General features: G+C 40.7%; 2 protein-coding genes across 4 annotated transcripts in view; both read left to right on the top strand.

Moving 5' to 3' along the window:
* LOC105934622 (hepatocyte growth factor activator) overlaps positions 1-10,646 on the top strand; it is a 20,188-nt gene extending 9,542 nt beyond the window's left edge. Inside the window, exons 8-14 of the mRNA XM_012874711.3 lie at positions 60-234; positions 772-869; positions 3,353-3,617; positions 5,772-5,911; positions 6,444-6,584; positions 6,687-6,829; positions 10,264-10,646. Of these exons, the coding sequence (XP_012730165.2) occupies positions 60-234; positions 772-869; positions 3,353-3,617; positions 5,772-5,911; positions 6,444-6,584; positions 6,687-6,829; positions 10,264-10,437 (1,136 nt within the window). The 3' untranslated portion in view covers positions 10,438-10,646. The remainder of the gene's footprint in view (positions 1-59; positions 235-771; positions 870-3,352; positions 3,618-5,771; positions 5,912-6,443; positions 6,585-6,686; positions 6,830-10,263) is intronic.
* Positions 10,647-13,555: 2,909 nt separating this feature from the next.
* On the top strand, positions 13,556-65,844 carry LOC105934681 (protein Dok-7). 3 transcript variants are annotated; one of them, XM_021322677.2, is made up of 13 exons: positions 13,556-13,727; positions 13,846-13,891; positions 18,465-18,695; positions 23,323-23,523; positions 32,331-32,450; positions 36,705-36,803; positions 37,514-38,280; positions 40,554-40,602; positions 40,739-41,242; positions 42,974-43,062; positions 46,239-46,308; positions 55,037-55,192; positions 61,078-65,844. In XM_021322677.2, exons 1-13 carry the CDS (start codon positions 13,674-13,676, stop codon positions 61,212-61,214), a joined length of 2,523 nt encoding a protein of 840 aa, XP_021178352.2. In that variant the 5' UTR covers positions 13,556-13,673; the 3' UTR covers positions 61,215-65,844. The 3 variants fall into 3 exon arrangements, with proteins under 3 accessions (XP_021178352.2, XP_012730242.2, XP_012730243.2); XM_012874788.3 differs by having other exon boundaries at positions 13,558-13,727; positions 55,013-55,192; XM_012874789.3 differs by lacking the exon at positions 40,739-41,242 and having other exon boundaries at positions 13,564-13,727; positions 55,013-55,192.
* Positions 65,845-72,089: the final 6,245 nt, after the last annotated feature.

The following is a 72,089-nucleotide window of genomic DNA, read 5'->3' as shown; positions in this document are numbered from 1 at the left end:
AAAACCTCCTCCAAATTGAATTTGCTCTGTGTGTCTCTGCCTGTGGTTTGGGTGTGCAGTGCCAGAGACTGAGTGCTACAAAAGCAGGGGCACGGGCTACAGAGGAGTGGTGGGCACCACGGAGTCCGGCACCAGGTGTCTGCCCTGGAACTCCGACCTGCTCTTCGACGAGCTCCACGTCGGCACGGTGAACTCGCCGACCCTCAAGGGTCTCGGGGAGCACGGCTTCTGCAGGTAAACGCGTGCTGAGCAATCCTGCAAAAGTCGCCGTCACCACACCGAAAAATTAAACGTTAAATGACGATCGGTCTGTAGAGTCCATTTCAAAGCAAAGATTTTCAGCTTTTCTTTTGTTTAAAACCTGGATCTAACAAAAGCTGTGCGCAGATATCCCCAGGCTTCAGAGTGTACGCACTGAGGGCCAGCCAACAAAAATAAAACCATGGTGAAAAAGGTCGCATCGCTGACACAGTCGCTCCGGGTCCCATTCCCACTGTTTTTCTTTAGCTTTTTATCTTGCCATGACTAACTAGCTGTCATAGATACACCCACATCAAGTGGTATGTGTCAGAAAATATTCCAGATGTCCAAGAGAGACACTTTCAAGCAAATTCCAGGGTCATAGAAAGAGTAAAAGAAGGCTTTTAGGCTTCATTTTGGTGACAGGAAAGAGAATAATTTCTTTTTTCTTTTATCTACTTACCCTGAAAACTGGCGTGAGAGGATTGGCTGCTGTGTTGCATAAACCACTGCATCTGTGTATGTGCACAGAAACCCAGATGGGGACAAGAAGCCGTGGTGCTACACGGTTACTGACAGCGCCATCTCCTGGGAGTACTGCGACGTCCCCTCCTGCGTGACGTCCGCTTGTGAGTAACTGAGAGGGAGCTTACCGGATTACACGACGGGCCTTTCTGTTTCGGGTCTGGACATCGATGTGTTGCCAAATGCAGGAAAAGACACTCAGAGACGATGAGGAAGAAAAGCACATGTCATGACCGGGAAGAGACAGAACCATAGAAAACAAGAGTGGTGGGAATCTCACTATGGTGGGAATGTAAAGTGTAATTTGGTTGAAAAGCAGTACAGTGATGGGCATGGAGCTGCCGTGTGTGGAATATGAGGGTGTCTTGTCAAGAGTCCAGTTGTCAGACGCTCCTGGAGCCGCCTGCAACTCTCTCCCTCCACATGTAATTCCACCTCTTCTGCCCTCTTGTGCTGCACCTTCCAGCTCCTTACGAACTAAATCATTTGCATCCCCACCGCTCGGTCTGCACGTGTAACAAAACACATTTAATTTCCTTCAGGCCGCTTGACATAGTAGCTAAACCCGAGATTTAGCTACTATGTAAAGCAAACGACCAAGGATAAAGCATATTTGACACAGGTCAGAATCAATACGTCTCATCCGTCCACCTGAACGGTGCCGTCTTTGCCCGGAGAGGCAGAATTGTTAAATTGGACCCAAATTAAGCACAAATTGGCCTCAGATACTCGAAGTGCATCATAATACACATCCTCCAAGTGCAATCAACACGGAGACTAAAATACTGAAAGTGGACCCGGATCATGGAGTGAAACACAACATGGCCATCAAGAGATGCACAGTGATGCAAAGCAACCCTGTCTCTACTAATCTGTCAAGCTCTAACATCGTGCTTTTTATGGCAGATATCTTTATCTTTATCCTGAGTTAAGGAGTCTTCTTTTTTTATGCCAGAAGATGTGCACCTGTCCTTTAAAATCAGAATAAGGCAAGACATCTTGCGAGTGAAGTCCGTCCTCTTTTGTAAAGCCCCACTGATCGGTTCTGTCCGCTGTCAATAAATTAATAATCTAACCACATCCGCCGTTCATTTTGTCATCTCAAAGTACACCACGCATTTATTATTCAGTTCCCTCTGTATAGTAAATCTCTCAGCCTTTGATTTATCGGCAGAGTGACACTTTGAGAATAAGCTCGGCACTTCATCACACGGCCAGACGTTTGATTAAGGATCTTGCCGTTTGTGATTTAGGGAGGAGGAGGGGGAAAAAAAAAAAGAAAAAAAAAAGCGAAAGCGCAGGAAACGCTGCTAATCTCTGCTGAGTCACGCTGCTGTAGAGAATCAGGGTTGATCTAAGGAGCTTTTCTCTAACCTGGGCTCCTGGAGATACCGCTGGGCTGAATGAGGCATGACTCACAGAGAGTCGACGCGTCACGTCAGGTGCAGCAGACCGTTTCTGTGCTGAGTGGGATCTGGCACCGTCGGCTCTCTGGCATGCTGCTGTGGGGGGGGGGCATGCACAGAATCCACGAGCTGCTCCCATCTGCTGAGTGCTCCTCCGCGTACGATTTGCACGGAGAGGAGGCCGTGTCTCCGAAACGCCGTTGCCTTAAAGAGGCACTTGTGGGAGTGTTGTAACAGGAAGGGAGCCCAGCAGCGTAGCTGAACGTGTCCAGGAGCAAAGCGCTTAACAGCGCCGCTAAAATGCGTTTGCCTCCCACAGATTTGTTCTGGTCTTTTTCATCTTTCAGATCATCAAACTGAGTTTTACTTCATTCATTATTGAAGTCGAAAGCTATCCAAACAGCCATCAAGCATTTTTTTTTGTTACTGACGATGAGTCTTTGATGTTGCTGTGGAGGAATTCTCACCCAAACATCCTTTGCAAAGTTTTTTTTTTAATGCAGCCGTGTTGGAGCCTGAAAGGCCTGTTTTAAGGTCGTACAGCAGCATCTAAATGGGCTTTAGGTCTGCGCCATAACCAGGCCACACCAACGGTGCGTCGAGGGGGAGTTAACGGCCTTAATGTCCAAATGTGCTCGAGCTTAAAGTCACAAACTAATGGCCGGGTATTCCCACTTGTGGATCTTCAGGTAGAGAGTTTACAGTACCTGGTCTCTCCTGGGAAGGTTCACCAGTGCTTCATCTTCTCTGATGTTTTAATGAAGTCTCAAAATCTTAGAAATGGCTCCATAACCCTTCCCTGACTGATGTTGTTGAGTTTCTTTAGAACACGGGATAATGCCGTATGTTGTTTTTTGAGATGTGTTAGTCTACCTTATATTGATTGTAGTTAAGCCATTTTGTGGTTCTACAGGGCTGGCGGTAATCAGACCACGGTGTAAATAGTGAAATTTGACTTGACTTTCTAAAGAGGTGCTTAATCACTCCTAATTAATGATTTAACGACAGGATCAAATTGGTTTGTCCCCCTAATCATCATTTGAAAACTGTAATTAGTATCTAATAAGGTTATCTTTTCTTGTCTTCTGAACTGTGACATTGATTTATTTAGAAAGTTCCAATAACAGCAGTACCCTAATGTTTGGACTAATTATCTGCTTTAATCTCGTTTTTTTTTTCAGCTTTTTCTCGAAGGCTTACCCTACTGAACGCCCTGCCTAACGCCGAAAAACCCAAGCCTGCCAAGCCAGCCAGAAATCCTGTGTGCGGGGTGAAACACAAAAAGAGGCTAGCGGTACCCATGCCTCGGGTATTTGGGGGATACGCGGCCCTGCCGGGAACTCATCCCTGGATGGCGGCCATTTATATCGGCTCGTCAGACTTCTGCGGCGGGAGCCTGATCTCTTCCTGCTGGGTCCTCTCTGCTGCTCACTGCTTCTTCAGCAGGTATGCAACGCTGTTCATTTGCACTACCTATTCAGTATAAACTAAAAAGAATGTTGTCTTTTTAATCCAAATACTTTTTAAAATACCGTCTAAAGAAAATGTGAAAAAAAGTAAATGTATTTATGCCTTTTATGATGTACAAACACTAGAATTTAAGCCGTCTCCTTAGTTCACTGTAGGTCACGATGTTCAACAGGTATGTAATAGACTCACTGTGACTCATAAAGGCAGACTATAATACTATAAACCTCTGCTACACGATGATGTCACCTTCAGCTGGCTGCCATCATGGCGGGAGTTAAAAGACGTATTAGAGTCGAGCTTTGTTTAAATTTCATAGTTTACATTCTGCTTGTTAGGTTTCGTTACTGAGATTGAAGGTGATGGTGAAGGACAGTTGATTCTCGTGTCTGGAGAACCATATCTGTGCTGAGTCGGCCGTCTGTTTTACATCATCGTCCTGCTAAAAAGACCAAATACACCAAATATATGTTTTGTCCCAGTTTTACGTTTTTAGCTTAAAAAGCTCAATTTCATACTAATCTAACATATATATATAAATAAATAACCATATATAACCATTTTCCTACACGCTTATCCCTTGTGGGGTTGCGAAGGGTGCTGGTGCCTATCTCCAGTTGTCAATGGGCGAGAGACGGGTACACCCTGGACATGTCTATATATATATATATATATATATATATATATATATATATATATATATATATATAAATGTTTATATATATATATATATATATATATATATATATATATATATATATATATATATATATATATATATATATATATATATATTAGTGTTGCGCCGATGCCATTTTTTGGCCCCGATACCAATACCTGGCTGTGCAGTATCGGCCGATACCGATACCATACCGATACCATTACTTTGAAATTTATGTGTGGGTATATATGAAGAACTGCATACTACTTGGACGTAAAATAATTGCTATCATGGCTTTGTCAAGCTGCTACCTTATTAAAGCAGGAAAAAGACTAATACAAAGTGAATCCAGTAGAACTAGTGAGTGTCAGGAGAGAGAAGGCTGCGTTCAAGTGACATACAAACATCAAAATGGTATCTGTGACCTATTTGTTGGTACTCGCAGATACCGATACCACCATTTTAGTGCTGGATCGGCACCCCGGCCGATACTGGTATCGGTATCGGTGCAACACTACTATATATATATATATATATATATATATATATATATATATATATATATATATATATATATATATATATATATATATATATATATATATATATATATCTGTATATGTGTGTGTGTGTGTGTGTATATGTATATATATATATGTGTGTGTGTGTGTGTGTGTGTGTGTATATGTATATATATGTGTGTGTGTGTATATGTATATATATGTGTGTGTGTGTGTATATGTGTGTGTGTATGTACAGTTTCAACTAAATATGTTGAAAAAAACAGATGTTCAAGTAAATTTTTTTTTGAACTGGATGGATTACATAGAGAGTGTGTGTGTGTGTCTGTGTATCCATGGAAGACAAGATGTTAAGCAATGCATGTTAGAGGCAGGACTATAACAATTTAAATATTTTCAGCCTAACATGTACCAAGTATTAAACAGGCTACTTCACTACACCGACTATATTACATAATGTAGCTCTCCAGCTAAATGTCACTTAATATTGAATGCATTCAATTCTACTTTGAAACAAAAACATGTCTCCCATTACAGTTTTTTTTATTATTACTACAGGATCACCAAATATTACTGCAATGATATTTTTTCTTCTTCTTTATGTTTAGTAAAATATGCCATGTTGTTCATCCCTTAGTGGCAAGTAGTATCTCTCTTATTGCTGGTCTGTGACCCATTCCTGACAGTTTTTGTTTGTTTGCTTTCCTAAATCTCTGCATTTTTTAGCGATTTCTTTGAGAACAGAGAACATTTTAACTGTATACTTAGCAGGGCCTCTTTTCTCCAAGCAGCATTGGAGAAAAGAGGCCCTGCTGTGGGGATCATTTCCTGACAGATTCCCTTCTCAGTGAGGATCTGACAGACAAGCGCATTTGAATATATAAAATCCCTATTTTATTGTGACCACCCTGCATTATTTACAGCTGATTTAAACCGAGTGTCCTCCCACAGCCCCCTGAAGACTCAGCTTCGCGTGGTTCTCGGTCAGCACCACTTCAACGTCACCGGTCCCAACACTCAGACCTTTGCTGTGGAGGACTACGTCTTCCCGAGACAGTACTCCGTCTTTAATCCGACGCTCCACGACATCGGTAAGCTGCCTCCGTTCTTAGAATAATGGTGCCCTGGAAGAGTGCCTCCTCCTGCCCTCCACTGATTAAATAAAATGTAGCCAATAAACTAACTTCTGGCGTGGGATTAAATGCAGCGCAGTCCCACCTAAAGTTTATAAAACAGTCTATTCATTTTCACCAGCAAGTACCAGCTCAATATTGACTGCACAAAAAATATTGCTTTAGCCACAACTGACGGTTAAGTAATTAATTTTTTATAAAAAACTATGCCCCCTTTTCTAATACCGCCCTGGGCAACTGCCCACAAACGTCCCAGTGAGTCACCGTAGTTTGAAGAAATATTGTCCTTGTTTAGAAACACTCAAATGAGTTAAGACCCCCGCTCTGCGTCCACAGCTGTGCGTCACCGAGCAGCTGCGTCCCTCAGCTCTTTACAGCCGGGCGTGGCCTACGAGGCAGCGGAGTCTCCAAGTCTACACTTGCTTCACAGCTTTCTAACCCATTTTTTTTTTAGTTCATGTTTATGTTTTTTTTTTTTTCCCCTTCCCAGTTCTAATCAAGCTGAAAAAGCAGAATGGGCGTTGCGTGAGGAGAACCCCGTTCATCAGGCCCATCTGCCTCCCAGAAAAAAGCATGAAGTTTCCTGCAGGCTACTGCTGTTTTATCAGCGGCTGGGGACGCACGCGTGAACGTGAGTGACATCGGTTTGTTTGCTTCCCATTCCCTGAGAAGAAGTCTTAATCGTTAATCTTTTTCAAACTTAATGAGTTATTTGTGGTTTTTGATCGCACAGGGCCAGATGGTTACTCTACTCTGCAGGAGGCAGGAGTCAGGCTGATTTCTCATGACATCTGCAAGATGCCACAGGTGTACGGAAACCACGTCACCGACGACATGATCTGTGCCGGGCTAAGTGGATGTGTGGATGCATGCCAGGTAGAGGGCGCAATCAGATGGGCAGAGGATGATTAGGAGGGTTAAAGCCTCCAAGCCTGCAGCGGTTTCTGGGACGATAGCGAGGAAAAACCTGTGACCCAACTCTATCTGTTCTAAATAGCATTAACAGTGTCAAACAGGCTGGTTCACACGGCAGGATTTTAAAATAGTCGGACGATTTTCAAAGCCTGAGACACACCACACGTAATGATAAAACAATCTTAGATAAAACAGGTTTTTTCATTCAGCATGTGGTGTAAAAAATGGAGGTTGTGGATGGCCTTGAATGTGTACAGAAGGATTTTGAATGACATTCTGAATCTGACCGGGAGCCAGCAGAGCTGCAGTAGGACTGGGGTGATGTGGAGAAATTAGGGCGTTTTGGAAAGTTTGCGAACAGCCGAATTCTGAACCACTCGAACCCTATGAAGGGATTTTTGGTGACGACCAATGAGAAGAGAGTTACAGTAGTTGATGTGGGAGGTGACAAGGCTATGGATAAGAACTGATGCAGAGACAATGGAAAGTGAGGAATGTAGATGATTCATTTTCCATGAATGTAAATATGCAGCCTGGGTGATGTTAGTGATAGTGCTATCAGAGATGACAACCACACTCTTGATCTGGGGCGAAGGCGAGACTGTGGAGGCGTCAACGGAGAGAGATAAACTGTCCACTATGGATAGTACAGATTTGTTTCCCACAAGGAGGACCTCGGTTTAGTCACTGTTTAGTTTTAAGAAGTTAGAGGTGAGCCAAGATTTTATTTCAGATAGGGAGGAGGGTGGGAGTATAGAATTAGACTTACTAGATAAATAGAGCTGGGTGTCATCTGCATAGCAGTGAAAGTGGATGTCAAATTTCTGGAAGATATTGCTAATGGGAATAAAAGTAGGGGGCCCAGGACAGAGCCTTGGGGCACACCAGCTATGACACCAGCTGGATGGGAAATAAATGACTTAACAAACTGAGTGCAGCCAGAATTATAAGAATAAAAGGGTGTCAGTGATGGCAACCGAAGATTATCGGTGGAGAAGGATTGAGTGAGATATTGTATCAAAGGCTGCACTCAGGTCCAGAAGAATGAGAAGAGAAAATAAACCAGAATCAGCTGCCATCAGGACTGGAATCGCTCATAGAGGTAATTATGGAGTAAATGGGAGTGAAGTTGAGAGGCAACTGTTTTTTTTTTTTTAGTATTTTAGAAATAAAAGGTAAATTAGAAATGGGGCAGAAGTTACTGAAGTTTTTTGGATCTAATCCGGGTTTCTTAAGCAGCGGCGCAGTTTTAAAGAGAGCCGGAAGAATTCCAGTGATGAAGTGATGAGTGAATGATGGCAGGTATGGAGGGGAGAAGAGCCTGAAGGCAAGATTTAACCAAGGCTGTAGGGACTGGATGAAGGATTTAGATTTACAGATAATATCAGAGATGCCTGGAAGTAGAAAACCGAAAAAAATGGCTGACAGAGAGGCAAGATTTCAGAAGACAAGAGAGGAGACATACTTGGAGGCAGACACTGGTGAATCCTTTGGATTTCTTCTTTAATAAAAAAACAGCATCATAGAATTGCAGCGGTCTGTGGAGAACTTATCCCCGAAGGAGATAAGTCGAGTAGTCTTGGATAAAGAGAGAAAGAGGGAGATAATAAATTAAAGGAGAAAATAATAATTTTTTTTTAAGTTAGTCAGCTGAGCAGTGGGAGGAGAGGAGGTGGTGAGGCCGGAGCAGCAGATCAGATCCAGGGTATGACCTTTAGTGTGTGTGAGGAAAAGGGGATGAGTAGATCTGCGAGTTCATTTATAAAGTCCTTGTGTGGCTCATGGTGGCAGTAGTTACAGCGATGATGGTAGGAGTGGGTTACTTACTATGCACTCCGTAGAGGCGAGCGCAGGCTCAGAGGTGGGCAGTACTTTCCACTTCTCACTGTGAATTATTGGTCTGGCGTTGGTGAGAAAGGTAAACAAACCCCAGTGATTTGTCATTTTATGTGGAATGGTCTGGTCTTTTCAGAAGTTTTCCAACCCCCTGTTTCACATTCTATCGCATCACAATATTAGCTTTATTATTGTGCTTTATTGGGATTTTTCTGTCATTAACCAACAGAAAGGAGTGCATAATTTTAAAGTGTAATGAACTTTTGAATGGTTTTCAAAACGTGTTACAAATAAAATCTGAAAAGTAGATAGTGTCTTTGTAACCAGTTACCTTAATAATTTCAAGGTGTGTAATTCAGTTAAAGCTCTCTCCGATTGGATGGAGAATGTCTTGCCACAGATAATTAAGGTCTGGCCTTGGACTGGATCATTCTTACACTTATATGTGTATCGATTCCAACCATGGTTGTTCAAAACCTTTGTTATTTATGTGAAAATCAACAAGTTAAAATAAAGCTGCACAATATCAGAAAATATATTGTGGGCGATACTATAGCTGGAAATCTTTATAACATACGGTGAACATTGTCCATGAGCTTTAGCATCTCCAGCGCTAAAGATATACATTAGGCGTGGGTATTAATGGCTTTTAAAGATTAACAGGCCAAATTTATCACTCATATGCAGAGCTGGTATGCATCACTTAAAATATAGCTTTCCACCAAACACTGCTGCCAAGCAGTTCTTTGCAGTTGCAATGTTGTACATAATGAAAATGTGATGAAAATTGCAATTCCATATATTGTACAGACATAGGTTATGATCACCTCTAGGCCCCAAAAATGCCTTTTTGCAAATAAAAACATATTAAAATATATTTAGGTACTCGACAACACATTAAACATGCAATATTTGAATGAAATTAAATGAAGTGAACAAAGTAGTCTGCAAATCATTGTAGAACCTAAAAACAAATAGGGTCTGCTTTATTAAAACAAAGGCATACAGACAAAGGCAAATACGGCTCATTGAATTTTATATGTGTAATATTTATTACAAAGAGGTGCTCCCGTGTCTACAGCTGCTGAGAAGTGGAGGTCCTGCTTACATCTGAAAACAGAAAACCAGAGTTGGTCCAACACTGTAAAGAAATACCTGTTTCACATTTTAGTTGTTTGGGATAAATTCAAACCATTGCATGCATGTTTTTCTTCATTGAATTATTACGGATGAACATAGCACAACATGCCTCTGCTTTTTAAATACTGGACGTGATGGTAAATCACGATGACGTCTGGGCAAAACAAACTCCTGCTCTGGTGTGACAGAGCATCACAGGAGATGTCCACAGGGATTTCCCTGAGTGGACGTTTGTGAGGCTCTGACAGATATCCACTGGAGCCCTCACCCACAGACCAGCCTCTTTAAAAGTCCGACCTCCAATGTCACGGCGGGCTGTTTACCTCATGTGCGTCGGGTTTCAAGTGTCTGACTCAGCTGTTTGATCTGTGTATGTATGTTTACTTGTGTGAGCCGTGTCTGCATGCCTGCTTCCTCAGGGCGACTCTGGGGGCCCGCTGGCTTGTGCGAAGGGTGACGTCAGCTTCCTGTACGGGATCATCAGCTGGGGCGAGGGCTGCAACCAGCCGGGAAAACCTGGAGTTTACACGAACGTGGTCAAGTATCTCGACTGGATCCATTCGGTAATCAAGCGGAAAAACAGGACGTCTTGACAAGCGCATCACCTGGGAAATTAGGCGTACTATCTGTGATACTGTGTAGTTTATATATGGTGTTTTACTTGTTGTATATTTTCATACTAATTTTGGAAGTAAATGAAATATATATATATTTTAACTGTGAAATACTATACAGTGACTGAATGAATCACTTGACAAACTTTGTGCGTTTTTAAGACCAATAAAAAGTGCTTTAAACAAAACACACATGGAAAACTGGTTTTATCTGCACAATAAGATGGATTTAAAGCGCTGTGGATCAGACATTTTCTGATTCTTTTTTTAAAGTAATTATTCAGACCTTGCAGCCTGAATCCACAGGAGGGGAAGGTCGTCTAATTAAGAAACGGCGTTTTAAATTGATCCTCGTGGAACAACAGCAGCCGAAACACTTAATCTGGAAGGGAAACAGAGAAAGAAGAATGGCTTGTGCCAGATTGCATTAGAACAGAGTTTATAAGTATCATTGTGTCCTTCTTGTCTTGAGTGATCATGATCAGTAAATCTGGTGGAGATTAAGAGGTCCAACAAGCATCAGAAAAACAAATACCAGAGTTTAAAAAAAAAAAAATTTCAATTAAATTTTATTTACATAGCGCCAATTCATGAAACGTGTCATCTCAAGGCACTTTACAAACTCAAAATCAATCATATTATACAGATTGGTCAAAAATGTCCTATATAAGGAAACCAGTTGATTGCTTCAAAGTCCCGACAAGCAGCATTCACTCCTGGAGAAGCGTAGAGCCACAGGGAGTCATCTGCATTGTCCATGGCTTTGCAGCAATCCCTCATACTGAGCAAGCATGAAGCGACAGTGGGAAGAAAAACTCCCCATTAACGGGAAGGAAAACTTCCGGCAGAACCGGGCTCAGTATGAACGGTCATCTGCCTCGACCGACTGGGGGTTACAGTCGGTCGGGAATTTGGATTTTATATTTTTGAATGTCCGATTACATCCCTTTAAAATATTAAATCAAATGTTATGGTTAGTTACTCAGTACTTGAGTAGCCTCCCTACCAAATACATTTATTTATTTATTTATTTTATTTTTTGCTCTTGAGTATTTTCTTGGTTGGCTATTTATGTTGAAGTAGTGCTACTCATACTTGAGTATAATCTTTGGCCCATTAGTAGTGTCTGCATGGCGGTGAGTCTGTCAAACTCCAGTGAAGTAAGTTGGATGGATTGTAAGTAACATGGCCATTCATGAAAAATATCAGATATGTATCAAAATCAGAGCCACTCGTGGGAGTGAAAAGAAAATCAATCTTGATCTTTAGGCTTCCATCAGAAAATTAGACGTAGGTTACAAAGAAACAACAAAGCTGGATTTGGGCTGCTTTTGAACATAGCCAACAGGTATGAGTGTCAGAAAACTAACACTTGGTATGGCCCTGAACGCATCATCCCAACGATGGCAGCGTTATGACGCGGGGAGGCTTTTCTTCAGCAGGGACAGAAAAGCTGCTTAGATTTTATGAGCAGCTTTTATGATCCCATGGTTTTTAATTGCTTTTGTTCGTTCTGTGTTTTGAGTTATTTATGTTTTATTCTATATTTAGCTAATTTTTCTTAGTACTTGGTTGTACTTCTACTTACTCCATGTTTCTGTATTGTCATTTGTCTACTTTCCCGTTTTCTTTGTCCTTACTCTACACTCACGCTGCCATTTATTGTGTTGATTGTACTCATCTGGGTTGGATGTCACAATCACACCTCTATAGCGTCAAAGCAGTCTGCAGAGAAGGAAGCAACCAAAAAATAATGCACTCTAGTAGGTACAGTTACTTTGATAAAATTATACTTAAACATGAGTAAAGTTACCAGTGTAAAATGTTACTCAAGTAGAAGTAAAAAGTTGTTGTTTTTTAACAGAAGACAGTCCCTCTTATGCATTTCACAAAGGAAAATAGAAGATATGGGTCTCAAACTATTTTTAATTAAACTTCAACTAGTAGTTGATGTGTTTTTGCTAGAGCTGCTAAAGCGTCAACATGGATGTGCCTCCATGTTTGGATCTGAAAACTCTGACCTCAAACCCAGCCGGTGGATCGATGCTGTAACGTCTGGTGTTTTTGTTTGCTTCTCTCTTTTTTATTATTATTTTTTTTTTATTTCAGTAATGGATGTGATTTCAAATGTAACTGAATAAAACACTTAAACCATACTCAAGTACAAGTAAAAGTTCAGCTTCTGTAAACTACTTTAAAAAGTACAAACTACACACAAATTGTACTAAATTACTCGTTACTTTCCCCCTCTGGCTGTCTGGTTTATTGAGTTAATTGCTGGTTTCTACTGTTGTTCTTGCCCTGGTTGTCCCATCCTGACGTTCCCTACCAGGGTTTCCTGTAAGTTCCCAAGTTTTTCCTGTTATTAAACTCATATTCCACAGTCCTTCAAGCCTGCCGCTATCATGCAAAAAACGTGAGAACCAGAGTTACTATGGAGTGGTTTAGATCAGGGGTTCCCAAAGTGGGGGTCTGGACCCCCCGGGGGGTCGCAAGACCTCTTGGGGGTCCTGAGATGATTTGTTGCTGATATGCTAAAAATATTTTGTATTTCCTTATTTGTGAAACTGAAGTATAGCTTTACAAGATGCACATCATTCCTCGTGTTAACCTAAGGGGAATGCTGCACCTTTTTTGTAAGAGTTCTTATAGAAATACTAGGTTTTTATGACGCAAAATCCCCCTGACAAAAAAAAAATTAATAAAAAAAAAATCCCACCTGCCAAAAGGGGGGTCACCAGTTTCTGGCACAGTAAATTTGGAGGTCACAGGTTGAAATGTTTGTGAACCTCTGGTTTAGATCATAGCATTTTCAAGTTTTGTTAGATAAAAAAAAACAAATAAAAGATGTTGAAGTTTAATGTTGCAATGTGACAAAAAGGTGAAAACGTTCTTGGGATGCGCACACTTTTGGAAAGCACTGCGCTAAAGCCATGAGGTGAAGCCACCAGTGTGTCCCCAGCAGCAGCAGCAGCAGCAGCAGGTGGTCCAGCCCAGTCCAGGTGGCTGACAGACAGCCGTATGCCACCGGCCGCCGGTGCCCTGAAGGACGGGGCAGACAGACACCAGGCCCCGGTCAGGGCATGTCCTCCCCCCGTGTTGTCCTCCTTGCTGTGGCAGGAAGGGGTGGGGGCAGAGCGATCGGCGCAGCTATTTTGAAAGTGACCCCCTCATTCAGGCAGCGACTCTGCAGCTGTCAGGAACCATGACTGAAGATGACGGATTCTGTTGTCGTGGAGGGATACGCCAGACTCAGAGATGGGAAAAAGGTGCGCGCTTTTTAGTCTTTATTCGCTGTGGAGGCAGGTGGAGGCTGGGGGGGAGAAAACACTCAATAACTTCCGCACACACGCTTATCTGAAACTTTGTTGTGTTTCCCTCTGGCAGTGGAAGACTAGGTGGCTGGTGTTTCGCAAGCCGTCGCCTGTAGCAGGTAAGGAAACATGAACGTGTTTACTGCGAGCCTTGGAGCGTTTCCCCGCATCGGTGCGCAAGTTTGTTTTGCGCCACAAAGGTCGATGTGTATGTCGCTTTAAAGGAAATCGCTTGTTGTCGCCGTTCAAATGTAATTATTTGGGTCCATAAGTTATTAAAATATGTTTTTATGTATCCCTAATATTTGCTAATCTGTAAACATAAAACAGAAACAAAAGCGTCACCATGACAGTGGTGGAAAAATGATGGTTTGGACTCATAAAAGTTGAGAATATAAAAATCAATCTGTTTGGATTTATTTAACACAAACAACACATTTCAATTCAGCGACGTTATATAGTGTAAGTGTTGTATTGTAAAATAAAATTGTAATTGAATTAGGACCTGTCTAAAAGGCCGGATTTATTTGATCATCATACATCTGTTTGATTGTTAAGAGTCTATAGATGACATTTGTTTTGAATTGCTGCAGTATAATTAAACTATGTCCGTCCTGGAATCATGGTCCGTTAGTTTCAAAACTTTTCGTTTTTTTCAGGCGGTGCTTATTAGATTTTTATTTTTCCTGCAAAAAATAAATGGGGGGTCTTCACGATGTTGCAGTTTTTGGGCACAGTTGCCTAGTAGGTTCGCGGTTCAAATCCCGGCCTGGTATTTCTGCGTGGGGTTGGAATGTTCTCCCTGTGGATTAATTGAGAAGCTTAATAACACAATTTCATAATAAGAAAACAACACAATAACATAATGTTTGTTTGTGGGATGCGTGAACATTTTTTTTTTGTCAAACCTTATAAACAATTTCCCATCAATTCACAGACAGAGTATGATTGTTGCTCTATAAAGCAACAATTATCATCATAGATATTAAAAAAAGTGGCTTTTACTAGACTTTCAAACTTTTGAAATATAAAGTTCTCAACAATGAAATATATGAGTTTTATTTGATTGCCACGTAGAAAGGAAATTCTTTGCAGGTTTACGGGTGCTATCCGAGTTGTGTGTGTGTGTGTGTATGTGTGTGTTTGTGTGTGTGTGTGGGGGGGGGGGGGGGGGGGGGCATATGTGGTGCTGGGCAGCTTAACATACTCCACAGGTTGAGTTAAGGCTGAGTGCTGCTCCTCCTCACGACTTTGATGTCAGTGTTGTTACAGCTGTCTGCTCTAATGCCTTGTATTCGTGTGTGTGTGTGTGTGTGTGTGTGTGTGTGTGTGTGTGTGTGTGCAGCAATATGTGGACACACTGTTGTTTTGTCAGTTGACACTGATTGTTTGAAAGGTGTCAACAGACTGGAGGACACACCGGCAGCTACTGTAGGGCAGAGTAGAGTCAGCGTAGAAATAAATAAAAAAAAAAACCTTTTGTGTATCAGAAAAGCAGAAAAAAGTGTTAAGAAATGTATCTCACTAATTATTCTAACAAAATTAGGCCGAAACACACCGCTATGTGGGAAAACAAGTCTGCCCCTCCTGTCTCCATGGGAGCTGTATTAGCTGCATAGATCAAGTAACCAAAGATCAGGATAAGTTAGCACCTCTATAAAAGCCAAATATGCAAATTAGTCTGGGACTAATAATGAAAACGTTTACGAGGAGTATAAGGTTCATCCTTCAAAGGTTTGGAAGATTATTTACAAGTGGCGACCTTTCAAGGTATAGATCAGCTTGGTAACTCGGTAAGGTATGACATTTATTTGTAGTATGTTTATAATCTTAAAATTAGTGAATACAACTTGACATGAATATAATGTTTTTAGAGATGCTGGAAGAAAACTTCTTGTCTCTGCAGAAAAAAAAAACATAATTGGAATTACATCTCTGACTCATACATTGGTGGGTAGCTAGTCAAATCTGTGGTCCATAGTCATCTGTAGACTAGTGACCTGTTGCATATGGAGCATGTTTGTTTGTTTGTTTAAGTCTCGTTTGACTGATTTTATTAAACATTTAGTTATTTAACAAATCATGCAATGCTTTAATTTTGTTTCATACCACTAACCTGCCAAGGACTGCAGATGGAAAACGGCCCTTCATGGCCAAATCTGGCACATTTTCTTGAAAGACCCCGTAACTCCACATCCTCCGCTCCTGTGCATGCCCGCTCCGTTCCAGACCGCCTCCGTGAGGCAAAGCTTTTCACTACATCCGCGGTTACTCCATCTAGCGCCGCTCCAACGTTTCTTGGAGCCGGTGGAGAGCATGTGTGATCATGCAAGCAAGCAGAATGGACAGCTATTTGGAGAGGATTACCACTTTTCAAAATGAATGTCGAAATGATAAATCTGCTTCCTTTTATGGTGCAAAAACAATCAGATTCCAAGTGGTTGGCATCTGATATTTTAATAAAACAGTTAATTTTATTGTGAAAATTAAAAAAATTTTTATTTAATTTGTGGTTAACCATCTCTATGTACACCATTTAACTTTAACAGACCGGAGGTTGTTGATGTTCTTTTTCCTCTTTGCTATGATTAAACTATGGAGCTTGACCAGAGCCTGACGGACCGGAACAGAGCAGAAATTTGGACTTGTTCCGTATTTAGACGTAGTATCGGATCACTGACGTTGATGTTCGGAGTAGTCACGGAAAATGTGGAACAGTTCTCATAAATTAAAAAAACAATGTAGTTGCTCTGTGTGAATCAGAAGTAAAAGCACAGATGTTGTCCACATTATAAGAAGTTGTTCAAAAGTAAACTTGATTGGTGTTTTAAATGTCACATTCCTCTGAGGCTGTGCGTTCAGATCGACATCCTGAGGAGGGAAACCAGGAGGAATGAGAGGTTTTCCCCTGCGATGATAAAAAAAACACAGCTTTTAGGAAGCTGAGCGCTGCTTGGCGTGTGAGCGTTATTAAAGGGCACCTCCCCTGCGCTCTGAGGTTTGCAGTGCAGAAGCACCGCTCCGATACCCGAATTGGATATTCCCTCTGACATTGACTAATTAGCTGGATCGGTTTCCAGATAAATGACGCCGATCCAGCATTTCGATCCAATGATTTCTTTTTTATAAATTAACATCACACACAGCAATACAGTTACGGTGATCACTTCTTTTCAATGTTTGCAACGATGGTTACGCAGAGCACGCACAGCAGCTAGTGGTGAGCAAACACAGAGCAACATGGAGCGAGTGGCGGACCGAGCCAAGTCTGCTATTTGGAAACATTTCAAACCCGATAAGCCAACAAGTCCGACTGAAGCATGCGGCGTCTGCAATGCGTAAGTTGCGAGGGGGGTGAAAAGATTGGTAAATTCAACACCACAAACTTGAACAAGCACCTCCAAAAGCACCGTGCTAAAGAACAGGCAGAACTTTTTTTTAACAATGTTTATTAAAAGCCTGGTAACTTCACTCACATGGAAAGGTGTACGGTTTATTTATTCATCAGTAGTATTGGATCGGTATCGAGTATCGGCCGATGCGCTTAGCCAACTATCGATATTGGATTGGATCAGAAAAAATGGAATCGGTGCATCTCCAGTTTGCAGAGCGGGTTAGGACCCAGCACCTAGAGGGGTGGGGGGGTTTGTAGCCACCGCCTAGCTTATAGCAGAATTCAATGCTCAGAGTCTAAAGCGACATCTCTGAGCCATCTCAGTCGTCATCACTGATCAGGAAATGTTTGATCCCTGAAGCCGCGTTCCCTCCTAATTCTCCCATTTGCAAGGTCAACCAGCGGTGCTAATGCACCGCATTACGCATGAGTTTATTTGACCGTTTAAAGCAATTAAAGTAATTACTGCACACCTTATCACAATTATCTGTTCATCTGTGGAACACGTCAGCCTGGTGATCATCGGGGAGAGGAATGTGACCCCATGAAACGCTGTGCAGACTTTGATTTAAGATCCATATTACCGTCATGAGTATTTATTTTATTAATTTGAAAGATTTTATGTATAGTTATGGTTCACCAGCGCATACATGAATAACACAGCAGTTTTGAATGCTAATGATAAAGTTAATCTATGATTAAAGTCTGATATGGAGTGAAATTGTATGTATGAGAGGAATCATGATGCAGTTTGGCTGCATCATGTTGGCAGTATTCCCCCGTCTCCAAAATGAGCGTACGCCTGGGTCAGAGCTGCCATGAGGACAGGACATTTTTTTTCCAACGTTTTTTTTGTAATAGGTCCCAACGTTTGCATGGAAAGTGACGTACACACGGTTCAGGCCCCATTTTGTGTGCAAGCAAGCTTTATAAATGAAACCCCCGGTCTTTACCGGATTGTTAGGAACCTTGGTGTATGTAAACCTCTGAATGTGTAGAAAGTATTAAAACATCGTTGAAAACATTCTCTCTCTCATTACTTAACAAATAGAAATACATTTGATAATCCTAACAGACATGAAACAGGAAAAGTTTTGTTTTAATGTCAGACAGTGAGGTAAAAAAAGCAAACTTTATTCATTGTACATCAATCTCTGGTCTCAACTGTATTTACCAAAAACAAGTAATTTTTAGGACCCTTTAATGTACCTTTTAACCTTTTTAACTTAAATAAACAGTAGAAACAGGGAAGTCATTTTCCCCCAGCTTGTGTAAAACTCTCTGTCTTCCTCCTCCAGATTGCCTTGTGTTGGTGGTTTTTAAAGACAAATCAGACAAAGTCCAGAGCAACAAAGAGAGGACGAGCGTCACGTTGGAGGAGATCTGCGGCCTGGAGCCTGGACAGTGGTATGAAGGTGTGGCTTTCACCCTGGCCGTCCTCTGCCTGAACCAGGCGGCTCTGCTGGGCTTCGACAGCAGGGAGGCGCTGCAGGCGTGGGAGCTCCGTCTGCGGTACGGCCTCGGAGAAGGTGAGGATCAGCAGACATTTCCAAATCACGTCATTTACTGTTACATACTTACTATCTTGGCTCTGCCGTGTGGTGATGTGGTTAGAAATAGGTTAGGTTACAATTATGGTATGTGTAACCTTACTCCCTGAATACAAACCTGCATAAAAAAAAAGATGTAACAACTTTCTCAAACCGGTCAATTTAGTTTGGTTTCCTCGGTTTATTTCATAGGGGAACAATATTAAGTTCAATTCATGCTGCGATGCAACAAGCATGTATAGTTAACTTCACAAATGAGTGGAAAGGCATTTTTGTTAAGGAATGCATGAAAAGACAAGAAAAATGTATGATTGTAAAACTTGACATTAGACTCAAACAGGGGATAAAACAGTACAAAGCAGTTTTTATGTAAAGGTTCTAAGAAAAATAAGGAACAAACTGTATGTATGTGAATAAATATGCTTCTTAAAAGTTATTAAGGAACAGGTACGCAGTTGTTTTAGAATAGCTAGTTTACAGTCCCTCTAAGGACAGAAAAATGATCCTTCTGCTTTTTAGACATCCCACAGACTTCTGATTAAAAGAAATATCAAAGAATAACATTAAACTAAATAAAAAATGTAAAAAGCATATTTCCATAATGGTGATTTCTAACTTGAAATTCTTCATTTAAGATCAAGTATTGTAGAAGTTGCAAGGTTATAAAACAATAAATGCTGTTGCACACTGAGCATTTCTTGCATTGCAGTGAGACTCACCGCTGTGTACGCTGAGCAGCTATTATATAAGCCTAGAAGCTAATAATAGCGTTGAGCCGTTCATCGGTGGGCAGCTGAATTGTAAGTTTGTCACTCATGACAATGATCTTGGAGATGACTTTGTAAAAGATGCTAGAGACGAATGACGTCACAGTTGTTCCTCTGAGTTTTGGCGTGTGACAGATTATGCCTGCTGCTTATAGTGAGGGAATAAGTGAGAGAGTAAACTTTATTAAAATAGCTCTTTTCTCAGATCAAAAAGCACAAAGTGCTTTAAAATTAATACAAGCTCAAAGAAGACAGCAATAGAACATAAAAGAAACTGTAAACCTGCGTACTTATACCACCATACATCCTAAAACTAGTTAAAAGCCAGTCTGAATAGATACGTTTTCAGCTGCTTCTTAAAATAACATGATCCCGACAGCACAAAGACAGAGTCACAGCTCTATAGGATTTATCCCCTCCGGTCATAAAAAGTTTCTAGAACCAAGAAGAAGTGTAGGGATCTAGATGGTCAGAGATAAAGCCAGGGGGTCTCCCACACATGGCTCTAGAAGCATAAAATGTAATTTTAATTGTACCGGCAGCCATTGTAAAGAGATTAAAACTGGAGTAATGTGCAATCTGACAGCATGTGATGTGCAATCGTTTTTTGGTTAAAGCCTCGCAGCAGGTTTCAGTTCTAACTGCAGACTTTTTATTCAAACACATAAAAGCACATAAAAGCAGGCAATGCGCTGTGCGCCCCTCTCCCACCAGGTAAACGCTTGAGAAACCTCAAAACTAAAACTAATAAACTTAGAAACAGCTTCTTTCCCAGAGCTGTGAGGGCAATCGCCCCCTGATGGGAGACTGCAGTCCAACACTTTAAAATCACCCCACTGTTACCAGTCCTTCATACTTTACAATCACCTTAATGTTAATGCCTGCTGCACACTATTATCTCTGAATATCTAAATGCACATTTCTGTAAATCATCTTTGTTCAATAAGCACCTTACTACCTCATTATCTGCAACGTTCCTAAACTCTAAAAAAAATTTAACCATTGTTCATTGCCTGTCTGTCAGTTTTTTTCTTCATTATGTGTAATGTGAACTGTAATGTGAACCCGAGTAGCCAAAGAGAAATTTCGCCGTGGTGACAAATAAAATATTCTGATTGTAAAAAGGATACAACAGTAACCAAGACGAGATGAAATAAAAGCATGAATAATTACCTCCCATTCAGCTTTTGACACCAAAGAATATAAAGTTATACGGCAGGATTTTTAGCTTATCTTAAGAGAATATCCTGCCATGTGGTGTGTTAAGAACGACCGGACCGCTCTGACCTCAAATCGCAGATATTCAACATGTTGGATTGTTGGATATCCTACCGTGTGTGGTGTCCCCCGAAGACAAACGAGCACAAAGCCTGTTGAATGTGGCGCGTAGCCAATCAGAAAGCAAGGCGAGGGATTCCCAGAGAAAACCCCATTAGAGCCTGAAATTATCTGGTTTAAAAACAACATTGAATGTTGTGCCAGAAAGATATCATTTCAACCACTCTGGAAGCCTCCCCTAATAAACCAGCTATATCTCAGAGACTGGTAATCAAAATACTGTGATCAACAGTGTAAGATACAGGAGAAACATTTGTTGGTGCCCCAGAGTCAGCTGACATCAAAATATTAATTAAAACTTTTTCTGCAGAGCCAGGCTTTCGAACGCCAGCCTGAAATAAGTCAAAGATCTCATGTTTCTGCCTGAAAGAAACAAGCTGTTCTGCCACCACTATCTTTCAAAGAACCTTTGACATAAAAACATCTTAGAGATAGGCCTGTAATTGTTTAAGCTGTGTAGGATCGCTTTAAATAATGGTTCGACAACAGCATGCTTGAAAGAGCTCAGAACCACAGTTGGGTAAATGAAAAGTATCGCAAATTCCTACAATACAAGGGCCAGTAGCATCACAAAAACAAACCTTTCTATACAGCACCACAGGGAGAACGTTGCTTGGACAGGTAGAAATGTTCATTTTAACCAGTAGAGATGAAATCAAAAGCGTTCAGAAAGACTGAGAAAGTGGACTGGCAGACACAACGTGATGCCACTTTGACAGACACTGCAGAGAGTTTATTGTTTCAAACATGACCTTAGATTTATTTTTTAGAGAAATAAGGTTAGAAAAGGATCCCTTCTGGCCGTGTATTATCTGCTCCCTGCGTGTTTATGGCCTTTTGCTTAATGCCACAGAATGGAAACGGTCCAAACCTGCACAGATGTCACCTGCCAGCAGCCAACGCTGGCCGGGGGCCAGCATGCCTGACGCTTTCGTCGCCTTGCGCGCCGCTCTATGAACCTCTTTTAACCTGAGTGATGATGTGGCCAGCTCTTTGTCATTGTTGCCAACATTAATCTTGTTTGGGGCTCCTTAATGCTGCATCTGCTTGGTGGGAAGCTGCAGAAGGTTTGGGGGGGGGCGGGCAGAAGCACAAAGACGTTGATGGAAGTTGGTCCTATTATGTCACCCAGACCACTCAGCTTCATTTATACAGAAGATTGTGTTCTGATGTGTTCAGCTGCGGGGGTGAGCCTCTTCGGAGCTCGGCACACCGAACAAATTATTGCACAAGGAAACAATTTTCTGTTCCAAATGTTTCCTGTAATGATGGCCTTTGCACAAATGATACATGCTCCTTTGTAATCCTAATGCACTGGCTCTAAATCCTACAAAGGGAATGCTTTGACTGCCTCCTTCTCACATTTGATGAAAACAATCGTGCCGTGTCAGAAAGCGTGATCAACCTGTCTCTATTCAGCTTTACATGCTCCATGTACATTGTCCCATTTTGTCATGACATCACCAAAAACTTTGAATTTAGTAAGGATTTTATGGAAAAGGAAAACACAAAAAAGTGCACATTGATTTGTTTTAAACAGTACATTTTTTCAAATAAAAATATATAAATTGTAGAACCCCCTTTTGCTGCAGTTGCCGCTGTAATTCTGCATGTGGAGAGCTGCTAAGTCCCGCTTTGCACAAGACTGAACGTCAGATTGGAGGGGGAGCATCTTTAAAGATACATTCTTAAGTCTTTCTACAGCATCTCAATTTGATTCTTGCCTGGGCTTTGATTAGGCCGTTCTAACACGACGTTAAAGCCCAATCTTAACGATTTCATTGCAGCTTTGGATGAATGTTTCAGGTCTTTTGTCACCTCTAACAACGTTTCTTCCAGCATTGTCCTGTATTTAGCTCCCTCTGTCTTCCCACCAACTCTGACCAGTTTACCCATCACTGCTGAACAAATTCATCCCCACAGCATAATGCTGCCACCACCATGTTTTACTGATGGTGTATTCAGGATGTTAGTTTTCCACCGCACCACTGGTCTTGCTTTCATCTGACAAGAGCATCTTCTTCCACATGCCTGCTGTGACCAGTGGGTGGATTGTGTCAAACTTTAGTTTGTGTCAAAAGGATTCTGTTTTTGCCAGCCCAAACACTAGTTACACATAAACCTTTGGGATCTGGTTAATTTAAATATGTTGAAACCTGCAAAATTCAGAAGCAGGTTCATCTGTTTGCAGGTACGTTTGCGAAATTTGCAAAAGGACCTCTTCTCAACCCCCGATGAAGCCATTAGTGCTGCTGTATGACTTTTCATTGGCACATGAGTTTCTGTGGTGCTGCCTGTTTTGGTCAAGACATTCTTGTATAAGAGGTTTTTGATCTGATTGGTATTTTCCAGGTAACAATAACACATTTATGTCATATTAGTGACCCACTTAAAAATGCAATCATTTCAGAAACTACACCTTTAGTAAATATGTCGTTGGCTACATGAACAAACTTCAGCACCGTGTTGCAGCTCAGCCTAAACGTCTCTTGTCTGCTCAGTTCACAGATTCAGTGTTGGGGTTTTACCAGGGACCAAGCTGGAGAGCGGACCTGCGACTCTTCATCTGTGCAACAACCTCGTGGCCCTCGTCCGCGACTTTCCTCCCCTCATCATCGGACACTGGACCTTGCCCGACCTGCGGCGATACGGACCAGTGCCGAATGGATTTGTGTTTGAAGGAGGAACAAGATGCGGATACTGTAAGTGGATTTCTCACGATGGCCCAGCATTGTGCTTGATTTTTTTAATAATGCAAACTTTCTCTGTGTGGTTTACTGATGCAGATTTCTCAAAAAGTTGATTTTTTTTAATCAAACTTTTATTTTTAATCCCAAGTCTAAAGCGTGCCTCACATCCAGCTCAGGGCAGGAGGTTTTCTTTGCTTTGACAGAATTAATAAACGGATGGCAGAAATAATGTTTTGGTCCAGCAGCAACATCCCCAAAGAAAATAGATCATGTTCTTCAGGGTCTGTTTTTAAACTTATGAGGGTTTGGATGAAAACTCATTGAAGTAATAACTTCAAATGCAGGGATTGTGATCACGCTTTTATTGTTTGTAGTTGTTTAGTCAGTGTTGATTAATGATTCAAGCAACACAAAGAGACACGCGCTCTGCTTTTAAAAATATATAGTTTAGTCTTTAAGGGTATAAATCCTTCTGTCGCATCCATAGCATGGACTTTATTATGACCTCGTCCCTCTTCCTCTGGTTGTTCCTTCACGTCAGGCCAGGATCCAGCATGAAATATAATTCCTAATCTTGCGGCAACAAGTGTTTTCAACAGAAAACACTGTTTTTTGTAGGTAAGGTATTGCTCAACGTTAAATCTGTTCAGTTCATCTGTATTTTAGTCCGGGTTTGAATCCTACAGACTGTCACTCAGGGTCCCCTGGACCCAGAATGCACCACCAGAATGCCACACAGTGGCAACGCACTGCTCCCAGAGGGATGGAAAATGTAAATTAAATTAAATGTAGGGGACGAATTTCATTGGAACGTATGTTTCAATGACAAATAAAGACAATTAATTAAAACACAACAAACTTGTAGCAGCAATAGTGCCTACCAACCTAATGACTGCATGAGTGCTATGATGCTTACTTGACAATGTTGGAGTTGGCAGAACTACTGGACTGCCTAAAGGAAGCAATGGTGGCCATTTATCCGGCGTAGAGGATCTTTGGGGACACTAAGAGTGCTCACTCCATCCTTTTCTGTGTTGTCTTTAAGAAGCTATGAGTCTATTCAACATACCCTGATTACAAAGTTGTTTTTGTTGTTGTTCTTGAGAAATCAATTTCTTTTCTGTGTACGACAACGAAGGTCTTAAGTTTTCTGGTCGTAAGACATGAAGAAAACTATTTCAAAATGCATGATTACAGGTACGTTAAATATTAAACCTCACCAAAACAGACTGGAATGAGCTCAGATTATGTTATAAAGTCAGTTTTGGCCCCGCCGCAGGGCTCTTTCCGTGCGTTGGGGGTGACCATTGCCAGCCGTTATATATTAGGCTGTGCTGCTTCATTCCTGATGCATTTTTAGCTTTCTGAGCCGCGGGCTTAGCAAGCTCAGAAGATGAAAAAGGTGGCGACAAGAAAGTCTCGCCTCGGCTGTAGAAGGATAGATGTTTAAATCCGAGCAAACCAGAAACAAAGATGTTTGGCTGTTAGAAAACTTTACTTGCGCAGTCGTTTAAAGCACAAAAGACTTGAAGCAGTTTAGATCGAGATCAGGAGGGGAACAGCCTGGTGACGTTGGCGTCTGCAGAGTAACCCAACAAGCGTTCAGCTTTATTCAGCATCACTTTAAATAGATTTCTCTTCAGATGTGATCTTTAACGTGAGTTCATGCATATGTGTGAATGTGAACTTTCAGCAGCACATCTGATACAGTATAAAGAACACTGCTTTTAATTTCACTTACGAAAACAACAATTCTGATCTTGTGATGGGATCTGAGTGCAGCTCATCAGTTCTGTCCGGCTCAGGCTTCTTCTTTTGGCAGCGCACTAAGCTGTGGTCTTTGTCCTCTCTGACGGCTGCTCCTTCGTGGCTTTTCAGTGGGAAATATGAGCCGTGCTGCCAGAATCTCTCAAGGTATTTGTTCAGTCTGTGTTTGGCTCAGTGCTACAATGACAGATGGAGAAGAAAAGGCAACTAATTAACGATGCTGAGGAGTCGCTTCAATTAATTATTGAAGCGACACCTCACCAAGTTTTCTACTAATGTGTGATATTAAGATTAAATACACATATAGGACACATTGCTTTGATTTCTCGAAAATCCCACTCAAATTAATTAAAGGTACAGTTTGACTAAAGGTACATTTTTGGCTTTGATAGCTGCTTTTTAATTTCTTTTTATGTTGCAAGATAATAATGTTTATTTTTGGGCCATCATGGCTTTGCTGTTCTTGAATGTGCTGAAAGGTTTATTATTAAAAAGGTCAACACATTAATAAGTAATGAGACTAATCTGTCAGAGCCTGGTTATGTATTCAAATAATGTAAATAATTGATTTAAAAAGGTCAAAATGAATATTTTTGCTATGCAAAATATGTGAAATCCTGAAATGCTCAGCAGATTTGTCTATGGATTATTTTTGTCTCTTTAGAGTAACCAAAGCTTTAAGCTCATTTATTTATTTTCACAAAAGCCTTTCATTTTAATCATAATTGTTTAAAAATCTTGAAGAGTATTTTTTTCTTTAATAGCAGGAATTTGCACTAAACTCAAATACACTTTTCCAGCCAAACAGATGCAGAAAAGCAGATGTTTTTAGAGCTAACCTTTGGGAACTGTGTTTTAGAATAACATCAGGAACTATTGTCTACACAGCTGGGTCCGTATCATTGAAAATGTGCTCCGTGATTGTTGCTGCGACCTTTAAATCTCGGCAGCTGCCTCCTTCTCCCCCCTCACACGTCTCCATCGCACTGGAGTACTCTGGGGTGTTTTTCCTTTAAATAGTGGAGCAATTTTGTTCAGTTTCCACCTTTGGGATGATTTTCCTTGTTCTTCTGAAACATATCAGCCCGTTCATATGGTAGAAAAAATGTGTGTGTGATCAGTTTTACACAGATTTTGGGATTTATCAGTTTTGCAGAGAGGATAGGATGCTTAAATCCGACGGCGGGTTTTTGAGATCATCTCTGGAACATTATGTCAGTGTGGAGGAAGTCAAGTTGTGTTCCTCACAACCAGCGGTCAACAGTGCAAATATGTGCTTTGCAGATTAGAGAGTCTGGTTGCATAACCATGCTAAAGGGGTGGCAATGTTGGATCTTTGTATTGAAATGACTCCACTGTGTCAATTTATTTGACTGGATGGAGCAAACTTTAAGAAAAACATTTAGCTTCTGATGCGAGAAATATTCCCGCCAGCTGTGACGGAGCTTGGGATTCATTGGAGATTTAACATCTGCAGATGTTTATCTGTGTTGCCAGATCTTAAGAAAAACAGCTTAGAAACTGATGATAAAATTAAAATCAGTAACAAGATAAAACTCTAACTTACTTAACTGTTGTTGTTTAACTCTAAAACGTTCTCCCGACTTAATTGAAATTCAGAGCTGTTGAATTAAAATGTAGCTACTGAATTCTCAGTTTTCTAAATAAGCAATAATAGTTCAAACCGGCATCGCTTGAGAATTTTATTTCTCTTGACAAAAGAGAAATAAAAACTCTGTTGGTGTCACATGACCTAAGGACAAGTATTTGATTGGCTGGATCCGGCCCTTGTGCAAACAGCATTGACTGCTCTTACCCGGGTCAGCATGTTTCGACTGTAATCAGCTTCTCAAATTTGATCAGAACAAACCAGAAATATTTAACACTGAAATTAACATAAAAAAAGTAAGTTATTGAAAATCCTAAAAGTTGAATTCAAAGGAAACTGGTCAAACTGTTTAATACATAGACTTGTTTGTTGGTTGCACTTTATGTTCAACAAGGATTGATCTTCAACTCACAGAGCTATTCTCTTAAATAATATTAGTCTGATTAAGAAAAACCGTTAAATTTCTTGTTTTAAATACTCGTTATTTACTACTACTACTTTATTTATTAAAGCACTTTAAAACAACAGCAGCTAAGTGCTGTACAGGCAATAATCAATAAACATTTAAAATGGAAAGAAACAAAAGATTACAATAGAAACGTAAAAAGACATAAGAAAAAAAGTCTCAACATGTGTTAAAAATTAAGGGATAAAAAATGGCGAGTTTTAAAAGTGGGCAATAAAGGGGCTCTTCTCATATGGAACGGATCATAGCTTAGGAGCAGAAACGCAAAGCTTTGTCTCCTCTGAGCTTAAGTTTAGATCTCAGTACCTCCAAGAGAAGCTGGAGGCAACAAGCAGGAGAGTGTGAGTGCAGCAGCTCATAGAGGTAAAATCTCAACTCTTAAAAACAAATAAAACATCTTAAATTACCTCTAAAATGCACAGGGGGCAGTGGAGGGAAGCCAGGATAGGGGTGATGTGCTCCATCTTCCCAGCTCCAGTTAAAAGACGAGCAGCAGCATTCTGGACCAAATGAAGATGCTTGAGGGAGGACTGGCTGAGTCCACCGTAGAGAGCATTACAGTAATCGAGTCGAGTTGTAATGATTGCAAGAATTACTGTTTCAAAATGTTGTTTCAAGAGAGTCGGCTTTATCTTTGCCGGCTGCCTAAGGAGATAAAAACTAGACTTGACCACTGCTCCATCCAGGCGATCTCTGTCTATTTTAAAACCCAAGTTGGAACCCAAGTCTGCTTTAAAGGCGGTGCCAAGAGGCCCAAATCAACAGGAGATGGTTCACAGGAGCTGCTGGGACAAAACACCATCACCTCTGTTTTCTGGTCAATCATCTTTATCTACAGAGCATTTTTGTTGCTTGCGGTTAATGCAGAGAAAAGCAAAAAATTTATTGCAATCACAATTATGCTTGAAGTATATTGTAATTGTAATTTTTGGCAAAATCGTAAAGACCTAATATATATACTGCAGGGTGCTCAGGCTAAAAGATCCTTTAAGGACCTGAGCATTGTTAAAAGGTTCCAGAAATAGTATGAATATTAGGGTTTGATATTATAGATTTAAATTATGAATTAAAAATGTGTTTTTAGATATTTTCCAGTGTAAAATAGTATAATATAACATTTTGCCAATGAAGTATGTGGATGTTTTAATCATTTTGAGGATGTTTGTCATTGCATATATATGTTGAAGTTTACCTCGTTTCATGGCACGTCTATTAAGGGTGTGTTAGATTATAAATGGCATCCCGTTAAGATCGTTGAGGAGAAATGTGATTCTTTTAAGGTCAAAACAGTTTTTCACGCTTCTGAATTACTCAAATTTAGTGCTTAAGCGTTAATGCAAGCTATGGCGAAAAGGCGAACATTTTAAAAGCATTTGCCTTCTGTATCATTAATATCGTGAGATCCTGATATTTTTAATCATCTTTGAAGTTATAGCCTCAGTATGAAGGGCGGTATGACACAGTAGCTACTAGAGTGGGACCTGTTCACAATATTCTTCAGCGTGTGATGCTAAAGAGACAAGACTGTACGGGCCATACATCAGCTTGCCATGACAGACCCACAGAGAGACATTTTACTTCTGTGATCTACAACCACCTCTCTCTGCTGGCTATCTGACTCTTTTTTTATCAACCATCTGACAACAGCAGCGTTGTTGGACGCTCGACTCCTCGCTGGGTTTATCATTTTTACATTTCACTAACAAGCCAAAAATCAACGGCGGCTAGGCTTTGCTTTGTAAACGATGAATGGACTGTGCTTTTCTTCTCTCACTGAGGACTCAAAGTGCTTTTATGCTCCCAGCTGCATTTTCTTATTCAAAACTCTTAAGTGTTCATTTGCATTGGTGAGCAGCTTGGGGGTTTAGCGCCTTGCTTAAGGGACATTTCAACATGTAGCACTGGGGGGGAGAAGCTGGAATTAAATCTACCACATCCATTTTGTTGTGTAAGAAATCTGCAGTGCTTATGTTTCATTTTATTTATGTATCAAAATGTTATCGCTGATGACATATATTATTACTCTTAAATGAATTTTAATTAATATGAAGGATAAATCAGTCATAAATCCATCTTATTGCACATCGACTGCGTATGGCTTAAATGTTAACCTACCAAGACATGTCTGCTCCCTTATACTGATTGGCCTGGCAGGGGAAGCGTTTATCAGAAGTCAACTTTGTAGGAGCTGCAGAATTTCCCAGCTCAGGTGGGATAATCTAATGTAATGACGAGTCCTGCGCTTTCTGCAAAGCAAGCTGCTGTTATAAGAAAGCCAGAAGAAGTCCCATTTGCAGATCTGGTGGCATCACCGTGAACACACCATCCACACTGAGAAAAGCGGTGTAGTTGCACGATCATCCTGCGGAGTTGATTTTCACAACGGACAGGAGAGATGGTCAGAGTTGATGGGAAGATAGATGAGCTAAATGCAGAGTAATACTGGGTTGACCCTCCGGCAGGACAACGACCTTAAAACACACAGACAGCACTATGACAAAAAGGTTTAGAATAAAGCCAGTCCATGTGTTGAAGAGGCCAAATTATAGTCCATGCCTAAATTCAATGGAGTCTCTGTTGCAAGATGTGGGAAGATTTATGCTCACAGACTCTCTCCATCAAAGCTGACTGAGGTTGAGCTAATTTGCAAAGCGGCAGGAGCAACACATACAGCGTGTGCCCAGATGTGCGACGCTGATAGCGACTTGCACCAAAAGACTTGCAGCTGGAACGGCATCAGAGTTTGCAGCATTAACTTCGGGAGGCTGAATACGAAGGCGCGGCGACGGCACACTTCTAAGATTGCCGTTTGTGATAAAAGCTAAATAACAAAAAAAAAAGCGTGAACCGTGTTGAAGCTTCTCGGTGATTGAAGACCCCTTTAAGTCTCCCCTGAAACGCTGATGTGGTTTTGTCTAGTGTTGTGTGGGTGACTCTGTTGCTGCTAATGAAAACTCTTGGCTCTGAACTGAAGATTGGAGCAGACTCACACCTCCCGCCTCCTGAACCCAGTTTAATAAGCTCTGTTGCTTTTTATGGAGACAGCGTTTTCTCACTTGTTGAAGCAGCGACCAGAAGGGTCCACTCGAGTTTTTTTTTTTTTTTTTTACTCTGAATAATATAAGCCAAATAAACTCTGCCACCTGGGCTTTGTTTTGCTCTGTGGTTATTTTACACTCTAGCTCTTGGCAGTGCACCTGATGTTCTTTGTCTGCTAATAAAAGTGTGACTTGTGGGTGTATCGTCACACGTTTAAAGCTTCATGGACGGTTAGCTTGCTTCTCCGGATCAGATCGACGTAACGGCGAGGGAGGCTGCAGATTGCCCGTTTCAGCCGGTGTAGACATCTGAGCGGACCTCGCTGCTGACCGTTGACCCCACACACTGCAGGGGGGGCTGTGGGGCGTGCGATCTGCACGGGTGGTCTTCAGGAGAGGGCGATGGAGCGACGGAGCGGCCTTTCATTGTTTACGCCTTTGCGGTGGACGGGCAGGCTGTGTTGTCAGAGATGTCTGGAGAGAAGGAGAGACCCCTGACCTTAGGGTCGTTCGTGTTTTCTTTGAGGCTCCATGCTGAACGACAGGTGTTTCAGTCTCAATCTGTGTCGTTAGTTTGATGTTAAATTTAACAGCGACATGCCGGGACTGAGGAATGTCACCTCGGAGCTTTTAGTGGTGAATTAGCAGTAAAACCTGTCAGCTCTGAGGTTTATTACTGACTCAATCCTGTCTTTAGACTATCAATGTGTCGGAAATGGGTACGCTCATTCACTATAGTCAGAATATAAGACTTGGCTTTGGGTTATTTGCTAAATATACACGTAAAACTCTTCATTTAAAACACATTTTATTAAACTATCAGCCAGCCATTAAATCGATTAATTCGAATTCACAATTTATTAAGATAAAATTTTTGGTAAATCTGGATTTTATTTTGCAAATGCTCTCATTGAGCTTCCATGAAAAGAACTGTATGCAATGCTTAATAGTTGTTTAGAAAAATTATGTCAAAATGATGTAAAGAGGAAACTTTTTTTTTTACCATAAGACAAGACACTTCAATTTATGAATTATATTTTTAAGTTAGTTTGTAGCTACACAAGTGAAGTAAAGTCTGTTCTTAGCTCATTGTGTAAACCCACTCAGCAGCAAACATTTTGTTATATTTTCATTGTTTACGATGACAGGGCCGCCATCTTGTTTTACAAGCATGTTTCACAGCTTGTATTTAGTTGCACTTTGAATTCAGATCAACTTCCAGATGCTTGACATAAAAGCAATTTTTAAAATAATGTCTTTAATTTCTTTTTGTGAAATGAAAAGGAGGGAAAAAAGAATTGATTATTCGGATTTGTTGTAATAAAATCTGAGATTTTGTTTTTAAGCCATATCGCCCAGTATTACTGTCAGCTGTGTGTTGCACAGCGAGGCGGTGGTCAGCACTGCTCTCTGGCAGCAAGAGGGTCTGGGGTTTGAATCCCTGCCTAGGCTCTTTCATGTTCTCCTCGTGCATGTTTGGGTTCTCTACTGGTACTCCAGCTTTCTCCCACAGTCTAACGAGTCCTTTTTTTGAACAAGTCCTGCTGCATTCAGCCTTGTGCAAATGTTAGCATGGTTTTGAAACTTTTTTTATTTTTTCTAAAAACCTTCTTTTGCATGTCAGTAGTGAGATTCCTGCTGTTTTTCTCTGACTGGACATACGGTGTTTCAGAAATAATTCAAGAATATATTTGTTTTTTTACACTAGTTGTTCAAGCTTATTGTCCTTGGCTTTATCTTTGTAATGTAGTTGCTTTTCTCACGGTTGGAGAGATACAGCAAATAAACAACCAAGATATTAAACTTAAAAGTCAATAGCAGTTTTAACATGCCCTGTCAGTTGATAATCATATTTTAATATGGTAAAAACAAACAAAGAGATGTTGGGGTCTTTTTTCCAGTGATTTTGTCTTAGACTAATGGGGGCCACTTTCTACAGGGGCCGGTGTTTTTCTTCTTGCATCTGCAGAGGGCGAGCAGATCAGCTTCCTGTTCGACTGCATCGTTAGAGGCATCTGCCCCAGCAGAGGCCCGTTTGGACTGCGGCCCGTTTTGCCAGGTCAGTACCACAAAGCGTTCTTCTTCCTGCTCTCTAAGAGACGAGGGGGAAAAATTAATCAATAAATAATACAGGGAGTCTGCTGGGTCCAGAGGAAGTGAGGCTAAGGCATTAAAAACATCTGCACTGTTGCCAGGTGTGAGAACCTTTAAATATATATTTTTTTTACGCAAACATAGCCTGACGCAGGTCTGGTCTTTAGCTTGGTGGGATCCAACCAGAGATGTTGTGTTGCTCACCTGGAATGCAGCCATTTTGGGGAGAATAAGTCAGAGGATTTCTCTTTGATCTGACTAAATCACGGCTGAGAGACGTTTCTCATCTAGCTTTAAAAAATCCTGTGAATCAGCCAATAATTTAGACCAACGTCTGAACCTCCTGACTTCTCTTCTGGTTCTTATGCTGCTTCTGATCATCCTAAACAATGTTCTTTCCTCTAAGGGCTCACTAGGGCTACGTTCACACTGCAGCCTGAAGTGACCCAATTCCGATTTTTTTGCCCATATGCGACCTTTACCTGATCTTTTCATGACAGTCTGAACAATACAGATCGGATTTTTTCAAATGCGACCCAGGTCGCTTGGATATGTGGTCCTGAATCCGATACGTATCTGATCTTTTCAAATGCGACCTGTGTCTGTACGGCCGGGTCGCATTCATCCGACCTGTACGTCACCGATACTTGAGAAACGTCACTAACGATGGACCTGGCTATGCCAAAGAGGTTGACTATTGTGCGGTAACAAACACCTGTTGCAAGTCAATGCAGCCGCACAACAACGCATTTACTCACCACTTTGGCCGAAGATGTGTGTTTTTACGTGAGAGCGCTAAAGAGATCCGTTCAGACGCACATAAAGGTTGCCTTTGTCATTCGAAAATTATGAATAAAGTCCGTATCAGTAAAGCCGCTCACGTCGCTAAAATTAGTCTCTCTTCCTTTTTGATCTTCGTAAAAAGATTGTGTTGGTAATGCGCTGGCTCCGGTTGGAGAATACCGTAAAGAACGCAAGATACGCTGCAGCATTACGATCCGTGTTTACTTCTGCAAACAATGAGCACGCTTGCTTCGTATGACGTCATCGCGTCCTCTACTGCGCTTGCAGGACACTTAGGTGTATGAATGCAGTTCACACAGGAGATCACATACAAGTCGCATATGTTTGGAAATGAGAACGGACACGCAAAAAAATCTGATTTCACAAAAAAATCGGAATTGAGCATCGAGGTTTGCAGTGTGAACTTAGCCTAAGTGATCCAACAAGGCAGTGATCCCAAATACACTTCAAAACTTGTTTTGGAATAGCTAAAGCAAGCAAAAGTTTTGAACCACAGCTAGAAATGGGCTCTGTGCCACGAAACCAGCCAATTTAATTAAAATCCACCAATTCTGCTAACAGAAAGTTATGTTTAAGGTCATTTGAATGACAGATGTAGTCACACAGAAGTCACCGCTGAAGCTATTATCAGCTCTCCTGTCAGAAACTCCACCGCCTTTTTATTTCCCACGGTGCCACTTGTGCAGACCGTGCGGTTGCAGAGTTTTTGTGCATAATCCGGTTTTCTCTCATCTTGCCGCCCAATCACAGGTTGAGCTCATTTCCCTATTATTAGAGTGCGAAAAGGAATAAATAGCAGCGGGTATGTTGGAGAGGGGCCCGAGGGGTCAAAGTCACGGTTCACACAAGCAGGGAAACCAAAGCCTCCTAAGCACTCTGAGCATGTGTGTAACTCCATCCTCAGGATTCCTCCGCTGCCAGCGCTGATCAGCCAGCCAGCGCTAAACACTTTTTAGGTTCTGCCGTCGTAAATCTTCGCCGTAGTGAGCACTTATGCATCGTGTTTTCACTTTTGGTTCACCTTATCGTCCTACACAGCTCTTGTTTGGGGCCTCCGCGCCTCTGCCGGCCGACAGTTTTGATGAACGATGCGAGGCCCGTAGGTCGCTCTGAGCTGTCGTCTCCAGCTCTACGTCATAAACTCTGTTCGCCTTCTGTTTAACGCTTTATTAAAGTTAACGTAAAGACAAACAGCCGTGGCTCCAAGATGTTGAAAAATGGAGTTATCAGCAGTAAATTAAGGTAAAAATTGACTGCTAAAGTATAAATTGTGCAGGTCATTTTGGATTTATTATGTTTTGATACATTATGTCACACCTCTAGACAAGGGAATATTTTCCGACCTTTTTTATCATGAGCCCTGAAAGGAAATTACAGATTTGTTTGAAAAAGTAAGGATTTTAAGAATCCTTGCAAAAGTACTTTAGTAAGGTATTTTATTCATATCTTATGTCAAGAAAAGGAAAACATTACAATGTTCTAAAAAAAAAAAAAGTCTTTACATAAAAAAGTCTGAAAACAATCTGAAGTTCAGCTCCTTTTACTAATTTACCTTTAAATAAAATCCAGGGAAACCAACTGCCTTGAACTAATTAGTAAAATAATTACATGTAAAGGGGACATTCCTCTTAAAAAGGCCTTAGTATGGAAAAACAAAATCTATATTTTTTGGGCAGTGATAATGTAGTACTTTGATTATTACAGTTTGCATAGTATTATCTGGGACATTTCCCTTTTTAGTTTTATACATGGACAGATAACGGGGAGCAAGAGAAGACAGGTGGGAGATTAGCTGTTTCATGTAGGCCTACTCTTTACTTTGGTTTATCAATAATTTTTTCTTTCAGCTACAAATAGAAAAAAATAACAATTCAATTCTACTTCAGTTACAGTGGTGAGATCAATTTGGTGGTTTATGTAGTGATAAAAAACAAAAGCAAAATATTGTGTCAACACTCACTTTTAAAGGGGACATATCATGCAAAATAAACTTTTTTAGCCCTTAAATTCATTTTACTGTGTACTTGGAGTCTCTAGGAATGCAGAATAATTGAATGCAGTCTGTACAGGAGCTGCGTAGATATCTTTACATTCAGTTCGGTTCATATTTTTAAGCCATACAGTTGTCTCTGTTTTCTGTCACATTTTTTGAACAGTTACGTCACAGTATTTGCAGTGGAGCTGCTAAACAAGGTCATGGACTTCCGCCATTTTTGTTTTTCTGAGTGATTTTGTTGTTCAAGCTGAAGGATGGTGAAGCTACAAGTGGACAAGTGAAAATGTTCGCTTGTTCATTTCGCCATCCCCCTACGTACTACAAAAATGGCCGAACGGGGTGGAGGTGAACGCTCTGCGACCTGGAGGGGGGGGCGGGGAGAGAAGGGCCTCCTTTAGATTTAAAGAGACAGCGCCAAAACGAGTTGTGCTTAGATGAACATCACAACAGGGGTAAAAGAGGGTCTGTGCAGCAACAATGAAGAGAAATTCAGACCAAAGCCTCGCAGTGCCACTTTATATAGATTTCAGTGTGAAAAGGAGGAAATGAAAGGCATTATGTCCTCTTTGAGTAAAGCACTATCACATCCTGTTCTTTTCCACAGAGTATCACCGGGAGTCTGTGATAGCCGGGATATTTGATTGGTTTGGTGGCCGGCACTTTACTGCTACACACATCTGTTGGCTCTAGTCCCACAGCAGACTGACTATACTTACAAAAAAAAAAAAAACCTTATATTAATAACAATGATGAGTGTTGCTCCACGTCATGGCTTTACAAACTGCAGACTGAAAAGGACAAATGTGGGATTTATACCACTGGTGGAAAACCCTCTCACTGCAGCACATCCTCCAGCGTCTTATTCTAGGTGTTTAATAAAGGGACCAAGTGGCGCACTTTAATAAGCTAGTTGGGAAAACGCTGCAAAATGTGTTTTTTTTTCTAGCCTCCCTGTCGCGAGCAGTTATTAAATATTTACAACCACAAACTAAAGGAGTTTTCTGTAGAGTAGAAATCTGTCCTTTTTATGTAACGCAATTTTACATTTGTTAAAAACTTTGATTGAAAAGAGCAAACAGAAAGACGACCTCTGAATTAAATCAGCTCCGGAGTTGACCTTGGTGGTTCACGGTATATTAGATCCTTGCCCGGCTCCCAGAATCTTACCAGCAGCAGCAGCAGCAGCGATAGAAAGCGTGCCAACAGAGCCACGTGGCAGCGCTATTAATGAACCCTGTAGTGGTGCACAAACGTTGCTATGCAACACCCCTTTCTCTGGGCCCAGGAAAAGCTTTGATGTTTTCACAGTTCAAACTTATATCACACTTTTTCCCTATCTTCATCCCCAAGATTTGTTGTTTTAGTTTTAGTTTTAATTATTTGTAGTGAAGATTTGAATGTTTTGTTTTTCTTTTACAGAACTCGGCTCAAGTCAGACCAATTCAGAGGAGAAGCTGAATCTGGAAGCGCAGGAGCTAGAGAAGCGACTGAGCATGCTCTCTCATGTGAGCAGCACAGGTGGGATCATAAGTTCTCCTAAACCGGCGGGTGTCACGCTCCAGTCCTCGGGGGGGCCGCTGTCCTGCACCTTTTTGATGTTTCTCTAGCCCAACACACCTGAATCAGCCCAATTTTTTCATATGGGCCTAATTTTTTCATTCAGGGTGTTGAAGCGGAGACGCTCGCACTGCAAAAACAGATCTAAAAATAAGTAAAATGTTCTTAAAATTAGTGTATTTATCCTTGATTTGAGCAGGTAAATAAGATTATCTGCCAACAGAATGAGTATTTTAACCCCTAAAATAAGATAATTAGACATCCTGCACTTGAAATAAGATGATGGAGATGAGTTGTTCCTATTTTAAGTGCAAAAATCTTATTTCATTGGCAAGTCATCTTATTTACCTGCTCAAATCAAGGACAAATACACTAACTTTAAGTACATTTTACTTATTTTAGTTCCGTTTTTGCAGTGCGCCCTCGAGGACTGGAGTTTCACACCTGTGATCTAACCCGTAACAAAAGTTTCCCTCATCCTACAGAGTCTGTAAACGGCAATTTCAGCTAAGCTTTAACTTAGCAGGTGCACCGTTTTTCAGGCATATATGGGATTGATTCATTAGTACTGGGATTACCAAGCTATTTCAAAATAAAATATGAAGGTATTGTGCATCGTGATGGTTTAATTTGCTTGAAGAAATGTTAAATATTAACTTCTTTCTTGGCAGTCCCGTCCACGTGCTTCCCGTCTGCTGGGGGAGACGACCGCAGCATATCTGGCTCCTCCGACACGTCCGACACCAGCCAGTCGGACTGCAGCATCGGCAGCCGGCTGGCCGTTTGGACCGAGCCCGCCTCGAACCCTGCCGGAAGCGTCTGCCAGGCGGGCGCTAAGGTGGCGCTGCAGACCGCCGAAAAGCTTTCAGCCAGCCAGGGATGCGGGGGCCGACCTTCAGCCAAGCCGCCCCGCCAGCTTCTGGAGATCGGCCGCCAGAGCTCTTCGGACAGCGGCATCGCCACCGCCAGTCATTCCTCCTACTCCGGGAGCTTCTCCTCCTACACGGGCAGCCTGGACATCACCCCCGGGGAGGAGTTTGGCTCCGTGTTCAGTTTGCCCCCCCAATTGGCTCAGGAGCTGAGCCCTTGCATTTGTCCTTCTGCTCCTGGTCATGAGTACCAGGCGCCAACATCGCTTCTTCGGTATCTCTATGACTCTCCCAGGAGTGTGTTACATGAAGCGAGTGGGGGCGACAAAGAATGCGAGCCCTTCAAATCAGCTAAAGACTACCCCGTCCCCTCAGAGTCTGTGAAGGCGGGCGCCGAGGTTCACTCAGAGGCTGCAGATAGACAATCCCTGGTGGCGCTCACACAGGGCCTCTCAAAGGACGGCAGGAAAACAAGTGTGGTGCCCTCTAGTGGCTCCTCTCATACCTGCAGCTCCCTCACTGCCTCCAAAACTATTGTGGCCATTTGCTCAGTGTGTGGTGGGTTTAAGGTAAGACAAAGAGTTTCTTTTCCTTCTATGTGGTTTCTTTTATAAGTTTTTCCTCTCCTTGATTTTTCCTAACGCACGGCAGGCTGGCCACAGCTTGCAGCGTCTCATCTGCTCTGCGCATTGCCGTATCACTGACCTTTGTGGGTTTTTAAGCAGGCTGACGGCGATGCCTCTCCCTCCGCATTTTGTGGCGGAGCGGCTCACAAACCCACGGCCCATCTGTCTCAACAAGTCAGCACAGCGACCAATTTAGTTTCACGCCGTCATTGTTTTAGAGCAGGTCTGCGCTTTACCCCGAGCTGCCATTCACTCTCTCGGTTTGTTTTCCACTTTTATCGACGCATCTTTGATATTCAAAGCCTCCAGGTGGATTTCTGCGTGAGCTTTGTGAATGTTTCCATACTGAGCAAAATAAAATGCTGCCTTTATGCTTTCAGATTTCTAGGGTTATACTCTTACCAGATATGGTGTGGATTCCTTCTTCTGCGCTGTTATTTCTGCACTGCAAACATTAACTAATTTCACTCATTAGCGTCTCTCTTTACTTCCCTTTTTATCTTACCAATGCATTTTTAGGGTTGGCATAAATCAAGCCTCAATGGTTATAAACGGAGTGATGTAATCTTCATGCATATTTGATTTCCTGCTGGTTTATGTAGGTTTTGCTCACTGATTGATAGAAACAGGCTAATGTTTATGACAGTTTCCATTTGATATGCACTCGCTGGCCTCTTTATTAGGTACACCTAATTAGTACCAGGTGGAAAACTTGTTTGCCTCCTGAACTGCGGTTATTCTTTGTGGCGCAGATTCAAAAAGGTGTTAAAAACATTCCTCAGAGATCTTCGGTCCATATTGTCATGATGGCGTCATGCAGTCGCTGCATTTGTTGACTGAACAATTCTGATTAAGATCTCCTGCTCCTCCACATCCCACCATATGTGCACTGCTGGCTTGGGGTCGAATGATTGTGGAGGCCCCCTTGGACAACAATGAACCGCCTGATTGTCATATTAATAGTCAAGAAATCAGTTTCTAACTATTTGAGCTTTGTAAAAAGGTGCATTATCCATCTGGAAATAGCAACCAGAAGACGGTTGACCCTCCACTCCACCCCCAGCCTGAATCGTCCATACCACGGAGGATAGATTTACGCTTTCATGCTTTATTTAGGCAAAATTCTGACTCTGCAATCTGAATGATATGGATAAAATTAGCCTTATCGTGCCAAGGCAACAAGTTTCTAACTTCTTATTTTTTTAATTTTTATGAGAGTGAATTTTAGCCTCAGTTTCGTGTACTTAGCTGTCAAGAGTGACGCCATGTGTGGTCTGGTGGTCCTTGGTTGTAAAGGTTAGCTATTTTAGCTACTGCTACCTTTCTATCATCTCGTGCCAGCCTGTCCATTCATTTTCCCATCAATATGGCATTTTTATCCACGCAACCATATTTTCTCTGTTTTGGACCATTTGATGTAAACCTGAATGATTGATGTGTGTAACTCAAATAGTCACGCAAATCCTCTTTCATTCCCAAGTTGAAGCGCGTTTTGAACTCAGTGTTCACTGCATCTGGATGGCTGAATGCATTGATCTGCATTGGAACAGGTGTCCTATAAAGGGTTTTGAAATATTGTACCTAGGACTGTACTATTGTAAAATTTGTATTTTCCAATATTACTATTTTTATTTGTAATTTTTTGTAACAATTTTTACAGTTGCCATTCAGACATATCTTGTGTAAATGGCATTTAACAGGCAGGATGGACTTGAATGTGCTGGTTGGTTGATTGCTGACTGCTGTGGACAGGTGACCAGCTGTGCTCTTTTTAAAGAAATTAGCTTTTAAAGAGATGAACTTTGGTTGAGTGTTTTCACAAAGTTTCTTCAAGGTTTACATCAGCACTCATAAAGTGATGATCATTCAATTCGAACTTCTTCATCAAGCTTGGTGAACTCTAACATGAGAAGGAAGCGCTCAAGCACTTAATCAAATGCATCAACTGCTTAAGTCAAAAGGAAAGTTGGAGAGATGTTAAGCAGAGGAATCTGCAAATCATGCAAACACACAACAGTGGCAGCTAATTGTCATTATTTTAAATTTGAGATCTGAAAGTCAGTTCCTTGTTTTTGATGTAAATCTTGACATAGGTAAACAGAATTTTCAAGAACTAAATCTAGCCACACACAAAAAAAAAAGATTTAAAAGCTTCTCCAAATATAAGATAAACAATTTTGATCTGTTGAAAATGTTACATTCTCTTTGATTTAAAGGGTAATCCCTACATCCAAATGGGTTCTTCAGTGATTCCAACCCTACCAGGTAAGAAACATCTCTTTAAAGCTTTTTAACTATGTCGCATGTATTGTATGCCTGCCGTGCATGAACAGACGGGCTGGTGCATGCTGGGAAAACCCACTGAGCTGGCAGCCATGCACTTTCATCCACACCATTGCAGTGAAGAAAATTCTGGAAAAGTCCCGGGCCACTGAATGCATCACAGAGTTGTCAAGAGTGCAGCCGGGTGAGGAGGCGATGCTACCGAAGAGAGGAGAGAGAAAAACAGCCGACCCCTTATCTGATCTGTTCAGCTTTCTGAGGGCAGGCAGCCAACCACACACGCTCAACCTGTACGAGGCAATGAGTCCTGCTCTGGCAAACGAGCTCATTTTAGCACCAGCTACACCACCGTGGGACTCCCAGCTGGACAAAAGAGCTGTCATTTATGAAAACTGTTTGAAGTGTCAAGGAGAGCTCTGCCAACCTCTGCTACAGGTCGCGTCTGCTAAAAACCTCCCCAGCAGGGGTGTTTCTGCTTGTCAAAGCTTCCCAACTGGACTGGACATGAAGAAAAGCCAAGACAGTGACAGCGCTGCTGATGAGGAGCAGCTTCATGAACTCCTCCGAGATGCTGATAGACAGTGTCAGCCTGAAGATGGGAATGATTCGACTGGAAATGAAGGTAAGCGACACCCCTGGTATCCTTTGTGCCCCTGATCCTCTGAAGTGGATCCTCTCTTTGCGCTTTTCATCAATTTTTTTTCTCTTCCTGGCGTCTTCGGTTTAAGCCGAATGATTTTTACTCCCTGCACTGGTTCTTGTTTGCCTGTTTTGTTCTGTCATTTATGTCTAAACTCACCTGAATATGCTGTAAGTTTCAGAAAGCAGAACTTTTATATAATAGGCATATCTTTCCAGTAAATGCTCCCCCCCCCCTCGTTTTATGAACTGTTAATATTAAATCTAATTAGTAAGAGCCTTAGGGCCATACTTATGTTGGAAACAGCTTTTATACAAGATCGTGATCATTAGACACAATTCTTAGCTAAAAAAATATGGCAAATGGTGCAGCATTTATCCTTTTTAAATGTATCGGGCAGGAACTTGTTCAAAATATGTCATTGCTGTATAAATATTTCGGACCACCACCAATTCATATTTAGCTTCCCAGGATTCAGACCGCCTTGGAAATATTTTAAGGTGGTCTTGATTAACAGTTATCTAGATTTCTACAAGGTCTGTCAGTTTTTTCTTTGAACTTTAGAGACTTGTGTATTAAATTTAAATTCAGTCCGTATAGCTATTTACTGCACTGTGTATACTTAAATGATACAAGCTGACAAAGAAAGGACAACTGAAGCACAAGGTCTAAATATCTAGCTGTTGATCTGAATTTTGCTCTATGGGTCTTTAGAAATCACCTTGTTGGTGCTTAAGTAATATTTTATAGCCATTATATATTATAGCCGTTATCATTTGTACATTATGTTCCAGCATAGCATAAATCTTTTGAACCCCAGCTTTGTCAGGCTACCCTGGATCTTCTTACAAAATCCAGGGTAGCCTGACAAAATGTCTTTTGTAAAAGCATCACAAATGCTCCTGCTCCACTTGTGCCATTCAAGTGCAGTAGGAGTTACCCAATATTTAATGTTACACTCCTGTGATGCAATGCCGGGACTCTGTCTGCACTGATGAAGATTATCTCACCTCAGTATGCCAAATGCTTGAAGCAGCCGCCATGGCAGGGAAATTAGACTTATTTTCTGGTTAATTCAGTAAATTATCATCTGACCACACTTGGATATTACTGTATATGTATTGAACATTGTACTTTCAGCCCACGATGGTCAGCCAATAATTAGCCATCAGGAAAAAGAAAACTTGCAAACTTCTGTCAATGTCAGTATTATCCATGTTGCCCATCAATCCAGTGTGGGTCAAATATAAACCCTTTTTTTTGTCTCCATATTTTAAAGGTAAAACTTGCAAAATGTCTTGTGCATGTGAAAGAAACCAAGACTAAACTGACTCTGAATTATTGTGCATACTGAACGCCTTTAACAGCATGTAGAGTTGTTTTTGCTCTTAATGTTGTAAGATTCCCCTCTCGCGGTATGTTGGATCTAATACATTATCTTGGTTCTTTGGCTTAGGGTTATAAAAGATGTTAAACAGAACATAAATATTGTTATTACTACTTTTAGGAAACCTCTTTAAATAGCAATTAAGATTACTTAATTGGAGATTTAGATTATACAAACAGTTGTACATAATGAAAACATTGGGGGTATTAAAGGGTCTATAAAGCATTTGATTTCAAGAAAACAACACTTTATCTGCTCTGTGTATTGACTTTCATTTATAGCATGGTTTCATTTAAAACTAAATATATTTTCTTCTGTCCTACCAGAGAAAAAGTTCACTAGTAAAGAAGAGCTGCGCAGAGCAGATCCTGCTTATGAGATCATGGAGAGTCGTGTGTCGGAGAAACACCCAGAGGTAGGTCGATACAACACTGTAATCCGCTTTATGTTATCAGCTGTTCACACACTTTGACTGTGTAACCAAGTATTATAAAGCATAACGCTGGATCTCCTGCTAGTTCATTGTTACAGGGAATAAGTCTTAAATCATGAATTCGGAAAAAACATGTAATCTTCCCGCATTTAGTGGTTTTAGACTCACAAATCTTTTGTTTCTCCTTCCTTGTGTGAAATAAGTAATTCAGGATTGTTGTTTTTTTGGTATGTTTCTTTATATTTGTCTAATTCCATGCAATGATGTGTTTGTTATTTCAATGAATTACTTAATGTGCATGTTACACACAATATGTGTTACCCTATGGTGTTAACATAAATGCTCTTTAGCAGACGTGGTTTTCAGAGACTTACCTTTATTGTCCTCCTAGGAGCCTTCAAGAAGTCGCAATAGAATATTTTGTTTATACACAATTTACATCAATAACCTAAATAATTTACGAAGTGTTAATATAAGCACAGTGATTTATGAAAAAGATATTCCATTTACTTCCCACCCTAAATGTAAGAAGATCAGCCAGCGGCGGCTTCATGCATTTGCTATTCATTTGCAATTTGTATTCAGAAGGGCTCTGACTGCAGCTGGGGAGGACTGTTGTGCTTTGGGATGTTTTCTGGTCAGAGCCACTGAAAGTCTCCAAAAACACCAGAAAAAGTTAGTTGGTCATAAAAAAAATTTATAAAAAAAATGTCACTGGAGGGGTTTAAAAACTCACTTATTATAGCTGCAATTAGTTTATAGCAATTATAGCTGGCTTGGTTAACTATACATATATAATGCACATTAATTTAATAGAAAATATGATCAAATCGTTGTTTCATTATCCACTAGTGATGATTTAGCTCTGATATAAAGTGTTCATTAGAAACAATGCATCTTATGCGTTGGACTTGGTTATAAGGGTGGCCACAAAATAAAATGTATTTTTGAGCACAGTGCAGGCCATGGCTTTCCATTGAACTTGAAGGCAAAATGGCTGAGCAATTTTCCCAGCACATTTGCTGTCGGGTATCTGGAATTACAGGGCTGCTGTCTGAAAGACGGTGTTATACTTAGAAAATAACACCTCAGACTGGGTTTCCACAAGTGAGACATGGCTCAGACTTCTCAGTAAATCCTGCACATCCGCTCTGTTCATAAATCCTCCTCAGATTTCCGCTGAGTAGAAAAAAAAAAAAGAAAATCACTCATGTAAGGAATTTATGTACTTGTTATGGCCACTTCCTACACTTATGCAAGGCGAGTTTATCTAAAAATGTACATTGCAGTTGCATAATAGGGGAATGTAAAGAAAACAGACTGAAATGGTTGGTGTTTAAATAGAATGGTCAAAGGAAACTAAACAGTTTTTTTTTTAAAGAAGCTCAGGTTTCTCAGGTGTTAAAAGCCAAAGAATAAAAGTGGGTCTTAAAATGACATTTAAAACGCTCCACTGTGGAGGCTGTTCGTATATGGAGGGGCAGAGTATTCCAAAGTCTGGGGCCAACTACAGAAAAAGGCTCTGTCCCCTCTAGTTTTAAGCCTTGTCTCAGGCACTATTAGCTGAAGATCGCTCTCAGACCTCAGAGCACGTGCCGGAGAATAAATCTGGAGGAGGTTGGTGATGTATTGAGGAGCCATCCCATTCAAGGCTCTAAACAGAAACAATAAAATCTTAAAATCAATTCTAAAACGAACAGGGAGCCAGTGCAGAGACGCAAGAATTGGTGTAATGTGTTGATGTTTTCTGGTCCCCGTTAAAAGATGAGCCGCTGCGTTTTGGGCTAACTGCAGATGGGAGAGAGCTGGTTGGCTAATGCCTGAATAAAGTGCAATGCAGTAGTCTAGATGGCTAGAAATGAAAAGAGTGTAAAACCTGCTCAAAGAGGTTAAAAGATAAAAATGGTTTTACCTTAGGTAAAAGACGGAGATGATAAAAACACGATTTTAAAACGTTGTTTATGTGTTTGTTCAGTTTAAAATCGCTATCTATGGTGACAACAAGGCCGGTTACTTTGGAACGCACAAAATCCTTGAAAGGTCCCAAGTCAGAGATGGCACTGCCAAACACCATCACCTCTGTTTTGCTCTCATTAAGTTTCAGAAAGTTTTTTGATAGTCATGCTTTGACGTCAGTCAGACAGTCGAGTAGGTGTGTCAGGGGGCAGTGGCTGTTTTTACCAATTGGCAAATAAATTTGACAATCGTCTGCATAGAAATGGTACGCTATACCATATTTAGTAAATCTCTTTGAGAGGAAGGAGGTATAGTGCAAACAATAAAGGTCCCAGGATAGAACCCTGAGGGACTCCACAATAAAGGGGGTTAACAAGAACTGTAGAATCAAGGGCTGCTTTTTTAATAAGACGATGAAATACTACATGTTTGAAATCCCTGGGGATCACATCGACATCGATTGCGATTTATCTGTTCAAGAACTTGAGGTTCCGTTGTGGCTAAAACCTCTTTAGATGGTCGACGGTGGACAGCATCATTTGGTGACCCTGCTGGTTTCCAGTGACCAACAATCACTTGTAGTGAGGACAAGGTCACAGGCTAAAACCTTTCCAAGAAAGCAGATACAGAACAAATACTGAGGCGTCATATGCAAAAGGAGAGATTTAAGCTTTGGCTGAGAAGACCTTCTGAATTAAAAAACTGGGTAAATAGCTTCACAGGCTGCAGGAGAGGGCCTTGATGGGGTCAATGTGGCACATCAGGAACAGATTCAATAGTCTTAAATGCAACAGTCTGTCAACAGTCTTTTTTTTTGATAATGCCACCAACATTCCTTTGACATCCGGAGAGACACATGCACTTTGTCTTTCCTTCACTTGTGCGCAGCTCGTCTGCACTCGTGTCTGACAGCCCGGGTTGATCCATCAGACATGAGACGTTTTAGGCTGCCTGGTTTATAACAGAGCCACAGTGTCCAAAGCTGTCAGGCAGGTGGGGGAAAAAAAACACGAGTGGAGCTCCTCAGTCTGATTGCATGAAAAGTCTCGCAATTTAAAGTTCTGATTAAAAATCACTGAAGGTTAAGAGTAAAACCGAGAGCAAGCGAAGAAACCACCAGCACAAGCAGAGAGGCGGGAGTATTATATACTATGATACGTTGATACCATTATGCTTAAAAGTGTTTGCTTTCTTTGCTCCAGGCTGAAGAGAAAAGCAAATATGAGCTAATGGGCAGCTACAGCCAGCAGAGGTTGCTCCCAGAGGCTGAAGGTGGGTGAAACGACTTTATTTTGTTACTATAACCAAGATGTTCTCATTTGTTTTGATCCAGCAATCCGGTCAAACATATGCAGATCCTTTTCAAAATCCTTTTTTTTATGATTTTTAGTGATCCAAGCAGTTTAAGTGATGCATTACTCAGGCTTCTTAAAATAAACACAATCTACCTATTTTTAAGTGAAATAACTTAATGAGTAACTCCCTTGAATTAGCACTGCTTTAATGCTTCACCTGTTGCTTGGTGTGCATGAATTTAAATGAGTCTATTAAAATAATTCAGTTTGTAAAAGGCGACTAACAGATGGCATGACATCCCCGAGGAGGGAGGAACATCCACACCGTAATTCAACCAGGCAAACAGACTCCTCTGTCGATCGGAAATTGTTCTTACAAATTGTTTTCATGTACGGAGCGCCGCAGGACGTCACACGCCGGCTGTCAGTGGAAATGGGTTAAATTAAAAGAACACAAACCTGCGTGCAAACAGAATGGATATGTGACTAGTTTTAAATTACACCGGCAGAAGATTCACGGCACAGTGTTCAGTTCTCTCGGTTTTGAAAGGATGGCTAGATACCTGTTACATGTACGTGAAACTATTATATTTTTCTTCAGAGAGAAAATGTTTCCTATTTTATCCTTTTGGTCAAACTGAAGGTCGCATACAGTCTAAGTTTACTGTAAGAAATCACTCTGTGTAGAATAGGGAAAATATGTGTGTTACCAATTCAGGGACCTTTTACCAGGAAGCAGGGTGGTTTTATTTATTTTTTCTTAGTCAATAATGTTTAACATTAATATGTTTGTTTTCCTGAGGGAATAGCTTCCAATGCATAATGTGACATTTAACAGGCTTAAATACAGTTTTAAGGGTAAGTATTCCAAGTATTTAGAATACAGTACCATGAATAGACAATATAGTGGAATACGTTACAAAATGCATTCAAAAGCATGTAAGGCAAGGCAAGTTTATTTATAAAGCACTTTTCAGTAACAAGACGATTCAAAGTGCTGTACATGAACAGAAAAACATTACAGACATACGAAAAACAAAGGAATAAAGCTACTCAGTATTCTGTAACTAAATACATTTAGTAACTTTTCTACCCAAAACTGTGTAAATGTGACAAAGGGAGTTGTTAAAACTAACCGAATGAGTCAGGTTTGGGTAAAATTACACTTACAGATTGTGGTTAACTATGGCGAAAAGGTTTGAAACAGCAACGAGGCGGTTTTCTTTGTTACCACAGCAAAAAAGAAGCTCAAAATAGCAATTATTAGTTATTTCATCTTGAAATGAGTAGTGAGAACAGCCACTTTTCATTTTGAAGCTGCCATAAACCTTTTAGTATGTATCCTGATTTGTGTCCTGCAGGCTTTAACCACAGCCTCTCAAATGTTGACTTTAAAATTATTTTTTTTCTTCCAAATTGTCCATTTCAAGCTCTTACATAATAAAGTTGCGAGACAGTGATCGATCTGCTTGCTTTGGCATCTTCTTGTCTTTTACCCGCTTTTCAGCAGAGTGTACATTTAAAACTGTGGTAATATAGAACTACCTTTGTTTGTAATGATGGTCTTATTTAATGCAACTTGCAAATGTTTCTCTGATACGAATGCTGGAAGAGCGTATCTTCCTTTTGAGCAGCAACAGGTTTTTGATTTCTTTTTAATGAAGGTCATTTATAACTTGGCCGATACCTTTACAAGGTTTGAAAACCATTTAAATTTAGGTTGAAGTGCTTGACACGCCTTAAATAGAAATATTTGTTTAATCTTTATAAATAACAGCTTTTCAAACTCAAATGTGCTACTTTATATGGGCTGAAATGTTCTTCAAAATCACAATTTTGGATCTGTTCTTGTGAACTTGGCAAAACAAGATTTTTTTTTTAGATTGTTGTTGGTTTCGTCACACATGCTTAGTGTCTCTTTCTTGGCTAAAAATGGCAGCAACCTGCTTTTCTCTGGCTTTTATCTGCATCTCACCTCCGATGTCCCAGCCTTGTTTCTATGGCACTTTGCTAATGTTATCAACAAATGTATTGCTAAGACAGAACAAGCTGCAATTTTTATAGGGGAATCAGTTTAGCTCTGCTTTATTCAAAGTTTAGGAGCGTCGTCTTCTGGAATATTTTTGTTGTAATTCTGCACAAATTATGATCCAGTTAACTTTCTCATGAAGCTGTGTTGATGTCTGCATTCTGGATTTCTATAATTTTAATTAAAACAATTTAACAAGCTGGTGTAAATTGAATTAATCACAACCTTTTCATATTTTGTCACATTACAGCTAAAAGCCTCCATGCAGTTAGTCAGGATTTTATGTGATAGACCAACATATAGCAGTGCATAGCTGTGAAATAACTCACGGCAAGATGAGCGGGGTTGAATTAAGGCCAACACACCACGTTAAACCATGTATCCTTTTCCTCTCCCCTCACAAATATCCACCACTTTGTGTCGGTCTGTCACATAAAATCTCTCTAAACTATGTAGCTTGCGGTTGTAATGTGACAAAATGTGAAAAAAATAAGGGGTTTGAATACTTTTATAAGGTAAAGTGGTTCAATTTAAATTAGCTGTAGTTGTGAGAACCTTTACAATAGATGATCTACATTACTATTGAACTAATCAAAGATATTTTGTTAAGTAACTTTATTTTCTTAAAACATAACAGAAACTGTTGTAATGACTTCATCAATCCTAGAGATGATAATTTGTATAAATGTAATTCCTAAGCAAAGGTTTACAACGTTATCATGATTTGCTTTTAGATGTGACTGTGACTAAAACAGGCAACCTTGTAAGTTTGTGATTCAGAGTTCGCCACCTGCTGTTTCCACTGCGCGTACGAGGACCTCCTCCATCACGATCTGTATTTTACGTAACACCAGAAACCTCTGTTGCGTAACAAGCCACTTGCATGTAAAGTAACTAGATGTGTAAGCGAGTGAGTGCAGCGGTGTGACGTGAGGGGAGAGGACAGTTGTCAGCGGACGTTTGGCCACTTTAAGCATCCCACACGCACATGCCCTCAGTCTAACGCGTACCTGCTCTGCAGAGCCCCAGCAGCTGCCACAGCCTGTGACCGAGCCCATCAGTCATGTCCGGGTACCTTCTCACGCACACACATGGCGGCAGCCTCCTTGTCATTTTTCTCATTATCCTGCCTCAGCAGGCAGTTAATGGGCGAGGATGAGCAGGAGGGGCTCAGGCCCGCTGGCATAAGTTTGCACGAGGAAGCAGGAAGCGGAATTGCAGATTGGGATTTATTTATCAGTTTATTTTTTATCTGATTAAAGGTCGAACTTTTCAAACGAGCATCCAGATACTTGTGTTAGCTTTAACAGTACGGACTGAGAATCGTGTTGGATTTAGCTGTAAATGTGGAATTTATTTTTTGACCTACATATGGTGTATTTTAACCTTATGACTTTTTGAAGTGCACAGAGTCGTCACATTAAAGTGTTAAACTGCTCCTTCACGCTGCTGGGTCTGGAAAAACTGATTAGATTTAAATCTTGTTAGACGTTGGAGCATGTTTTAGCAAATTCCATATCATATCATAAGCTTTCAGAGCGCAGAGTGTCGTAAGGTGCTCCCCGTTTGCTGCTTCTTTAAATGTTTATGGATTGTTTACACATTGGCAATAATGTTCATTTTATTACTCTAGTGACCCTCGGGAGGTATCCTGATCACAGACATGAACCACCTTAACCAACTAAGCGGCTCTACTCCAAGCTCTCTGCAAATGACAGAGCTCCTCACCTGGTCTCTGACAGAATGAAGCAAAACCCAGATTGCAGCAGATGATGCCCTAAACTATCTGTCCATCTCCTGCTCCACTCTGCCATCAGCTGTAAAGAAGTTAAAAAGATAACATGAAAACCTCAAACTGAGGCGTAGAGACTAAACCCTGACCCTTAGGGATTGGATCACCTTTTTCTTTGGGTTTACAAGGCAGGGTTTCCGCTATTGTATTATAAGCCTGGCAGGCAGACTTAGTTTTAAAGTCTGCAACTTTCTTTAAAGACAGGATAAACACAAAAGCTTTGTGTGGAGAAACATTCTCAGGCAGACAGGCAAGAAATGCTGAACGGTGCTACATGCTAAGCTAGCAGTCTGCAGATCTAAGAGCTCCTAGCTAAGCTAGCATGTAGCGTATAGCTAGACAGTGAAGTTGTAAACCTCCTGGACAACAAAAGCTAACGCTAGCTGTTCCTTCCCCCCCAACCCCACCTCCCAGTTACTGCAACCACCACCATGTTTTCTGAGGGATACCCTGAGAGGACTGGATAGTAATACCATCTTAGATATCGTATTACATTTGCAAAATTGATTCATGTACATATTGCTTTTGGGAGCCATAAAAAGTTGGATTTTATTAGAGTATAACTAAGGTGCATTAACAGGTTGATCAAAACATTTTTGAACTAGCAGGTCAAGCAGTTTAAGGTAAGAATGTATCCTTTTCTAATTATTTCTGACTGGTTCGTCCCAACTCAATGGCCAAACACAGGAAAACACATTTCAGAAGGATGTAGGGAGATGATTAAACTGGATCATTATTTGAAATAGTTATATAAAAAAAATTGTTCAGCTGTAGCACATTATATTGGGCAGAATTAAACTTTACGGATCACAAGACCTCGCTCCTTTGGTTTTATTCAGACATGTTTTACTCACTTTGCAGCATCTCATAGAGGGCAGTGAGTCGCCCGTTAAAGATGGAAATCCCTCCCGCTGGCCCTGAGGACAAGGCCGTCTACAAGTCCGCCTTCTGAGGGTTTTGACTTTAAGTTCTGACCACTGAGCTCCAGCAGCTTCAGCTTCTAACATCTCCCCCGGAGATGAAGCAAAGTTTATTATGAAAAGAGTCCCCCAGCCATAGTGCTGTGGGCAAACCCAATGTTCTAATGGTAGCCATTATAAAACACCACACTTCTGCGAGGGCTGCTTGCTGTCTGATCAATTAGGTTAGACGTTGCCAAAGGCTGCACCCACCGAGATTCTGCTGGCGTCTAATGGCCTCTCGCTGATCGTAAGTGTCCCCTGGGGTTGATGGTTCTGAGCTGTGGGTAATGGCCACTGCTTGCTGCCATTTAAAAGGAGTCACTGAAATAGGAGGCTTCACCTGCTTCCCTCTTCTCCTTTCTCTGCACAAACCATCCATTTATCCATTCTGAGCTAAAAGGCCAAGAGGGATGAGTTGGTGTCCGTAGTAATGCTAGGTTCTTTCCAGACGATCACAAAAAAAATATATATGTGCAGTTCTTTAAGTTTATGCACCATATGTTGCTTAAGGTAGTTTGTATGACTCAGATGATCCAGTCACCTCCATGTCCACAAGTGTAAAAAGTCTAGCTCTTAGACCTGCAGACTGCATCTACAAGCGTTTGTGAAATAAAGGAGAACATAAATACCATGATAGGACACCCCTTGTGCAGTGAGTCCAGCCGTGGATTTTTCCTAGCAACCAAATATGCCACAGACACCTAGTTAGTGATTTTATAACCAGGTGGAAGCAATTTGCAACGACCACAGCTCAGCCACAAAGTGGTAGACCACGTAAAATCACAAAGCGCTTTCAGCGGTTGCTGAGATGTATAGCGCCCAAAGGTAAACAACGTTATGCAGTCATTAGTTAGAGACCTGTCAACTTCATGTGACCCATAGATAAGCACATAAAGCTTCATGGAAAGTGTTCCCACGGAAGAGCCGCCGCATCAGAGCCTTACATCAGCAAGCGCAGCGCAAAGCGTTGGATGCAACGGTGTAATGAACAGTGGAGTCGCTTTCTCTGAAATTATGAATCGCATCTTTCTATCTGGCAATCCAGTTGATTGGGTTTGGCAGCTGTCAGCGAAACGGCACCTGCCTGACTGCAATGTGTCAAATGCAACGTTTGTTGCACAGAGGATTGTGTGGTGTGGCTCTTTTTCAGAAGTTTTAGTTTCAGTCTTGGTGCATCAGCACACCAAGACGTTTTGGATTTGCAGGTAAAGTTTGGGGATGGCTCGTTCCAACATGACTGCACACCGATGCACAAAGCAAGGCCCAAAAGACATGGATGTGCGAGTTTGGGAGGAATTAGGGTGAAGATTGTGAGAAAATACAGCAGCCAGAATGTTTTCCCATCTTACTGTTCCACTAGTTCAAATCCCATTCAACGTAGCGGCCAACAAAAGAGTTAGAGGGACAGAACTTTAATCCATTTTCTCCCAGAAAGTAACAGTACTGCCCTTCCCCCACCTGTTTCTGTGCAGCTGGTTGAAAGATAGCCACTACATTTTTCTGGGTCACAAGAAACTGGGAACAAAGTCAGAAAAACAGGGAAGACACGCGAATATGCACCAACAAAATCCAGCTGATTAAAGGAGTGTGGTTGTCTAATTGACATTTTTCTGTTTAGAGCCTAATCCTTTTGGATGAGAAGTGAAACAAGAAACATAATAAGTCAATTTGCCTTGTAAAAAGGCACCTAGAACACTGTAATGTTTCTAAGAGGTATTCTCTGCGCCTGTCCTCACCTCCGTCCTACCTGATGTGATGTCTACACCTATGCCTGCTGGTACCCGCCGTATTCATGACAGCTTGTTCTAAACGCATGCACTTGCATACCCACCACAGTTGGACCTGTTTACCAAATCAGATTTGATCATTTCATAAAGCTCCCAATTTATGTCAGTATTTAGATGTTATCTTCAGGAACCCAAATGTATTCATGCATTTGTGATGGCCGGGCGACTCAGAGCATCCCGGAAGCTGCAGCTCTGGTGAGGTGTTTCCAGTCTGCGGTGGTTTGTCTGGGCCAACGAAGGAACAGTGGAGCCTATGACAAAGTTAATTGTTCATGTAGCGAGCGAGGCTTGACTTGTGTGGTCTGATCACACAGATGAGCTTCTTAGGCTAAAACATGCTGAAGACGTTAAAGTGGATTCAGATTAAACGGTCCAGTCACGTACAATGACTTTTACAAATTTCTACGGCAGAAGCTCACTCTGGTTGCATACAAATGTTTTCCTATTAAATTATTGCACCCGGTTTGCGTATTATATTTTATTTCTGTGTTTTAACGCTTTGAATTTGCTGTATTTGTTAGGAAACAAAGTGCTTTCAACAACAAGACCACGTGGCCGAAAGTACGATATCGCACCTGCGCGCAATCACAAGTTATGTTCATTCTTACCTGTTAAAGGAATTGTCTGAAATATATTGCTAGATTACTTTAAAAGGTATTTCTAGATCTGGTTTGTGCTGTGAATCAGTTGGTAGAAATCCACGCAGTGCATGAATTAAGGCATCTGCTCTGAATCGCCTCACTATGCCCCTTCCAATATGGCGGCAACGTTGACATGCATTTAAACCCACAACGAGGCATCTGCATATATATGTCTGTGTTGGAGCTAAGCGAGTCAGCAACCCCCAGAGTAGGAGTGAAAAGAGGGAGCTTTGCTATGTTTGCTGGTCGCCCGCCATGCAAAGTCCTTTTCAGGCTCAAAAAGGGAATAAGTAAACGCTATTAGGGTGAACTCTTGATTTATATTGTTTTATTTGAAAAGGTCTTTGAAATATACAGTGGATTGCAGTTTCTTGCATCCGGTGCTGCATGGACCAGTCAGAGTGCCCTTTATGGTCATTATGTTGTGCATGACTGGTGCGTTTAAATATTCTTTCCTATACCATAATTCTGCAGAAGATAATGATCTAGACTCTTTACTGCTTCGCCCAGCTTGGCCTTTAGGCTCTTAAAGCTCCCTTGTCGTTTTAACCGATTCATCAGGCGCCATACATTATGCTGATGATGACAACTTACTTTGTGAAACGTAGCACTATAATTTTTGTGTTTGACAGAAAAAGGCCCTTCAGTTAAAAATGGATTGAGGGGACGTTTTGGCTTTTTGTTCTGCTGACTACATGAGAGTTAACGCGTTCGTTTAGGTCCTCTTTTTCTTATTTTGTCAGCATAAATCTCTTTTCATCAGAATGTAAATGGTCCTCAGTGTTAGTAGAGAACTGACCGTGAGCATTGTTTCTAACAGCTTGGATCTCGGAGAAGCAGCAACCAGCAGCATGCCGGAGCCAACAGACGACTAAATGGTGTAATTAAAAGGGAAATAGTTTGGCCAGGTTTTCTAATTATGCAAAATCATTCCCCCCGGAGCAAATGAACAATGCAACGAGGAATACATTGTTCCTTGTATTACTGCTGGTCCCTTAGCAGCTTCTGTGCTTCACTGCAGAAAACACTGTTGCCGGCGTGGCTCAGACCTTTGTATTTAAATAACTCTAAATAACATTAGGTGGTCGTTAAGTGCTGAAGTCTCAAGAGCCTCTCAGCCTTCAGGGGAGTCTAGCTTTTGATTACGTTTGTGATGACAAAATGACTAGACACACACACCCTTGCATTCACATGACATTTTCAAGTAAGCGTGCCCGTGTAAAAACCTGAAGTACTTGGCGATGCTGAGTGCAACGAGCTGTAGGGCGGATGCAAGATGCTTTTTTTTTTTTCTGTCTGTGCTCATGGTTCAAAGTATGGAGGTTTAACTCCACAGATCAATCTTGTCGGAAAGATTAATCACATCCTGAAATCGTTTTTTTGATCAGAGCAACAGAAATGAACACTGAAAATGAAGAAGCAACCACCTGATTTCAGTTTTATTTTTCATTAGTTTTTTTCCTTTGACAGGTGCAGTGTTTGTTTTCCCTCCAGAGGCTCCGCTTCTTGAGAGACCACGGAGCGAAAGCGTGACATACGTTAATATTCCCGTCAGTCCGACGTCTAAGAAACAACTCAACTACATGGAGCTGGAGCTGCAGGAGCCGGGTCACAGTACCAAAGGGACTGTCGCACCACTACCGGCTCAGAGTAAGGATTTATTGGAATGACCTCCGCTAAATAAGAGGCCTCATCTTCTGTCTCTGATGCATCACTGTTCTGGCTTCTAAGCATCCTTCATATAAAAAGATGCTCAAAAGACCAGATTCAACAGCAGAATATTAACTATGCTAACTTTTCATGAAGCGATCGCAATCAACAACAAAACAGAGAATGCTTGATCAAAAACTTTGTGGATTTCCAAAAGTAAATCTGAGTGATCTTAGTTTTGTGTTTTTTGTGTTTATTTGAAGAAGCATTACTGAGTTTTTCAATGGTTCATATAAGCCTATTTTGCTGGTTTAAACTGGAATTCAAATTAATTGTAGCAAAGTCTGACATTAGTAACAATAGGGACTTATGTGTTTTTAAACATTCCTATCAAATGCCTAAATGCCTAACTCTAGATTAGGATTTAAACATCTACGCCTACATGAAAAACAAGTTCATCCTTTAATTTAACCCAAGAACACTGAGAGAAAAATGCACTGGATCTTCTTAATACAGTAGTGGACATTGGTTGCACACTAACCTTTTGCCTTTGCAGCAACCTACGATGTTGTGTTAATTCAGGACAAATCGGTCCCTTCACTTCAACACAACTCAATCACTTCCCTCAAAAACTCTTTGATCATTAAAACTTAAGAGTGGGGTTTTAAATAATAGGTAACTGGATTCAATCCTGTTGATTACTAAAGATGTCTCCTGTGAGCTATGAAACTTATTTCTCCTGAAATATTCTGTTCTCCTGACTTCTTTAGGTTTACATATCGTGATTTTAAGTTTAGCGGATAGCACACAACTCACGTGAATCAACAGGGAATTTTGTGTGGCCATGACGACAGATTATTTCACAAAAAACGAATTTCTCTCCTCACATCCATTTTGATTAGTTCTTAAACATCTTCTTGAACATGAAGTCACATCTGTCTCTCAGTACAAACGATAACATAACGATGGAGCCTTTTTGGTTAATTTAACTTCGTGCCTCATTTTCAGATTTAGGATACCTGCAGTCACGAGTAAACTTAAATTGATTCATTCAGTTTCAATTAGGTGTACTTTAACATGGTAATATGCAAATTATAATGTTCATATTATGTAGTATCTACACAATATTATTCCGTTCTCCAAGCACATAAAACAGTAATGTTGAATCAGCAAGATATGCTTATGTAAATACAATGGATGCAAGTTTTTTTGTCTTCAGTCATAGTATCTATACAACATTATTACGTTCTCTTTAAGACATGAAACAGTAGTGTTAAAGTAATTACAAATGCCTAAATAGAACCAAAAGATACCAGATTTATTTTTTTTCAGCGAATAAGTCATGTTTTCACAGTCTCCAGCTGGAATGTGAGTTCACAAAATGAAGATTATGACGTGATTCGTCCAATGAGTAAACAATGCTCAGAAGAGATGTTGTCTGACAGCTTGGAGACCTAAGATACCGGTACTTTAACCATGGATTAAGAATTGCTCTGTGGTGACTCCAGTCTACCACTTGTGAGGAAATTGTAATAAAACAACTAAGATTCTGTCAGCTTTCAGCTAATTATAATGAATGAACATGTAAAACAACATTTGCTGGGATTGGTTACTTATCAGTCCCTCCAGGATCGTGCAATATTTTTTTTGAGATTGTTGCACCGTGCATTTACTGATTTTACGTCACCTTTTTCAAGAAGATTAAATAAATAGATTGATTAAAAAAATTGCTTAAAATAAATTATCCATATAAACATTTCCCTGTATTTCAGACCTGCGGTACATGGCAAAGGATGAAAAAGTGCAAAAAAGGATGAAAACTTTTTATAGTCAAGTAATTTTCCTGATGCCAAGTGGTAAAATGTTTCTTTCCCCCCTATTTTACAACCAAAACTGGCTTCAAGTGTGCAAACATTGCTTTTTTTCACCTCAAGTCCATCTAATTTTCTTTTTGAATATCCAAGAAGAAGACAAAAAGGATTGAGTCACTTTATTTTTATCACAATCTTTAAACCAGAGAAAGAATAATATAAAGATACAAAAAGTTTCTTCAGGGTGAAGCTTTTTCACATTAAAGCTTTGCCACGTTTAAATGTTCTAATAAATAAAAGGACAAACTCACTGTGACATAATGACATATAAGTCACTATTTAAATGCAACTACTGTAATTATGAACTGAATATCTAAACTGGCAGAACAGGATCATTCATTTAAGAAATACTTTGGCACAAATTCACAGGTATTCAGAAAACACATCGTTTCACCATAGCAGTTTGAGTTTAGCGCTGTAGATTCAGGATGTCCTCTAGTGAGGAAGTTGGTGCAGCAGAGGTATATTGAAGGACATTGGTGCAAAGCAGGCAAACGTATGTGAAAGGTCAGCTTCGGTGCGTTCACAAACACAACCCTTCGTGTTTACTTTTCACCGAGAGCACAACACTTTCCAGTTTTTTGATCTGCTTTTTGAAATCAGGCCTTTTCTTTTGCTCTTTGAAAGGGCCTACTTAGAACAAGTCAGCCCGCCAATATCAAGGCTATATCAGGAGAGGATAAAACGTCATTGTGAGTACATGAATCATCAGTAATTCAGCTCAGTCCCATCAGTGCTGCAGAAATCACAGCCAGACGATTGAGACTTTTACTGAAAGACATCTGAGTCCTTGTCACTGGAGACGAAGAAGTGAGCTGTAATTTACTGATGGGTTCAGTCTTATCGTCGCCGCCTTCAAGAAGACGAGAAGGGTGGGAGCTCCGAGGTTAATGTCTGGCGGCGGCGTTACAGTTTATCTCTCGGCATGCAACCTTATTAATCTGTCACCTGGGAGGAAGGGAGTCCTGCCTTACCACTGAAGGGCGGCACATGGGGCACTCTGATCCCAGCTGGGAGTTCACCCTTTCTAATGGGATCATCCCACCGGGACCGCTGATTGCTGGAAGAAGCGGGGTTTGATTTCTCCCCCTTTGAGAAGGGGAATATACACAACTGAGGTGTGGAAAAGCAGCGCTTTGCATAAATATTGTGAGTTTAAATGCTGCAGGTGCATCTCCGTAGATCGCTGAAAACCTCGTCTATTTCAGCAATTCTGAAAGTAACGTGCTGTAAAGAGTCATTAAGCTCAGAGGGATGTGCTTAACGTGTTGATTTCATGACAACTTTGCTAATTATGGCTTACTGCAAAATTCCATTTTTCTTAGGAAATTAGAATATTGCTAGAGTAAGACCAATAAAAAGAAGGATTTTTGGCATATGAATTACATTTGCATTATTGCTAGTGATGAGGATATGGAAGACAAAGCATCACGAAGAATAGGCTCAATCATTTGAACATTTCATGTCTCATTTCTGCGCAGAACGTTTGTGCGTCAAGCATAAACCAGCCTTAGGTCTCCCCCTCCCCCCCATCGTCCTCAGCTCTGCCCGGGGCTGTGTCCTGAGGTCCCAGGTTTGGATTGTGTCGGACCCATCTCCAGATGGATGGGCTTGTGGGTTGTCAGGGGGTTCCTTCCCGCTAATGGGGAGTTTTTCTTTCCACTGTCGCTTCATGCTTGCTCAGTATGAGGGATTGCTGCAAAGCCATGGACAATGCAGACGACTCTCCCTGTGTCTCTACGCTTCTCCAGGAGTGAATGCTGCTTGTCGGAACTTTGAAGCAATCAACTGGTTCCCTTATATAGGACATTTTTGACCAATCTGTATAATCTGACTGATTCTGACTTTGTAAAGTGCCTCGAGATGACACGTTTCATGAATTGGCGCTATATAAATAAAATTGAATTGAATTGAATCAGGGTGAGGGATGGGGGCTGGGGTATGGACCTTATATGTCCATTTTGGGGTGGTTCTGGCAACCACTATTGAGCATTTTTCTTATGGATAAACCTTACAGATACAAATGCACTCTCACAAACACCCACATGTGCTTGGATCCAGGTGCTTACAGATACACTTCTATACAGATGAACCGTAGAATTAGCTTTGGCTATCACTAAATACATCCTGTACTAAATATTACTGCGTGTTTCTCAGTGATGTTATCACAGGCGTTGGTCGTTTCTATCTGTGATACCTTTGTTTGGTTGGTTTTGCTATTCTTTTTCTGCAGGTGTAGAAGCAGACTCTTGAGGAAGTTATCTTTTTCCTCTGCTTTATGTGTCCTTTTCTCCCCTTTAATATTTAGCCTCATCTTTTTTTCTCCCATTCTTTTTTCTCTTTTACCTTTCCATTTCTGTGTAATAATCCAAAAAATATCCAATAATGTTTTTTTCCATACATATCAAGCAGAGCACTATAGCGAAAGCAGTAATGCTCCACTTGTGAAAGTAAATCTGTAGCGCTCTGTTTGGCATTAAGACAGCAATTCTTAGTGCTATACAGACAAGACAGGGCACGTTAAAAACAAACAAACAAACAAACAGAGAGAGAAATACAGAGAAAAAGACCTCTGCATCTATTTGAAGAAGACCAAGTAGATGATCGTGGAGTCGAGAGGGGGCAGGCGCCTCAGAAAGTTGGCAGAGTGGACATTGAGTCCAGGCTGAAGAGTATGAAGAGCAGCACCACCAGACTGAGGAACAGCTTCTTCCAAAAGCTGTGAGACTGCTGAATGCTGGAGGACCCCTGTAGCCCCTGCTGCTCCAACCTTTTCTCCTCCATTTCCCTCACTCTCGTTCCTTTAATAAACACCCACAGACAAATTTTGCAGTCTCAATACTCAATTCACAATTCAACTGTTTTTCCACAAACTTCAAACCGTGGACAAACGCAATAATTGTCATTTTAAACTTGCCACTTGCACAGGACTAATGTTGTATGTCATTTGAGATTAAAGGGACATAGCATAAGTTTAAGGATTTTTGCAGAAGTTTGCCCCCTTTGGGGACAGGTTGACATGACATCCATGTTGTGCACCTGCAAAGGAGACGCCGTTGTGACTGCACAGGTCTTTTGTTTTGAGGGGTAATGTCTTCTGAGTTAGAAAGCAATAAATATTAAAGTTAGCCCATGTTCTCTCGCTAATGCATCAATTACAGCGGAGACGTAACAAAGTAGTCAGGTGAAGGAGAGCAAGCAGCCCAGAGGATTCGGCCTGAATCAGTTTCTCATGAAGTGACTAATGGAGCCTATAGAGGCAACTGCTGTAACCAGAGGAAACCTCATTTTACACGTCGAGCAATTGTAGGGACATATGTGGGAAAGAAAATAGCTAATATTTAACTCCAAAAGTTGCTCTATTCATCTTTGATATTCCACTTAAAAAGGAAATAGCATTTTTACACATTGATTTCCTATATTTACATCACCTACTTAGCTTATTGGTCATTTGATCTTGTGTATTCTGTGCTCATACTGTGCTGTCTTTATTCTATTTTATACTTTATTATTGATTCTGTAGTTGGTAGTTGCTGTAGGACCATAGCAACAAGTTTAGTTCCACCGCAGTTTTTACCATGTGCATTATGCACATGGTTGATTAAAGTATGTTGTTTATGTTTCTATGTATGTTTTATTGCTAAAAATGGGTATAGATTAAAGAAATGACCAGTTACTCTGCATTTCCTGCCTATCATATCTGTAGGTAACTTCAAAGAGGATCCTTTGGTTGCTCATCAAGTCTCATTTGACACAAATGCTTTTCTGGATTTAACCTTTCTTGCTAAAGTACCGTGAACGTTTTGCTGTTGTATCTTTTTATCAACTTGCTCATCTTTAGTCTCTCTTCTCCCCAGAGTTGTTTTGGCAAGACCAAATACTCAAGATTTATTTAGTTTCAAATGATTTAGTTGGTCAAATTATTTCCTTTTTATGGCATTAGGCTTTGAAAAAAAAAAAAGCTTTTCCAGAACTGGTAATTAAAATATTGATACTCCTGCAATTTGTCAACAGGAAAGAGCTCCACCAAGTATGCCCAGATTGACATCACCGCAACCGAGATGGCCCACAAAGCTGGTACCCAGCATGCCCTGGGCCGGCAGGAGGGGCTGCACACTCTGGAGCTGAAAAGAAAGGGTACGCCGCATTGACTCCGATGAAAGGCTGAGCCCAGCGGGATGGTTTTACCATGACATGGGGCTCACCACACCGGACTGTCTGCATCGGTCGTAGTCAGTAAGGACCTAGAGGGGGGGGGTTTCTTTTCTGTTCTTTTACATACTCTCATTACAGATTAGGTTTACGTATGCTGGAGTACCAGAGCATGTGTCCACTTTGTTAGGTGGACGTTTGCTTCTATAATCCGGAAGCTGTTATAAGGTTTTGCATGAAGTCATGTGCAATATTTCTATTATGTTGTCTCAGAACTTGGTTGTATCATTATGTCATCTTGAGGAGAGGGTACCGGTCCGGAGATGAGTCACGGCACAAATAACCCAACAAAGTTGCCTAAAACTCTTTGAACGTGTTCAGATGTGGTGTAAACCGTCCTCCAGTCTTACTCAGAGAGCTGTGCAGGAGAAGTAAATGATGAGTTATGGTGAGGAGGCGAATCTGTAGTGGTGTCATACTTCAACGCTGCGCCATGGCGACCTGTGTTAGCCTGCTATAACCAGCAGACGCTGTTTATTGTATGAACAGAGTCTCAATGCTGCTTTCTTTCTTTCTTCTGTTCTCATTGAATGGGATTTACTGTTTAAAAAAAAAAAACTGTTTCTGAATTCTTCCAACTGGAGAAGAATAATGTTTGCAGATTTCCATTTAATATTTAAAATTACGATTATGCTTATTTTGTTTTAAGGTTTTCCTTATTCTTTGTAGGTAGATTGACCTATAACCCCAAGCAGATTATTGTATTGTAGTTTTTGTCTCATCTTCTGCGCCGTTTTAACTTATGTTAACTTCTACAACATATTTATTTCAAGTATAACATTTACATACAACGTGGAGGTGTAAAGTTTAGATATTTGGAGAATGTATAATTCCTGATTCTTGAGGTAGCATATTCTTTTCTTTATTTTCTTGCGAGTTATTTATAGCTAGACCTTTGTGTGTTTTTTAAGCATTACATGATCACTGTGTGCATCTGTTGTCAGAAATTTACATACACTCATCAAGTGCACAAATTTCATTTTAATTTGGGGATTTTAATTATTCATTTGAACAGTTAGTTTTCCAGGGTGACAAAACCTCAATGAACTGTTGATAAAAAAAACTATGTATGTAAAGTATGTAAATTTAAATGTATTAATTTTCTGTAATGCACACTTGGTCTAATACATACATGCACCCTCAGTGATAGATGTAACTTAGCAAGCCCTAACCCTGCCCTTTTCTGTGAGCATCAACAAAATTCTAGCTGCTTATTTTCTCTCTTCTAGGCAGAATTTCCTAAGGCTGGATGGTTTCCTTGCATTAGTACTGCTGTTGCATATGTCCACACCTTCTTAGTGTGGTTGGGGGCAGGGCCTTTCCAGTAGCTTAATGTTAGCCTCCCTTATCCTTTCAAAAAACAATTTTGATGTGTTTGCAGGTCATTGTCCTGTTGGAACTACCAATTCAGTCTCAGTTTCAAGCATCTAGCTGTTGAATTGAGGTAAAGATGAAGAATTTATAGGTAGTCTGCATTATTCCAGCCACTTTACGTGATGCAGTGGTGCCACTAACGACAGAACAGCCCCACGGCATGCCTCCGCCCCTCCCATGCTTTATAGTTGGTGCAACAGTGTTAGGTTTGAAAGCATCGCCTTGACTCCTCCAGACATAATTCATGACACCGAGGCTAAATAGCTGCAACTTTGATTCCAGTGAGCATTAAAGCTTTCTCCAGAAATTTGCTCACTCATGCAGGTAGCTGCAAGTTTTAGCCAGGCTTGAAGGGGTACATTTTCTAACATAGGCTTCTTTCTTGGTCTTTCTTGGTCGTAGGGTAGTCACACTGGTGTTGATGTTTTCCATTTCATTGCAGCCTCGTGACATGTTCCTGAATTTTATAATTTCCTTCCATCTGAGGCTGTTATTTTTGTCTTTTTCTGTAAAGTGGTGAAAATTATTATGACCTGGAAAAATAATTATGAATAGTTATTCAAAAGGCCTTTATTGATAATATTTATGCCAACGATAACTGTATGTAAACTTCTGACCAGAACTGCTCAGCTGAATTCCAGTCAGATGCGATATTTATTTCCTTCAAATGACAGTAACAGAGCAGCATTTCTAAGAAACCGTTGAACAACATTAGTGAATCCACATGCATAAAACAGAGTTATGCAGTGGTTAACCAACGGTTTTCTGGAAAAACCCCTGCAGAAGGCAACAAATAAACCACATTGTCAGCATATCATAAAAAGAGATGTCCTTTCATCCTGACACTTGTAATAAGTTAGAAGATAAAGATGATGTTATTGTAGCTTTCATTTGACACTTTATTTAAGGTAATACTCCAGGACAACCACGAAGAAAGAGGATGGCTCTGCAGGGAATGTATGTAAGTGTAAAAATAAAAAGAATATAAATCTGCTTTTATAAAGGGACTTCATGGCTCAAATCTGCAAACCAAACATGTGACAGTATATTAAATGTGAGACAAATTTGATAATTCCTGAACAGAACATTTTTCCTGCATCTGAAGGTAATGATGGATTACTTGGTGTTCAGACGAAGGTCTGAGTCTGAGATTCATTAAATGCTGCAAACCCTTCAGATGATCAATGTTGTAAAAGGTTAGTGTCCCCTATCTGTGGTTGATTTGGCTGATAAGTATATTTTAATTAAGACAGCTATAGTATGTTAATGTTATTCAGTGATAAAGAGAACTGAATTGCCGTCATTTCCAAAAAATATGTAAATTGTAAATAAATTATAGTGAATTAAAAAAACATTCAAACCTACATTAACTTTATATTGATTGCTGAATTTTTCAAGGAGCTGAAAAAGCAGCTGGGGTCTGTACCTGAGGTCTTTCAGAAGGATGTGGAGTACAACCTGGACAGGTCAACTTTAGAAACGATAATAGAAAAAGAAAGAAAATGAACAAATTGAAAATATCAAAAACTCACTGGGCGGAATATCTGGCCGACTTGACAGTAACTTGGAGCTGGACCTATGTTTTTTTAAAAGTGAAACTAAGCAGTGGCTCATAACAAAATCTGTTTTACAGCAACACTTATACGGTTAAAACATGTTTTAATACACTTTATTATGTAAATAAATAATTTGCAAAGTGTATTCTTCATTTTTATGTTTCTTTTGGTGTAATGGCTTCTTCCTCACTGAGTGGCGGTTCAGCCCATTACGAACTGTAGCCAGATTCCTCACAAGGTCGGTCGCTGTTGTTTTGGAGTTGATTTGCACATTTCACACCAAACCCCATTCATCTCCGAGACACAGAACCCATCTTCTTCCTCAGCATTCCCACGTTATTTATACTGGCTATAATTGTTCAATAATAAACGTGACAACTTCACCTACCAGTTGAACCCAGGCATGGACCACATTTCTTAAGGTTCACAATATTCTTCCTGATATCTTGTCTGATTTAATTTGGCTTTTATGTGACGTCAAAGAAGGAAACAACGTGTATGAGTCTCTGTTCCAAACTGCATCCAAGTGTGTGTCTTCATATAACTCAATGAGGTTTACAATAGCATGACACCATCATCCAGGTGCCGTTTAGTGTTGATGTAAACAATCAAATTCTAAGAAAGCAATCATAAACTCTCTGAAACAATCTCTCTTTAATTATTCTGGCATTTAGCAAATAAAAATCCTTTTGCTCCTCCTAACAGACCTACACCGGACCTAAGGTTGAGTCTGATTTAACATCAGACAGTATGGAAAATACGCAATTACAGCACAGTGTATGAAAATGGTTTTAACTGTATCAAAAGTGGGAGAGATCCACCTCAGATGGATAAGGTTTGAGAGGGAAGTGAGTAGCCGTCCCTTTCACACCCATTTAGCGGCACCACACCTAAGGCAGACAGGATTCTGTGGTGTAAATCACTGCTTGTGTTCAAGCACACTTCAGTGAAACAACTGTGAAAATCCCTAATAGCTGAATGAAAGTTAAAACTCCGCCATCCAAAACACGAAAGCACCAAGAGGATGGATGGCTGCTTACATATCCTCTGCCCCCCGAATTCAGTTACAATAAGCTGTGGTACATGTTGAAAATGTATTGTTTTCTAAAGAGGACCTAAACCACACACAGCTCTAGAGCAACTACTTATGATGGCATGGACAGCTAGTATTGATGATGATGATGATGATGATGATGATGATGATGATGATGATGATGATGATGATGATGATGATGATGAACTTGGTTGTCCCAAAGGAAATGTGTCTTGGGTACAGACTCTGGCTGCTACATAGTCCAAACCATGGCTGTCACACTACATTCACACATGAAAACACTACTATAAAATAAGTGCATTAAGGAAGCATGTCACAATACATTCACAATAAAATAAAAAACAAATTATAAAGACCCTTCTATAAAGAATCTGTTATAAGACAAATTAATATATAAAGAAGCATGTCAGTTTAGTTTAAAGGTTTGGATACCATTGCCTACTTCCACAATTTACTGTTTGGTACTGTGTATTGCTTTAATGGAAAGGAGAAAATATAAGTTCTTACAGTGGTTCAGTCTACAGGCAGGGACTCTAAGACGTCGACCTGAAGGAAGAAATCGATACAAATAAAGAATATGAGTGATTTTCTGTTTTTCTGGTTATTGTTTCATTGAAGATGGTCTGAAGTGAAGGCTGCTGCTTGACTCCCATCAGCTTCCCAGCTCTTTGAGTAAGACAAGTAAGTTTGGCCTTCATTTGGACAGACAGGTTACCAAACCAGGCAGAAATGCCGTACCTAATGATGCTCTCTATTGGTAAGATTGGTATTGCTGTGGAGTCATTTTGGGGCTAAAATAATACCTACTGATAACCAGAGCCTTCTAAAAGTATATATATATATACTCCCTAAACTTTGCATTTTATTGGGATTCTTTATTATAGACCAGAGTGGTGCTTAAATCTGATTTGGAAAAAAAATACATGTTATTTCTTTTCCAGAGGAAAACCTGAAAACACATTTCTATTCAAACCCTTTACTGTGATGCTGTCCCCTTGAACTTAAAGGAGAAGCAGCAGAGGCCCAAAATTACTTGAGAGAAGATGCAAAGACCCACAGCCTGGTTGGAAGAGTGGGAAGAAGAGAGCCAGTGTTGATAGAAACCCTTATAGACCCTTTAAAGGTTTTGAGTCACATACAGCGTATGTAAATATTGAATTTAAACTAGGTGCAGTATGCCGGCAGCTTGAATCCTGATGACAAGGATGCTTGAGGAGGACGCTTGAGGCGGGGCTCAGGTGGGTGTCCTGGAAACCTGAAGTATGGAAGTAATTTAGATGGCATGCTGCAAAGATCGAACAAAAAAAGCTTGATTACCACTGCAGATGGAGACAGTCAGGTAGAGAGGAACCCTCCTATAGATTCCTATATGCTAAGTGCCTTATGAGGTGAATCAACAGGACAACGCTCCCCCCCTCACCAAACCAGCAGCACAGAGGGGTGAAGTGGAGGGAACACATCCAAAACACAAACCCACCACACAATCATATGCAGTTTTTATTAATTCAGGTTGGGAAACAGGACCAAGCCTCAGCCACAGCTCTAAAAACCTACACCCAGCTCACCCATCCATCACAGTTTGTCATGTTCTTTTGACCCCATCCTCCTTTAGCCTCCACTGGGCATCATTTCATCCCTCATGCATTTCTTTGTTTCTGTCTCGATATCTTCTTTCATCATTCTCTACTTCCTGACCTCCCTCTTAATGTATATTGCATCTCCTCTTTGCTCTAAGTTAACTTTAGGAGTTCTAAATCGGCTCAGGAAAGTTAATTCACTGAAACCATGTCCCTCACGTTGAGCCTCCAAAGCCTCCACCAACAAGCCAGACCAAGCTGTCTCATCATCACATCACACTGCAGTTTTGTTGCGAACACTTTTAACACAAAACTAATGCATTTGCAAAGAAATTAAATTGTATAACTAAGAATGGATGCAGAACTGGTGGACCGTGAACACAGACTGTTCATATTGTCCATTTATCACACAGAGAGGTGTCACCATGCAGCGGTGCCTCAGCGCTTGATCAGTAAAGAATAACTATGCTTTTAATTTAATACACACTGTCAGCTCATGCAGCATCATCGTTCACATTGACTCCCCAAACCACATATGCATCTTAGACAGTTAAATTGACCTGGAGCAAAACTACATGGTGCAATGTGTTTCTTAGAAACTCATTTGCTTTAAATGGACTCAGAGAGCAGAGGAAGTATGATTGACCGTCTCTGTGGCCACATATTGATATAAATAAAGGAACGGAAATGAAGATTGAAAAAAAAAACCAAACTCTAACTGGACTCACGGTGCCTGTTTGTGAGGAAGGTGCCATGGCTTTAATCCCTCCCATGGTTCGCTTTCCCAGAAAAAATTCACTGCACAACATATTGGAGAGCACCGACTGTTCAGCACGCCCACAGACACATAGGTGACAGATATAAAGAGCTGTGAGCCTCGTTGGTGTTATATAAATAAACTGAAATGGATTAAAGTTTGATTCAAAGGAGCAGCGCAGAACAATAAACACAGCAGAATAGCAGACCTCAAAGTTTTCCAAGTTACATTACCAAGGCAAACAGAAGTGAAACACCAGGCAACATACGGACTGCATAGTGGAGCTTTGTTGGTACTGTTGCCTTGCAACAAATATCAGCTTGGGGTCTTTGTGCATGGAGTTTGCATTTTGCATTTTCATGGGCTCTGTTCAGGTAATCCAGCTCAGCAAAAGCCACAACCCCCCCAACGCAACACTGCAGCAATCAGATGGGTGCCAGTCTGCAAACAAGAACTGAAGGTCTTTTCATTTTGAGAAATTCCTGCCATCGTGTGAAAGATGTGCTGAAGTTGAGGAAGTGGTGGCTAGAGCAGGAAGTTTGTGTCCTGGGAGGTTTTCCTGTTTCAAACCCATAAATTGTCACTCTGGGTCCCTGAGGAAAACCCTTAGTCCCAGAATGCACCTAGAGCACCACAGGCAGCCCACTGCTCCCCGAGGGATGGGTTGAATGCAGAGGACAAATTTCATTGGAATGTACAAAGTGGCTATAAAAGATAAAGATGATTATTATTATTGATGATTATTATGTTGATGCTATTAAAGAACCATTTGTTTGATTAAAGGGCAGTGAAATGCAATGTATGAGTTTCTGATTCCCCTTCCTAGAATAAGTTCATTGTCAACCCCTAGGTTGTCTGATCGATTTGTCCGAACCATTTTAATCCATCCATCTACTGTCTGTTGCTCCTCTGAGATCGGCTCACTGGGGTAAAAGGTTCAGGAGGGAAACCTTGACATCCCTCTCCCCAGCGACATCCTCCTGCTCATTCTGGGGGAGTCCAAGGCATTCCCAAGTCAGACAAGCTATACAGTCATGGCAGCAAATTTCAAGTCTTCTCCATGGTCTCCTTACAGCGGGACGTGCCCGGAAACCCCCAAAAAGGAGGGGTCCAGGGGGTGTCCTGATCAGATGCTCACACCACCTCAACTGACTCCTTTTGAGGCGGAGAAGCAGGAGCTCTAATTCGAGTTCCCTCAGGATAAGAGCTCCCCGCTAAGACGGAGCCCAGCCTCCCTCCAAAGGAAGCCAATTTCAGCTGATTGTACCATTTTAATATGGATTATAAATTTTTGCCTTTGTAAAGATTGTACATTTTATGTGAAGGGGTTTAAATGCCCATAGAAATTTTGATATGCTAGAATGTAATGTATAATTGCAGATACTCTTCCGATAAGGAAGAGGTGGAGGGTTCCCCCCTGGTGTTTGGAGAGAACCTCTATTGTTTTGAGCAATGGGGTGTGATATAACTACATCAGATGGTGCAGCATGTTAGAAATAATGACGACCAAGGACCAGAGGTCCCTGATCTGAAATGGGATGGTAGGTATGAGATGAACATTAGACGAGGTGGGAAAAACCTTTAATTTGTTCCTAAATAATAAAGCGATCTGGAATTGATGTCTAGGTACCCATAAGGGTTTGTAGGAAAGTAGTTTACATTTCAGCAAAGAGCAAAGAATCATCAGCATATAAACTAACGCTATATCTAATATTAGCTGTTTTAATATTATGAATGTCGTTTTGACTGAATGCAAATTTTATGGGCTCTAGAATATTCTGGTCCACGGAAAGAAATAATGTCAAATTATGAGTTTCTGCAGTGCAAGATAAAGACATTCACACTGTCATTGCACAGCTAATGAAACAATTAAATGATTTTATTACGGATGTTACCATAACCTACTGAACTAAAGAGTCTTCTTGTGCTATTAATAGCAAACAGATTTATAATAAGAAGTTACTTTTTTTAATTGTGTTACAAATGATTATAGGATATGCTTATTATATTTTTATGATATTGGGGAGACTGCATTGTTTATCACGTTTAATTTTAAGGTTGATATTTGCACAATTCATGTTTTAGGGGTATTAAAGTGTCCCTAATATCTCTGATAAGGCAATTGAAAATGGCAGCCAGTTCTTTGTAGAATTGCATGGTGAAGCGTTCATATCCTGGAGCTTTGCAGATTGGGCATGCGCTGTTCTTTCCTCCTGTATTCTCTTTATTCTAGATTTTGTTTTATTTAACCATTTTTTCATCTGGGATGTTCTTTTGTTTGTTTTTTTATATAATGAATAACAAAATGATTTTGCGTTGTATGACAACCTTTGCTGTCCCCCGTGAGGACACAGTGAAAGATATTGGCCTGAAAAGACGATTTCAAAGATGATTGTCAAATCCACCTCAAAGAACTTAAAAAAAAACCTACATGCTCAAGTAATGATGTGTTAAATCTCCTTTAAGGCTGACAGAGAGGGGGAAGACATGCATCAAAGGTCAGCAGACGACGAAGGACCAAGGCCTCTGTATATGGTCCAGATTTGGATAGATTCAGAATCAGGTTTATTGGACAGGATTGTGTGCACAAGCAATGAATTATTGGTTTCCTGACAGGTTTCTGCTTTAAGTTTTCCTAATCGATCAGTTAGGAGTCATGAAGGCCCAATTTTCTCCAATGTGTTTAGCTAAATCTTTAAAAAAATGCAACAAAAGAAACTCAGTTTGACATGAAAAAAATAATTTGAGGACACCAACATTCTCAAACAACTCTTTGATAAAAACTTTCAAAGACCTGCAGAAAGTCTAAAGAACTGCTCATCAAAGCTACATCAAAGTCGTGCTTTTCGGAGGCAAAACAAAGGGATATGAGATGTTTAAAACTTTTTTCTGTAATCCTCATAAGTACTGTTTTTTAAAACCTTTCAGTAATTGAAGCTTCAAACACTATTTCTTTTGTGGGAGAAACAAATGGTTTTGGGTCACATACTTTATATTACATCCTTAAAGACATCCTTTGATAAGAAATAAAACATCCCAATAAGCTTTTCTGGGGACCAAGTTGAGTCTTGCTCCGTAGTTGAGATGTCCTTTGGATGTTGACTTGAGAATCACCTTGAAAATGCTTCATCCTTAATATAACATTTAAGTAAATCATGTTCTTTCCAGACTTGATACATTTTTCATGGCATTGTCTCCACTGGCTCCAAACGTCAGCTATGCACCCTTCGTCATTGCACTGACAGTGACTTCAGAACTGAAAGTGTGAAAGTGAGCATCCTGAAGCTTTCATACAAAAACAGAACAATCAATATACATTTAAAAATGCATAAAATGTACCAATCATTATACTTTTATCATACAAGAGCTCTAATGAGTTTGCACCTCTAGATCTTGGTTATTTTTTCCCCCATTTCAATATGCAGCTTAGTTTTTGTAGTCATTTATTTATAGAGCTGAAATTAAATAAGCTAAATTATTCTCAAAATGTTTTCAGCTATTTGAGTTCAGGAGCTGCACCGTACATAAGAGGCTGATACACTGAATGTGAGAACAACTGTATCATCCATCCATCCTTTGTTTACACCCGATTATACTTGTAGGGATGCAGGGTCGGGTGTCTGATGCCTTTCTGGGAGAATATTGGAGAGGCTACAACCTGAACAGGTCACGACTTCATCACAGAGCAACACAGAGATTGAACAGCCATGTAGCCGGAGTACCCAGAGAGAACCCACACATGCACTGGGAGAACATGCAAACTAGTGGAACTCAGGCCGATTTTCAAACCCAGGACCTTTTTTTGCTGCAATAGCGTTAACGACTGTGTCACCATGCAGGCACAGCTTTAACAAAAATAAAATGTTACTTGTTTTTAAGTCAGAAAAACCGAGCATAGTGTCACGTTCTGTTCTGGTTTATGTTTATTATTTGGTTAAGTAGCTCTTTTCGCCTTTGGGTTTATTTCCGTTTTTGGATTCTAGTTTAGCCCCTTTATTGTGTTAGTTATCTGGTCCCTGTTTTAGTTCTGTTTTTAGTTCTGTGCTTTGTTTAGTTTCATTATTATCCCCGGTCTTAGGTTTATTTTCCAGTTCATGTCAGATCTGTAATTGCTCCCACCTGCCTAAGATTAATTAGTTTGACTCCGCTCACCTGTTTGTCCGTTTATTTAAACCTCATTCAGTCCTCAGCTACCTGTCGGTTCTTCGCCCCTAATCTCTCATGCGTCCACGAGAGCATTCCCTCATTTGGTAAGAGTTTCCCAGCACCTTGATTCCGTTTTTAGTAATCTGTTCTGTTCTGCTCGTTTCCCTGTTCAAGTGTTACCTGCCTGTCTGCCACTCATCAGCTCCTTCAATAAATTTTGAGCATCATATTTTTGTGTTTGGTTGAATACCGAGTTCATCTCATCAGTAACTCATTACACATAGAAACAATGTGCTAGAGTTCAACAAGAGGAAAAGTTGAAAAACTGACTTATCAAGCTGTCTGTATCT

Source organism: Fundulus heteroclitus, chromosome 14 (assembly GCF_011125445.2).
Source record: "Fundulus heteroclitus isolate FHET01 chromosome 14, MU-UCD_Fhet_4.1, whole genome shotgun sequence".
Classification (NCBI taxonomy): Eukaryota; Metazoa; Chordata; class Actinopteri; order Cyprinodontiformes; family Fundulidae; genus Fundulus; species Fundulus heteroclitus.
Note: the sequence above shows the minus strand (reverse complement) of the source record. Positions and strands in the feature narration are given on the sequence as shown.

What these genes read in the sequence shown, in the direction of transcription:
- LOC105934681 (XM_012874788.3), top strand. Translation starts at nt 13,674, where the DNA reads ATGACGGATTCTGTTGTCGTGGAGGGATACGCCAGACTCAGAGATGGG. An exon ending in CAAGCCGTCGCCTGTAGCAG is followed by an intron (nt 13,892 to 18,464) that starts GTAAGGAAACAT and finishes TTCCTCCTCCAG; the next exon opens with ATTGCCTTGTGTTGGTGGTT. An exon ending in ACTGCGGCCCGTTTTGCCAG is followed by an intron (nt 32,451 to 36,704) that starts GTCAGTACCACA and finishes TTTCTTTTACAG; the next exon opens with AACTCGGCTCAAGTCAGACC.